This window comes from Schistocerca americana, chromosome 8 (genome assembly GCF_021461395.2).
Source record: "Schistocerca americana isolate TAMUIC-IGC-003095 chromosome 8, iqSchAmer2.1, whole genome shotgun sequence".
Taxonomy (NCBI): domain Eukaryota; kingdom Metazoa; phylum Arthropoda; class Insecta; order Orthoptera; family Acrididae; genus Schistocerca; species Schistocerca americana.
The window spans coordinates 212694111-212766199 of NC_060126.1; the positions used below are offsets into that span (position 1 = coordinate 212694111).

Here is a 72089-nt window from a genome sequence, read left to right on the forward strand (position 1 = left end):
GCACTAGCGCTCCATCTACAACAATCCGACGCCTTGCGTTCACAGTTATCGATCATCCTCAACACAGTCCTGACCTGGCGCCATCCGATGTTTCAAAACTTAAACACCTGCGATGACTTCACTTTGATAACGATGAAACCGTCAAGCAGAGGTGAGGTTATGGCTCTGTCAACAAAGTCAAACATTCCTCAGTCACGATATCAACGAACTGGTCTCTCGTAGGGAGAAATGTGTCGTCGGCAGTGTGGCCGTCTCGTAAAATAAATATGCAAGCACGAAGAATGAAGATGCAGAATGTTAACAAAGTTTGTTTTATATAAAAAGACTCAATAGTTTTCACATTAAAAATTCGGGGGTATTATTTTTCAGCACTCCTCGTACACGTAAATTTGAGTAAAGCACAAACGAGTTTCAGTCGAAAGTGAAATGGTATCCTAATATGAAACAGTTAGAGAAAACACTTAATACTGACCAATAAAAAAAGAGGCAAGCCTTAAAATACTAGTATTCTTTTCCTTACAATCTTCCCAACATTTCTACGTTTATTGTGCAAAAGAAGTCCAATAATGGCATACAGAAGCTCTTTCTCAAGCTAACATTCTTCGGCAGTCTAAGAATAGAATTCGATGCACTGCGCCTTTTTCTCTGTGTTAGTCTTTAGACGAATTTGCATTCAGTGTCTTCTTCTTCACATTTAACTTCTGAAACATTGTCCTTCTGTCTACGAACCGTTTTGTTTCTCGACTGTACCCAAGTGCCTTGTCCGTCCACTTCTGACGACAACAGTACTATCCTGAACAGATTATAATCATCAGCTCATGTTAACGAGATATGCAACACATAACGTAAGATGTTACCGACAATCAAAACACCTAGATCAATAATTCTGATCAATTGTAGTCACCGTGTGCCGTAAGGACAACAGGGAAACTCTTTTCCTTGGCGTCGTCATTGATCAGTTCTAAATACTGTAGTATCTGAAATGGATTGATCATATGTAGTTGTAGAATACATTCCTGAGTGTTTGTTATTGCCAACATTAACGTGTCATATTACCAACCTAGTTTATTGAAGATACCAGTAAGCCGTATTAGCTGTTCCTTTACAGTGATCAGAATTACGATTGTCTGTAGCAGTACATCAGTGCTATTTTCGTATTGTGCAATTCATCAGTTCAACTGTTTCATGCCCTGCGTTATAGTCCCTTTACCTTCAGCAATCGATCCTACGGTATGATTAAATCTAGTTAAAGTTGCTTCAACTATTGTCAACTGCTCGTTCAGAAGTTTGAGTAGCTGTTTCTGTTCACCTTCCAATACACATATTTTCGCCTTGAAATGCGTGATATGATTTTCGTTTAGCGTTCTGAACAAAATCTTATTGATTTCGCCTACAATATTTAAGATTTCTCTCTTATTTATACGGGACGCGTGTCGTAAGTTAGCTAACTAACTCAAACGAACGGAACAGTAGACGGCCCACATCGAACTGTAACAGAGATGTAGGACGCTATGTAAACAAAGTGCAAACAGACAGGTACAGTTGGGTTCCGCATGCGATTTTTGTGTACAATAAGACACTGCACAGCAAACCAGGATTTTTGTCACATGAAGTATTTCTTGGAAGTATGTGTAACATTGTGGGGATACTGCAGAAAGATCCATCTGAACTGAGGTATAATTTTAATGATTATGTGGGCAAACTGGAAGAGAGCATACAAGAGAATACATGAGAGAGAACAGAATGCACAACGTAAGATAAAGAATGACAAGACACAGAATCCAAAACAAATCCGTTTTGACAATAAAGTTCTGTTGTAGAACGAGAGTGTACGATAACAGAGATCGGCTAAATTAGATACGCAATGGCAAGGTCCGTACAAGATAGTATGAACTATGATTCTTGCCAAGAGACTGAAGGAATTTTTCTAATTCCGGGTGTAGTATACAGAATTGGCGTTACTCTTCTGTTGTCGTTGAGCATACGGAAGAGAAACCATATATGCAGATGACAAAATTCCAATGTCACCTGGACTGTTTATGAAGACATGGAACATATTCAAATTTATCTTGTCACTTGGAGAATAACGACGTTATTCAATTTACTAGAGGTAAAGGAGAAGTTTAAATACACGGAAATTCTCTCGAGTCAGGCAGTCGAATTAGGTAAAGGAAGACTGGCAGTGCTGAAGATGAGTGCAGCGGAATGCAAAAGTACAGAACATGTGGTACATTGGTACGTAGGTGAGACTGAAAAAGCGCAAGGCCTGATGAGACAGCAGGCACGACGCCGAACCCATGTCAAAAAGAGAGGACTCTTAGATATTGTGGGCGGAATCAATAAGATTTTTCTCGGAATGATAGACGAAAATGTTGTGCTTGTGGTCTTCAGACCGAAGATGGTTTGATGCAGCTCCCCTACTCTGTCCTGCGAAAGTCGCTTCATCTCCGAATAACTACTGCAGCCTAAATCCTTCTGAATATGTTTACTGTACTCATCTCTTGATCTGCCTCTACGACTGTTACACACCATACTTTCCTCCAGTACTAAACCGGCGATCTGTTGACGTCTCAGATGTGTCCTATCACTCGATCTACATTTAAATCTATACAGATAGCCCGCGAACCACCGGACGGTGCATGGCGTAAGGTACCCTGTACCACTACTTGCCATTTCCTTTCCTGTTCCACTTCAAATAGAGCAAGGGAAAAATACGTTGGCGGCAATAGGATCGTTCTATGGTCAGCTTCAAATGCCTGTTCTCTAAATTTTATCTATAGTGTTTACCAACAAAAAAGTCCGCCTGCTCCGCTGGTAACGTGCTCGCCTCCCATGCGAGCAGGCCTGGGTTCGATTCCCGGCTGGGTTGGAGACTTTCTCCGCTCGGCGACTACATCTACATCTACATCTACATGACTACTCTGCAATTCACATTTAAGTGCTTGGCAGAGGGTTCATCGAACCACAATCATACTATCTCTCTACCATTCCACTCCCGAACAGCACGCGGGAAAAACGAACACCTAAACCTTTCTGTTCGAGCTCTGATTTCTCTTATTTTATTTTGATGATCATTCCTACCTATGTAGGTTGGGCTCAACAAAATATTTTCGCATTCGGAAGAGAAAATTGGTGACTGAAATTTCGTAAATAGATCTCGCCGCGACGAAAAACGTCTTTGCTGTAATGACTTCCATCCCGATTCGCGTATCATGTCTGCCACACTCTCTCCCCTATTACGTGATAATACAAAACGAGCTGCTCTTTTTTGCACCCTTTCGATGTCCTCCGTCAATCCCACCTGGTAAGGATCCCACACCGCGCAGCAATATTCTAACAGAGGACGAACGAGTGTAGTGTAAGCTGTCTCTTTAGTGGACTTGTTGCATCTTCTAAGTGTCCTGCCAATGAAACGCAACCTTTGGCTCGCCTTCCCCACAATATTATCTATGTGGTCTTTCCAACTGAAGTTGTTCGTAATTTTAACACCCAGGCACTTGGTTGAATTGACAGCCTTGAGAATTGTACTATTTATCGAGTAATCGAATTCCAACGGATTTCTTTTGGAACTCATGTGGATCACCTCACACTTTTCGTTATTTAGCGTCAACTGCCGCCTGCCACACCATACAGCAATCTTTTCTAAATCGCTTTGCAACTGATACTGGTCTTCGGATGACCTTACTAGACGGTAAATTACAGCATCATCTGCGAACAACCTAAGAGAACTGCTCAGATTGTCATCCAAGTCATTTATATAGATCACGAACAACAGAGGTCCCAGGACGCTTCCCTGGGGAATACCTGATATCACTTCGGTTTTACTCGATGATTTGCCGTCTATTACTACGAACTGCGACCTTCCTGACAGGAAATCACGAATCCAGTCGCACAACTGAGACGACAGCCCATAGGCCCGCAGTTTGATTGGAAGTCGCTTGTGAGGAACGGTGTCGAAAGCTTTCCGGAAATCTAGAAATACGGAATCAACTTGAAATCTCCTGTCGATAGCGGCCATTACTTCGTGCGAATAAAGAGCTGCGTTGCACAAGAACGATGTTTTCTGAAACCATGCTGATTACGTATCAATAGATCGTTCCCTTCGAGGTGATTCATAATGTTTGAATACAGTATATGATCCAAAACCCTACTGCAAACCGACGTCAATGATATAGGTCTGTAGTTCGATGGATTACTCCTACTACCCTTCTTAAACACTGTTGCGACTTGCGCAATTTTCCAATCTGTAGGAACAGATTTATCGGTGAGCGAGCGGCTGTATATGATTGCTAAGTAATTTTAACAGCGTAATCTGAAAGGAACCTAATCGGTATACAATCTGGACCTGAAGACTTGCCCGTATCAAGCGATTTGAGTTGCTTCGCAACCCCTAAGGTATCTACTTCTAAGAAACTCATGCTAGCAGCTGTTCGTGTTTCAAATTCTGGAATATTCCATTCGTCTTCCCTGGTGAAGGGTGTTGTGTTGTCCTCATCATCGTTTCATCATCATTACCGGCGCGCAAGTCGCCCAATGTGGCGTCGAATGAAATAAGACTTGCACGTGGCTGCAGAACTTCCCCGAATAGGGGCCTCCCGACCAATGAAGCCATTTGCTCATTTCCATCGAAAAGAAAGTCGCCTTCCTTCCAGAGACTCCCATTTGAGTTCCTGAAGCATCTCCGTAACAATTACGTGTTTTTCGAACCCACCGGTAACAAAAGTAGCAGCCCGCCTCTGGATTGCTACGACGTCCTCCTTTAATCTGACATGGAGGATCCCAAACACTCGAGCAGTAATCTAGACTAGGTCGCACCAGCGTCCTATAAGCGGTCTCCTCTGCTTTTTCTGAAATTCTCCCAATAAACCGAAGTCAACCATCCGTCTCCCCTACCACAGTTCTCACATGCTCGTTCCGCTTCACATCGCTTTGCAACGTTGCGCCTAGACATTTAAATGACTTGACTGTGTCAGGCATAACACTAGTAACGCATTACAAGTTTGATCTTCCTACTCATCCGAGTTATCTTACATTTTCCCACATTTAGGGCAAGCTGCTGTTCATCACACCAATTGGAAGTTTTGCTAAGTCGTCTTGTATTTCCTACAGTCACTCAACTTCAACATCCTACAGTACACCACGGCATCATCAGCAAACAATCGCAGATTGCTGCCCACTCTGTATGCCAAATCATTTACATATATACAGATCAACAGCCGTCCTATCACACTTTCCTGGGGCACTCCCGACGATACCCTTGTGTCTGATGAAAACTCGCTGTCGATTACAACATAACGGGTTCTATTATTTAAGAAATCTTCGAGCTACTCACGCGTCAATGAACTAATTCATTTACATCCTGTGAAGGGGCACCGTGTCAAATACTTTCCAGAAATCTAGAAATATGGGATCTGCCTATTGCCCTTCGACCACAGTTCGCAGTATATCATGTGAGAAAAGGGCAAGCTGAGTTTTGCACGAACGATGCTTTCTAAAACCATGCTGATTCGTGGACATTAGCTTCTCAGTGTCAAGAAAATTTAACATATTCAAAGTAAAATTCTGCCGCAAACAGAAGTTAGGGATATTGATCTGTAATTCTCTTTTACCCTTCTTGTACACTGGAGTCCCCTATGCCTCTTTTCAGTCGCTTGGGACTTTATGCTGGGCGATAGATTCACGATAAATGCAAGCTAGGATACGGGCCTTCTTCTGGTCAGGTTGCGCTATAAATTTTTTTCTCTCTTATTCTATTCAGTACCTCCTCACTAGTTGTGTGTTCTACACATCTAATGTTCAGCATTCTTATGCAGCACCACTTTTCAAAAGCTTCTATTCTCTTATTTTCTAAACAGTTTATCGTCCATGTTTCACTTCCATGCCGGCCGGGGTGGCAGTGCGGTTCTAGGCGCTGCAGTCTGGAACCGCAGGACCGCTACGGTCGCAGGTTCGAATCCTGCCTCGGGCATAGATGTGTGTGATGTCCTTAGGTTAGTTATGTTTATGTAGTTCTAAGTTCTAGGGGACTGATGACCTTAGAAGTTAAGTCCCATAGTGCTCAGAGCCATTTGAACCATTTTTTCACTTCCATACGTACCCACACTCCAACAAATACTTTCAGAAAACTTCCTGACACTTAAATCTGTATGCGATGTTAACAAATTTCTCTTCTCCAGAAACGTTTTTCTTGCCGTTGCCATTCTACATTTTACATCCTCTCTGCTTCGGCCGTCATTAGATATTTTCCTACCCAAATAGCAAAATTCATCTACTCTTTTAAGTATCTCGTTTCCTAATCGAGTTCCCTCAGCATCCCCTGACTAATTCAGCTACATTCCATTATCCTGGTTCTGTTTTTATTGATGTTGACTTACATCCTCCTTTCAAGACAATGTCCATTCTGTTCAATTGATCTTCGAAGTCCTTTGCTGCCTGTAAAAGAATTATAATGTCATCGGCAAACCTCAAAGTTTTTATTTCTTCTCTCTGGTCTTCAATTCTTACTCCAAATTTTCCTTTGGTTTTACTTGCTGCTCATTCCATGTACAAACTGAATAACATCGCTGATAGCCTACAACCGTGCTTCATTCCCTTCTCAACGACTGCTTCCCTTTCATGTCCCTCGACTCTTGCAAACTGCCGTCTAGTTTCTGTGCAAATTGTAAATAGCCTTTCGCTACCTGTATTTTACCCCTGCTACCTTCAGGATTCCAATGGGAGTTTTGTGTCGTCGTTGGCAATGTAGAGTCTTGTGCCAGGGGAAGCTGGAGAGAGGATGTTGTTTGGTGGCTGGTCTCCTTTACTACAACACAACTGCACACATGCATTAACAGGATTAGCCGGCCGGTGTGGCCGTGCGGTTCTAAGCGCTTCAGTTTGGAACCGCGTGACCGCTACGGTCGCAGGTTCGAATCCTGCCTCGGGCATGGGTGTGTGTGATGTCCTTAGGTTAGTTAGGTTTAAGTAGTTCTAAGTTCTAGGGGACTGATGACCTCAGAAGTTAAGTCCCATAGTGCTCAGAGCCATTTGAACCATCTGAACCATTAACAGGATTCTTTATTAACAAGAAAAAGAAGTTACTTATCTTTAAACTAGTCCATGTTTTACGGTACAAACTCGTCCTAATAGTCCACATTAGCCTCACTGCTGTTGAAGTACTATACACACTACTCTGGTCACTAGGTACTGGCTGACACTGAGCTAGAGACTGTGACACTGACTGAGCCTGCAACTGCGAATTACTGGCTGAAACTGTGACTGACTGGGCCCTCTGGTCCACGGCAGCGATCTAAACACTGGTGGTCAAGAGGGCGTTGGCGGCGCGTTCCTTGTGAGTCTGTCTATGGCCTCTCTTCTGATAGGCGCACTTGATTCAGCGCCTATTATCCATCTTCTTGCAACCTCTTTGTCGACAGTTGTGCTGGCGACAGCTTATGCCAACACAGGGAGTATTCTAGTCAACATTGTCAAAAACTTTCTCTAAATCTAGAAGCACTACAAATGTAGGTTTGCCTTTCCTTAACCTATCTTCTAACAGAAGTAGTATGGTCACTATTGCCTTGCATGTTCCTATATTTCTCCAGAGTCCAAACTGATCTTCCCTAAGGTCCACTTCTACCAGTTTTTCCATTTTTCTGTAACGAATTCATGTTAGTAACTTTCAAGAATGAATTATCTACTTGATAATTCAGTAATATTCACATCCGTCAGTACCTGCTTTCTTTGGAACTGGAATTATTATATTCTTCTATGAGGATATTTCGCCTGCCTGATATACTTTTGACACAACAAAAAATGGTTCAAATGGCTCTGAGCACTATGCGACTTAACTTCTGAGGTCATCAGTCGCCTAGAACTTAGAACTAATTAAACCTAACTAACCTAAGGACATCACACACATCCATGCCCAAGGCAGGATTCGAACCTGCGACCGTAGCGGTCAAGCGGTTCCAGACTGAAGCGCCTAGAAGCGCTCAGGCACACCGGCCGGCGGTCTTCAGTCCAGAGACTGGTTTGACGCAGATCTCTATGCTGCTCTATCCTGCGCAGGCTTCTTCATCTCTGAATAACTACTGCAACCTACATCCTTCTGAATCTGCTTAGTGTATACATCTCTTGGTCTCCCTCTACGATTTCTACCCCCCATGCTTCCCTCCAATACTAAATTGGTGATTCCTTGCTGCTGCAGAAAGTGTCCTACCAACCTATCACTTCTTCTAGTCGTTCTGCCACAAATTCCTCTTCTCCCCAATTCTATTCAGCACGTCCTCATTAGTTATGTGATCTACCCATCTAATCTTCAGCACTCTTCTGTAGCACCACATTTCGAAAGCTTCTATTCCGTTCTTGTCTCAACTGTTAATCGTCCATGTTTCACTTCCATACAAAGCGATTAGAAACGATTTCCTGACACTTAAATCTATACTCGAGATTAACAAGTTTCTATTTTTCATAAACGCTTTCCTTGCCATTGCCAGTCTGCATTTTATATCCTCTCCACTTCGGCCATCATCAGTTATTTAGCTCCCTAAATAGCAAAACTCATCTACTACTTTAAGTGTCTAATTTCCTACTGCAATTCCCTCAGCATCATATGATTTAATCCGACTACATACCATTATCCTCGTTTTGCTTTTGTTGATGTTCATCTTATATCCTACTTTCAAGACACTTTCCATTCCGTTCAACTGCTCTTTCAGGTTCTTTGCTGTCTCTGACAGAGTTACAATGTCATCAGGAAACCTCAAAGTTTTTATTTCTTCTCCATGGATTTTAATTATTACTGCAAACTTTTCTTTTGTTTCCTTTACTGCTTCTCAGTATACAGATTGAATAACATCGGGGATAGACTAAAGTCCTGTCTCACTCTTTTCTCAACCAGTGTTTCCCTTTCGTGCCCCTCGACTCTTATAATTGCAGTCTGGTTCAGTAAAAATTGTAAATAGCCTTTCGCTCCTTGTATTATACCCCTGCCACTTTCAGAACTTGAAAGAGAGTATTCCAGTCAACATTGTCAAAAGCTTTCTCCAAGTCTAAAAATGCTAGAAGCGTAGGTTTGCCTTTCCATGATCCATCTTGTAAGATAAGTCGTAGGGTCAGTATTTCCTCATGTGTTCCAACATTTCTACGGAATCTAAACTGATCTTCCCCGCGGTCGGCTTTTGCCAGTTTTTCCATTCGTCTGTAAAGAATTCGTATTAGTATTTTGCAGCCGGAACTTATTAAACTGATAGTTCGCTAATTTTCATACCTGTCAACATTTGCTTTCGTTGTGATTGGAATTATTATATCCTTCTTGAAGTCTGGTGGTATTCCGCCTGCCCCATACATCTTGCTGACCAGATGGTAGTTTTGGCATGGCTGGCTCTCCCAAGGCTATAAGTAGTTGTAATGTAATGTTGTCTACTCCCAGTGCAGTGTTTCGACTTAAGTCTTTCAGTGCTATGTCAAACTCTTCACGCAGTATCATACCTCCCATTTCTTCTACATCCACGTCCTCTTCCATTTCCATAATATTTCCCTCAAGTACATCGCCCTTCTATGGGCCCTCTGTGTACTCCTTCCACCTTTCTACCTTCCTTCTGTGCTTAGAACTGGTTTTTCATCCGAGCTCTTGATATCCACAGAAGTGGTTCTCTTTTCTCAAAAGGTAGGCAGTATCTATCTTACCCCTAGAGATATACAGGATGTTACAAAAAGGTACGGCCAAACTTTCAGGAAACATTCCTCACACACAAAGAAAGACAATATGTTATGTGGACATGTGTCCGGAAACGCTTACTTTCCATATTAGAGCTCATTTTATTACTTCTCTTCAAATCACATTAGTCATGGAATGGAAATACACAGCAACAGAACGTACCAGCGTGACTTCAAACACTTTGTTACAGGAAATGTTCAAAATGTCCTCCGTTAGCGAGGATACATGCATCCACCCTCCATCGCATGGAATCCCTGATGCGCTGATGCAGCCCTGGAGAATTGCCTATTGTATCACAGCCGTCCACAATACGAGCACGAAGAGTCTCTACATTTGGTACCACGGTTGCGTAGACAAGAGCTTTCAAATGCCTCCATAAATGAAAGTCAAGAGGGTTGAGGTCAGGAGAGCGTGGAGGCCATGGAATTGGTCCGTCTCTACCAATCCATTGGTCACAGAATCTGTTGTTGAGAAGCGTACGAACACTTCGACTGAAATGTGCAGGAGCTCCATCGTGCATGAACCACATGTTGTGTCGTACTTGTAAAGGAACATGTTCTAGCAGCACAGGTAGAGTATCCCGTATAAAATCATAATAACGTGCTCCATTGAGCGTAGGTGGAAGAACGTGGGGCCCCCCAAACGTTCACAGAAAATCTGTGTTGATGACGTGATTACACAATTGCGTGCGGATTCACGTCAGCCCACACGTGTTGATTGTGAAAATTTACAATTTGATCACGTTGGAATGAAGCCTCATCCGTAAAGAGAACATTTGCACTGAAATGAGGATTGACACATTCTTGGATGAACCATTCGCAGAAGTGTACCCGTGGAGGCCAATCAGCTGCTGATAGTGCCTCCACACGCTGTACATGGTACGGAAACAACTGGTTCTCCCGTAGCACTCTCCATACAGTGGCGTGGTCAACGTTACCTTGTACAGCAGCAACTTCTCTGACGCTGACATTAGGGTTATCGACAACTGCACAAAGAATTGCCTCGTCCATTGCAGGTATCCTCGTCGTTCTAGTCTTCCCCAGTCACGAGTCATAGGCTGAAATGTTCCGTGCTCCCTACGACGCCGATCAATTGCTTCGAACGTCTTCCTGTCGGGACACCTTAGTTCTGGAAATCTGTCTCGATACAAACGTACCGCGCCACGGCTATTGCACCGTGCTAATCCATACATCAAATGGGCATCTGCCAACTCCGCATTTGTAAACATTGCACTGACTGCAAAACCACGTTCGTGATGAACACTAACCTGTAGATCCTACGTACTGATGTGCTTGATGCAAGTACTGTAGAGCAATGAGTCGCATGTCAACACAAACACCGAAATCAATATTACCTTCCTTCAATTGGGCCAACTGGCGGTGAATCGAGGAAGTACAGTACATACTGACGAAACTAAAATGAGCTCTAACATGGAAATTATGCGTTTCCGGACACATGTCCAAATAACATCTTTTCTTTATTTGTGTGTGAGGAATGTTACCTGAAAGTTTGGCCGTACCTTTTTGTAACACCCTGTATGCCTCTACATCCTAAGCATCCCTGCTTAGCCATTTTGCACTTCCTGGCGATTTCATTTTTGACCTTTCTGTCTGCTTCATTTACTGCATTTTTATATTTTCTCCTTTCATGAATTAAAACTCTACCATCTGGTGAGCAAGATGTATGAAACAGGCGAAATACCCTCAGACTTCAAGAAGAATATAATAATTCCAATCCCAAAGAAAGCAGGTGTTGACAGATGTGAAAATTACCGAACTATCAGTTTAATAAGTCACGGCTGCAGAATGCTAACGCGAATTCTTGACAGACGAATGGAAAAACTAGTAGAAGCCGACCTCGCGGAAGATCAGCTTGGATTCCGTAGAAATATTGGAACACGTGAGGCAATACTGACCCTACGACTTATCTTAGAAGCTAGATTAGGGAAAGGCAAACCTATATTTCTAGCATTTGTAGACTTAGAGAAAGCTTTTGACAATGTTGACTAGAATACTCTCTTTAAATTCTGAAGGTGGTAGGGGTAAAATACAGGGAGCGAAAGGCTATTTACAATTTGTACAGAAACCAGATGGTAGTTATAAGAATCGAGGGACATGAAAGGGAAGCAGTGGTTAGGAAGGGAGTGAGACAGGGTTGTAGCCTCTCCCCGATGTTATTCAATCTGTATATTGAGCAAGCAGTGAAGGAAACAAAAGAAAAATTCGGAGTAGGTATTAAAATCCATGGAGAAGAAATAAAAACTTTGACGTTCGCCGATGACATTGTAATTCTGTCAGAGACAGCAAAGGACTTGGAGGAGCAGTTGAACGGAATGGATAGTGCCTTGAAAGGAGGATATAAGATGAACAAAAGCAAAACGAGGATAATGGAACGTAGTCAAATTAAAGCGGCTGATGCGGAGGGAATTAGGTTAGAAAATGAGACACTCAAAGTAGTAAAGGAGTTTTGCTATTTGGGGAGCAAAATAACTGATGATGGTCGAAGTAGAGAGGATATAAAATGTAGACTGGCAATGGCAAGGAAAGCGTTTCTGAAGAAGAGAAATTTGTTAACATCGAGTATAGACTTAATTCTCAGGAAGTCGTTTCTGAAAGTATTTGTATGGAGTGTAGCCATGTATGGAAGTGAAACATGGACGATAAATAGTTTAGACAGGAAGAGAATAGAAGCTTTCGAACTATGGTGCTACAGAAGAATGCTGAAGATTAGATGGGTAGATCACATAACTAATGAGGAGGTATCGAATAGGATTGGGGGGAAGAGAAGTTTGTGGCACAACTTCAGTAGAAGAAGGGATCGGTTGGTAGGATATGTTCTGAGGCTTCAAGGGATCACCAATTTAGTATTGGAGGGCAGCGTGGAGGGTAAAAATCGTAGAGGGAGACCAAGAGATGAATACACTACACAGATTCAGAAGTATGTACGTTGCAGTAGGTACTGGGAGATGAAGAAGCTTGCACAGGATAGAGTAGCTTGGAGAGCTCAGGACTGAAGACCACAACAACAACAACATGAATTAAATTCAATATCTCTTCTGTTACCCAAGGATTTCTACCAGCCCTCATCTTTTTACCTACTTCATCCGCTGCTGCCTTCACTATTGCATCTCTCAAAGCTACCCATTCCTCTTCTCACCACTACGCTGAACTATTCATTGGAGGACGTGCCCACCACCACACGTTTACTCCCACTCGCCTCAGTGAGCGTGTTGGCGATGGTGATGGCGGGGAACTCGAAATCCGAGAAAAAGGTCTCTCTTACATCCTGCTGCTCCTATGTACAGGGTGCGGCCCATAAAATCAGGGCAAATTACAATTTGAATTTCCCACCATATCGTACTTCTGCCAGAGGTCACGATTGGCGTCCTTGGAAGCCATACGCATCTAATAAACAGTCATAACCTCATAATCGCGGATATGTTGCGGACAACTGCGGAATACAACCGAAGAGCATCGATTATCGAAAGTCATCGCTCTGGGCGTTCGCCGACTGAAACAGATTCGTCGGGTACCCGATATCAGTTGTTTACGATATTGTGGCCAAGTATAATGCTTCGGAGAAGTCTGGGGAAGGTTCCGCTAATCAAAAAAAAAAAAACTTAATATCCGAAGTCATCAGTTCCCTAGACTTAGAACTACTTAAACCAAACTAAGGACATCACTCACATCCATGTCCGAGCCTGGATTCGAACCTGCGACCGTAGCAGCAGCGCGGTTCCGGTCTGAAGCGCCTAGAACCTTTCGGCCACAAAGGCCGGCTTCTGCTAATCCGGCAAGGAAAACTCATCCGAGGAAATGCGTGTCACGAACTGCGGCAGTCATCGAAAATGCTAAGGCGCTGATTTCGGAGGACCCGGGGCAATCATGGTTGAAATTAACGTCAATATTGAATGTCAGAGAGAACAATGCGTCGGATGGCAGGGGAGATACGAGCCATTTCGTCCAAAACTGGCTTTCGGATAACGTTGACATGTTCTGGTCTAAGGAATTCCGGCCCCCGAATAGCCCGGGTTTGAAGCCCCTCGACTACTAAATTTGGAGCGTAGTCGAAAGAGTTACCAGTAAGACGAAGCACCCTAATTTCGCATCTCTACGCATCGCTATCGAAGCAGCATTCGCGAATATGGGCAGCGCAGCTTTACAGAGTGAGTGCGATCGCTTCTGGACAAGATTGGAGGCGGTCACTGCAGCTGAAAGGGGTTACTCTTGATAGATATCACTAGTTATATGTAAAAGGATTTTCATTTTCATTTGAATTTTGTTTTAATAAATTTGTTTTTAAAAAAGAAGTTTCACTTGTCCGGATGTAAGCGCCGCACCCTGTATTCGCCAACGTGCTGCTGCACATACGAGAATAATGAGCCACTGCATCATCAGTGGTTCGTTGCGCACTGTAAGGTAAATAATAACCAATGTAACACATATAATGAGCAGTGAGGAACATGGAATGATGAATAATACATACATTCGAATGTGAAAGTCTTGTTCTTCTTTTCACTCTCTCTGGAGGAGGTGACTGATCCCTGTTGGCCGTTGGTGATGGTGATCGACCGACTTACGAGGACTGATCAACAACTGCTGAGACGTGTTTTTTCACATATATTTATAGCTCCATTTCAGTGTTTCATGATCTTTTTCAAAGTACCACCCCCCCCCCTCCCACTACTTGAATGTACTTTTTGTAGCGTCTGTGCCAGCCCTCGAACACATGGTGTAGGTCACTCTTTCTCAGGTCCTTGAAACCGCCTCACTTTTCCTGAGCATTGCTTCAGAGTTCTTAAATCAAATGCCCCGCAAATCTGCCTTTACTTATGGGAACAAAAAAGTCGTAAGTTGCAAGATCGGGGCTAGAAGGCGGATACGGTACACAGGTGGTGTTGAATTGGCCAGAAACAAAATGACTTTATTTGCAACGTGAGGCCGTGCATTGTCACGAGGAAGTAGGCATACATTCCGAGAAACTTCTGGCCGTTTCCTTACAATGTGCTTGTTTAATGTAGCCAATACTGATGTACAGTATGCTGCTGTAACAGCAGTGTGAACTGCATACTGGCAAATCATTCTATGACAGTTAAAAAAATGTGATCACCATTATTTTCTCCGCAGATGAAAGAACTTTTGCCTTTTTTTGGTGTTCGAGAACCTGGCGATTTCCACACTGTGATCGCTCATTTTCCTTCCGGATCATAATAATGTAGCCACGACTCGTCACTGGTGATAATCGAATCCAGAAACACGTTACCCTTATCACAAAGAGACGCAGCAACTCACTGAATGTCTCCATTCGCGCACCATTTTGTTCGGGAGTCAATAGACGTCGCTTCCGACAGGCAAAAACACGGGTCATATGGAGAGGATCATGCATAATCATAATAACATTGCCATATGAATTCTCAGCATTTCACAGAGATTACGTAATGTTATCCTCCGAGCCTCACGGACAATCCAAACAGTTGTGTTGATGTTAATTTCAGTCACAGCAGAAGTCGAAACACCAGGCCCAACATGCTTAACACAGGCAAGTCTTTGAAGTCCTTGAACCACCCAAACACTGTTGCACTAGATAATGCATCTTCACTATACACTTGCTGCAACTTTTTGGAAGTTTCATTCGTTGTATCATTTAAACTACACAGAATTTTATTGCACCGTACTCTTCCTTTTGCATCACCTCCATTGTTTGGTATGCGAAATGCAAAGAGCGCCTACAAAAATAAAACATTACTGCCAACCTACTGATACGAGATTGCTGCTGCCTATGGACATTATACACAAAAACCCGCTCTTTTCAAATTATCGTGGCACAAATAGGAAACTATCATGGAAGCTACAGGAAAACATCATTCTCAGTCTTTGTTGACCAGCCCTCGTACACTGCATGGAGGAAGAGTCCATTTTATGATAGGGATACCCATACCGCTAAGAGTGTTGGTGGTGGGGAGAGGGGGGAGGGAACCTGCAACAATAGCACATCTCCCCTCTTCGGGCTAGAGGAATAGGGGAGAGGAGGCCGCCATTTTGTAGGTAAGAAATTATGGTAATTAAGATTAGTCTCGAAGCATTTGGTCAAAAATTAGACTTGCATAAACATAAGAGCGTACATATGTAGTTTATTTAAGTAAACATAACAAGTGATCAATTTTTGCATAAAGGTGGTAGGCCAAGTGACTGGTTTGTTTGCATAAGGAGTGGGACCGGCTCTGCTATGCTACTTCAGTCTAATTCATTGCTCCTAGAAACATGAAATTTGGAGGGAACTTTCATTATGTACCTTATACACCATTCAAAATTCAACTCCACGGGGGGTATATATGGTATGAACTGCATAATTAAAAGTTCAGTCTACTGTTGGCGCCGCGGAAATTTATCGACAATAAGGGTAGCATTAGGTTCACTCAAACGAAAATAATTGACGTAGCAACGGATGCAGACAGCGAGTCGTAACGAAACAAGAAAAGCCAATCTCCCCCGTACTAATCAACATTGTTCACAAAGACTTGTTCTGAAACGTCTAACATAGAAACTGATAGTTACATACACAAGTGAAGTGAAGTTGATGATGATACTGTGTGTGTTTTTGTCCGATTGGCATCCTGTAACTTCTAAGGAATCTCCTTCCTTGTGATCAGAAGACTTCAAGCATCAGATACAGAGACAGGGAGAGAAGCAGATGGCGGTGTAGACCTCTTAACGTCCACGTTTCTGAAGTAAACCGCTTTCAGCTGCATGTGAACGTTTACAGGAATATGGCTGGTTCTGTGACTTCACATCACATCGTCAGTTGTACATCCACAAGATAATAAACGTACAATCAACATTATGACAAAATATGCTCATTCCAATAATACATGCTCTATGACAAGCAATATAACATACGCATCAGTAAAAACACTTAAGCCCTGGTACGGGAAGGGGTGAGACTCAAACTTGTCAAAACAGAATAATGTTACCCGCAACAAGCAGAGCGTCATAGTTCACATTAATCAGTTGAAAAACTGGCATGTTAAAAGTGCGTTTACCTGCAATGAAAGGGCAAAATAAGAAAGAAAGAAAAGGTAAAAGCCCCAGCTAGCAACACTGAAAGGCAATGGTTAAGAAAACTCACTTCATATTATGAAGCGGCGGACAGTAACCCTCCAAGCGCCTCACCTCTAATCATTGTGCTCCTTTTTGTCACTGAGAGCACTACTGCCACCATACACGTAGCGGGGAAAATTACAAACATTTTCGCTCGTATCCAATATCTTGTGGATGATAGAGGCCCCTGTTACACATTATCACCACTTTAACTATAAAATACTTCCGGTTGTGTTCCTGTAAAAGTTCACATACAACTGAAAGTGGTTTAACTAAGGTACAAGAATTACATCAGCTGTGTTTTCCCTCAACAGAAAACTATTTGTCACTTAACGTCTGACGTTACCGATGATAACGCAACTACAGCTGAGTTACTAAACATGGTGCTCCGTAATTCATTCATCAAAGAAGACGATGTAAATATTCCAGAATTCAAATCAAGGACAACTGCAAACACGAGAAACTTAGAAGTCGATATCCTCGGTATAATGAACCAATTTAAAGCAAATAATAAAGACAAGTCTTGCAGTCGACTTGTATACCAATTACGTCCTTTTCACAATACGCTGATATAATAGCTCCATACGTAGCAAACATATACAACCACTCGCTCAACGAAATATCTATACCTAAAGACTGGAAAGTTGCACAGATTACATTAATTATAGACCTGTTTCACTGGTGTCGATTTACAGTAGTATTGTTGGACGTATACTGTTTATCTCGAAGAAAAAATTCTGTTGACAAGTAGCCAGTTTGGATTTAGAAAATATCGTTCTATTGAAACACAACAAACTCTTTATTCTCACCAAGTAATGAGTGCTATCGGCAGGGGATCGCAAATTGATTCCATTTTTCCAGATTCCCAGAAAGCATTTGACACCGTTCTTCACGTCCGCTCCCGGTAGCTGAGTGGTGCCGCCACGGTAGCTCAGAGTGTTCTGTCAGAGGGTTAGCTACCCTCATTAATACAAAAAAAACTGAGTGAACTGATCAACGAAAAACCTGAACGGGTATCATCGGACGTCCGCCCTGAACAAATTCAACGAACAATATAGAGCAAAAATGAGATTTGAAAAAAAAAAAAAAAGTGGTCAGCGCGACAGAATGTCAATCATAAGGACCCGGATTCGATTCCCGGCTGGGTCAGAGATTTTCTCCGCTCAGAGACTGGGTGTCGTGTTGTCCTAATCATCATCAGTTCATCCCCATCAACACGCAAGTCGCCGAAGTTCCGTCAACGAAAGACTCGCACCGGGTGAACGGTCTGCCCGACAGGAGGCCCTAGTCACACAACAATTGCATTTTACCGTTCTTCACAAGCAGCTTTTAATCAAACTGCGTGTCTATGGAGTATCAGTCGTCTTACTTCGTGATGTCCTGTTAGAAAGGTTACAGTTCGTAGTAACTGACGGAAAGTCGTCGACTAAAACAGAAGTGATATCTAGCGTTCCCTAAGTAAATGTCGGAGACCTTCTTCCGTTCTTAATCTATATAAACTGTTTAGGAGACAGTCTGGGCAGCCCTCTCAGATTGTTTACAGATGAGGTTGTCATTTATTGCATAGTGAAATCATGAAAAGATCAAAACCAATTACGCAATGATTTTGACAAGATACTTCTAGACTGCGAAAAAAGAGAATTGACCATAAATAATGAAACCTGTGAGATCGTCTACATGAGTAGTATAAGGAATCCCTTAAATTTAGGTCACACGGTAAATCGCACAAATCTAAAGGCTATCAGTTCATCTAAATACCTGATGATTACAATTACGAATAATTTAAACTGGAACGACCATACAAAAAATATTGTGGAAAAGGTGAAGCAAAAACTGCGTTTTGTTGGCGGGACACTTACAAGGGGAGGCCGCCAATTGTGAAATTCAGATTCGATTCATACTGCGCATAATAAAAGCTCATGACCAGAGGTGTAATGTGGCAAAGCACCAAGATGCACTTCTCAGCCATTGTCGAGAAAATCGACAGTTAAAAGAAACCGTTGCGGTGAAATACTCTCTACGATTAACAGCTTTCTACAGCGTCGTGGCGCAGAGGTAAGATCTCGGGTTAGTAATCCGAAGGTCGCCGGATCGAAACTCGCGCAATGCAATTTTTTTTTATTATTAGTTTTTTGTAATTTATATATATATATATATATATATATATATACTATTAATGAATTGCTTATGCATGTTGGTGAAGGCGGATCGCTCTCCAATTGTACCGCCTCCATTTTTCCGTTTGTTTAACAGGGTGTACCAAAGCTCTCCCGTCCGCACTGATTTTCGACGATGTTATAAGTTGCGCTAGGGACCGCATCTACCTTCTTTCGAAGTTAGCAGGCAACTACGTTGTTATGCGGCGGCTCGTTTCGGCCCATTCAACATCTGTCCTTCAAGTGTAACGAGCGAGTAACGTAGTTTATATTTCATACCTGCCACAGCGAATTTGTGTTCGTGGGGGCTCTATTCTAATTCGAACGTTTGACTTACGCTGTACGTATTCGTTTCGGAATATCGTTTCAACGTCTTCCGTTAACTGTACGTGGTTAACATTATGAAGACAATTAATAACATTTGTGGAATACAACTTTGTTTGCGGAAAACATAATGATGTTTGAAGTCGCCAGTTTTTCCACGACAAACGACTTTCAACAACTTATTATATGCATAATTGTTGCAACTGATTGCGGGGAACTATATATATATATATATATATATATATATATATATATATATATATATATATATATATATATACATTTGAATTACAAAAAACAAATACTAAAAAAACGTTGCATGGTGCGAGATTCGATCCGGCGACCTTCGGATTACGAACCCGAGCGCTTACCGCTGCACCACGACGCTGTAGAAAATTATTAATCGTAGTGGGTATTTCACCACAACGGTTTCTTTTAACTGTCGATTTTCTCGACAACGGTTGAGAAGTGCATCTTGGTGCTTTGCCACCTTACACCTCTGGCCATGAGCTTTTATTATGCGCAATATGAATCGAATCCGAATTTCACAATTGGCGGCCTCCCCTTGTTAGAAATGCGACAGGTGTACTAAACAGCTTCACCATACATATACAGTTGCATACATATACAAAAACAGTCTGTCTTCTTCAGGAGTATTGTTGCACGGTATGGAATCCTTATGAGATAAGATCATCGAAAAAGTTGAAAGAAAGAGCAGCTCGTTTTGTATTTTCACGAAATAGGGTAGAGAGTGTCATGGATATTAACACGAGTTGGAGTGTTTATCACGACAACAAAGAAGACGTTTTACGTTGACGAGATTTTTTTCCGAAATTTCAAACACCAACTTTTTCCTCCGAATACGAAAATGTTTTGTTGACGCTTACCTACGTAGGGAGAAACGATCATCGCAATAAAGTGAGAGAGAACGAAGCTCGCACGGAAATAGTATGAGTTTGTTTTTCCCACGCGGTGTTCGGGATTGTAACGGAAGAGAAATAGTCTGAAGATGGTTCGATAAACCCTTCACTAGGCACTTCAGTGTAAATTGGAGAGTAGTCTTGTAGATAAATTCTTGCTTCTACACTTGCGCTTCGCATACACAGCACCAAACGGCTAAAATATTCAACCGGCCACCCAATTCCAGTTGGAGGTTGCCTATTTAACGGCTCTCAGAAGTAAAAAAAATTGATTTTCAGTATTTCATATAATTATTGATAGAATTTATAAATTTAAAATGCTATTCACGTATACCACTGGAGGAATGTGCAAAATTACGTCATTTCGCGACACATAATTCAGCATACACGACGTCAAAAACAATGCGATGTCTGAAAAACTAGCTGTTCTTAAAACGGAGCATAAATCTTCAATTATTTAAAGAACTGTGGTGTCGGAGGGAATGGTGAGGAGTGGGGAGGGGAGCTACTGGCAATTTCTAAACAAATATGGGCTCCTTTTTCCGATTTTCTCTTCATGATTCATGATATACTATTTACTCCAGCAGCCAGCACCCATGAAAAGAGCGACGGTTCGTATACGTCCTTCCTTAACTTCCTTGGAATGCACGGGCCTGCATTTATCATGAGTAATCTCGTTTCTGCTGATATTCCTTTACCATTTATCAGCTCAATGTGTACTTCAAAGTCCTGCTAGAAACATTTTAAGGTTAGAATGACTTGAATACTCGTAAATAATCAAATCTCATTTTTTTCAATTTATGGTGAAACGGCCAGCCGAATACCAGAGGAAGTACATATCCGCTATAGTATACTTTCTAAGTTTCTCAAGGGTAGTAACGCAACAGTTGCTACTAAAAACAACTGTGATGTATAGCCAAGCGGATTAGACGTTCTTAAATGCCTGAATGGCTTTTCTAAGTTTAAATCCGGTAATTCTGATCTTTCCGACTCTTATCAATCAGGAAGTCCAACAACTGTTAGTGACATATTGAGGGTGGAAATGGAAGCAAATCCGTGTCGGACAATGGAAGAACTTTAAAACACTTTCGACCATGCAAGAATATTCGCAGCAGATCGATAAAGACAAACAAAGCTAACCGATCCACCACATGCAACTCATTGCAATACAGAAGCGTTTTTTTAACGCTTGATCACTTCACTCCACATGAAAAATGAATCCTCTATGGTAATCCAAAACGCAACAGGTACCGTCTCTCTCCGAATGAATCGTCACGAAGCACAGCTAAGCTATGTTTACATCCCAAAACGGCGCTTTTGTATGTTTGGGGGAGTATTCTCGGGTTCGTTCATTTTGGGCAGCTGAAACCTGGACAAACTGTTAATGCAGACCTTTACTATGAATTACTGGATTTAGTAAACATAGCTTTAACTGAAAATTGACCAGCGATTGTCAACGGAAAAAGCGTTATTCTGCAACACTACAACGTAGTATCGCACTGCGGAAGACGAACGCCTAAAAAGAAAATCATTACACTGGAGTTGGACGTATGACCTCACCAACCATATTCGCCCGATACTGCGCCTTCGGTTTTCCATTTTTTCCGAAGGGTACAACATTTTCTAAGTAGCAAAAAATGTGAAAATGAGGATTATGTACTAAACGCCATCTCCAGATACTTTGTTCAAAAACCACTTGATTTTTATCGATCTCGCATTGAAAATTTCCATACTAATGGCGGAAAGTTGTTGGTAACGAGGCTGCTTACGTCATGGATTAAAAATGAAGAGAATTTATTTGTTTGAATTTAATGTAAAAATACATTACTATCCGGTCCCTTAAACGTAAAATATTTTCTCGTCTGATTATGGTTTCGATATCGTTCTGTACCGTGATAATGATGAACACACTGGACCTATCTGACAGCAAACCAAGAACATTCAAGTTAATAACGCCACTGTAATAGTATTTTTCGGCAACAAAACAAGAATTTAACATAAACAAAGAAATATTCGGCTAAGTAGTTCACAGAATGCCATATGCCACCACACGAAACCTATTTGTACGATCTGTAGACGTAACACAATGGCCATTGTATGTCACAGTCGGTGCTTTTGTGCAGTAGCCCTTTCCGGCACCTTACAAAATGTGTTTTTGGTTGACGCAGACAGCTGTAAGAGCAAGGCTCACGCGACATTTCGGCTCTCTTCCGCTTCGAGGAGCACGCAGCAAATCCTTTATAAGGGCCAGGGGGACATCAGTGCTCCATCAGTCGTCATGACAGCCTGCACCAAGTGTCTCCTGCTCCTCTGCATAGTTCTAGCGGTAAGTTCGACTACGCTTCGTTCTTTCATTCACATAGACAAGTGCAGCTGGCTCAGAACAACATCAACCAAAGTATGGCCATATGAGGTATCAAATGAAACGTGTGACTGGAAAGAAGATTTCTTGATTGGGAAGACAGAGTATGTCATCTTGGATGGAGAGTCGACGACAGATGTAAAAGTAACCTCAGACATACAAGAGGAAAGTTTATTGCGACGCTTGGTGTTCATATTACATCTTAATGACCAGGCAGACATATTAACATTAACCTCATATTTTTGGAGCTAATACAGTTGTAAGTAATGAAATATCAGTGGGATCGAAAAGTAATGTCGTACTTCTACATTAAATTCCAACACATATATTGTTAACAAGTTTTTTGTTTTTGATCAGTGGTCTACTCAACCTAAACAGCTGTAAGACTGGCAATGTCCTCAAAACGTTTAGAAAACTGTCCTTGTAATTGTTTCAGGGTCACAACGAATTCTTCAAACATCGCGTTTTCCTTAACTACAGTGAGTTTATTGAACTGAATTGTGTTCGGGAATTGGGCTGTGTTCGTCAGAATATCTCCCTTCTACAGCGCGATTTTCGTTTTAAATGCTTCCTCGTCAGATCAGAAAGTAGTTGTTTCTTATCTTGCAGTATCTTACTATGGGCAGAGTGCAGTCCACTTAAAACGCGAGGTCTGCAATCCATTCCAGATCTAATTTTCTTTCCTGATCTTATTTTCCCTTCATAAATTCAATAATAGCGAGTTTTAAATCCAAAAATTGTTCCAGGCATGCCCCTTGAGTAAATCAAGTATTTTGCAGTAACATACAAAGTATCCATACTCTTCGTTCAGCTCCCTTGAAAACTTGCAACTGAGAGTAGAATAACGCGTGCGACTTAAGAAACTTTACTATTCGTAACATTAATTTCTCCACGTGTTCCATAACTCCAAATTTAGCACAAAGTGCTTCTACATGTACATAACAATGAATCCTGTCTGTCTACCGTTCTAATTTTGTACTCTTTCACTGTCAATTAAATCTTTAATTCTTTCTGCGTGGTATTGTGATGTCGTTTCATAGCAAATGCGCAATACCCGCCGCTTATGCGACTACATGATGTACACCGAGAATTCTCATGCCTCTCTTCTGTCATTCCCATTCATTTTTAAACGCTTGTAACGATAGATCGCTACACTGCCTCGTCTTGTAAGAGCAGCCATTAGGCCTGTAAAGTCCTTCATACCATGGACAACTAGGGAAGGGTAAACAGTGCTGACACGACGACTGCAGGAAACTGGTATATTTTGTGATCTGTCAAAGGCATTTGACTGTGTAAATCACAATATCCTTTTAAGTACATTAGAATATTACGGTGTAACAGGAAATGCTGCAGAATAGTTCAGACCTTATATCTCTGGCAGAAGCAAAGGTTGTTATTGAGAAAGAGACATGGATTAAGCTATCAGACATCATCCAACTGGGAACTAATTACATGTGGGGTCCCTCAAGGTTCCATCTTAGGGCACTTGCTTTTTCTTGTGTATGTCAATGACCTTTCATCAGTAACATTACCAGATGCCAAGTTTGTTTTGTTTGCCAATAATACAAACATTGGAATAAATACCAAATCAAGTGTAGTGTTAGAATTATCGGCTAATAAAATATTTGTGGACATTAATCACTGGTGCCTAGTCAATTTTTTGTCACTAAACTTTAAAAAAAAACACAATTCAGGCAGTTCAGAACTTATAAGGGGTATCCCATGAGTATATGCCTAACATATGATGTCAAGCAGATAGAAGAAGTGGACAGCGTTAAATTCTTTGGATTACAGCTTGATAATAAACACAACTGGGAGGAGCACACCACAGATCTGCTGACACGTCTAAACAAATCTCTACTTGCAATGCGAATTCTGTCAGACATAGGGGATATTAAAATTAAAAAGCTGGCATACTAAGCTCACTTTCTCTCCATATTGTCATATGGGATTATTTTTCTGGGTAATTCATCAAGTCAAGCGAAAGTTTTCTGGGCACAAAAACGTGTGGTGTGAACTCACGAACATCCGGCAGAGGCCTGTTTACGGAACTGGGGATACTAACTACTGCTACCTAATATATTTATTCCTTAATGACATTTGTCATTAAGAATATATCACTTTTTCAAACCAACTGCTCACTTCATGGAATCAATACTAGAAATAAGAACAATCTTCCCAAGGATTGCAAATCACTTATATATATATATATATATATATATAGAGAGAGAGAGCGAGAGAGAGAGAGAGAGAGAGAGAGAGTACAATCTGACCTCTGCACCATTTCAGTACAGTAATGTGTTCATTGTAAATAAGTATTGTAGTAATTCTATTATATGTTTATTACCTTATAAATAAAAAACATGTTTTTAATTTTAAATTCAGTGCATTAAATCGATCTTAGTAAAGGAGTTTTGTAAAACGACCCTTTCATACAGTGTTCATTAAAAAAATTACGACCCTTCCACTTTGGACCTATGGAAGGTACATTAGCTTATTTATTTCAGTTGTAAGTATTTGTCATGTATTATTGTTTTTTCTGACATGTTCTACATCCTGGAGGGCCTCCTTACTGCGGATCAATTGGAATGAAAGTAAATCTAATCTAATCCAATCTTCTACCGAACTGAAGAGAGTTGTGTCGATCGAAAAATGCCTCACCGCAGTTAGGACTGGGCAGGCGATACTTGCCTTCGAACTGCTCGAGATTCCCCGATATGCCGCGGCGTTCGACACAATATCGAGTTTGTTCGAATAATCGTGCAAAATAGACTTAAGTGCAAAGTATACGTACAAATATACAAGCAAAGTATCCGAGTTCAAAGTATATATAAGAAACAAGCCACAAGAATAAGCTAAGGCATTGTTTTAAATTTCACAATTTTGTGAAATACTGGCGAGAACAGCAATAAATCCTACCATTCCACAAACTCCTAGTGTGTTTGAACAAATTTACGAATTCTCATGCCATACTGGTATGTATGGATATATTAGCATAAACATTTATGCTGATTTTTAGGTAAAGGTAACAGGCAAAGACGAAAATTTTGTTCTCCAAAAAAGTTGCTTGACTGACCACACACAGTATAATATTTTATTCGTTTATGAGAGGCGGTACTGATTTACCAGGTAAGCCGCAAATGAGCAGATCGATATCTGTTCACATGTTAGAGTAAGATATGAAAACGTTACCACATATAATGAGTTTGAAAACCAGACGGCAACATTAAGGATGAAACAACAAAGACAATTAATCAAGAGCTAAATACGAAACTAACAAAATACATCGTAACAAAATGATTGTAATTCATATTGCGAGAATGAATTACAGCGACAAGGCCCGTCTTGGAAATAGTGCAGTACGAGCAAAAGCTGGAGAACTGGACAGAATCATGATTGAAATCTTTTATTTATTTATTAGTTGCTGTTGTTACGCATGACCTGTACTCTAGAAGATATTTCAGTCCGTGTTTCAAAGTTATTTTTATTATTAAAATCCATAGTTCATTAAAAACGCTAAGACAGGTCGTTGTGATAGTACCAACGAAAGTGACTAGATCGCTGATCGATCAAAATATCGAACAGAACCCGAGATTTCACGGACTGTAACGAAAACTGCTCGAACAGTTCGAGCCGTGTTCAAACACAGGCCTAACCGCAATACTAAACAAAATGACGCGCTGTTCCGAGTACTTGCGAGAAGGACCGAACCAAGCCGAGACGCTGCACTCGTGAACTTGGACACATCGTGGCCGTCCCTGCTTTATAACAAAATGAGACCCAGAAATATATAGATATGTGCGCTCAGGTAGGTCCCGTGTTCCTTGACTTCCGTAAACTGTTCGATACATTTCCGCACTGTCTCCAAATGAACAAAACACGAGCTTACGCTATGTCAAGCTAAATGCGTGATAGGATCGAAGAGTTTCTAGCAAACAAAACACAGCATGTCACTCTCAACGGATAGAAGTCTGCAGACGTAAAAGTAACTTCTGGCGCGCAGCAAGGTAATGTTGTAGAACCATTACTTTTCACAATATACAGGTTGTTTCAGAAGTAATGGTCAATAATTCATACATGGAAAGTACAGACCAAAAGTAGGTAAAAAGCGCCAATAACCATGGAACTGCAGATCAACCGTTGCCGAGTTATCGCATTAATTCGCAATAGTAACCAACTGGAAACGCACCTGGATACCGTGGTATTTACCTTGTTATCTCAAGGTCTAGGAAAGACTTTTTTTTTTTTTTTTTTTTTTTTTTTTACGCATGCGCAACTACTTCCCTTTCCCCTTCCGTGCACTGTGCCGTACTGGCCTCACAATCAGTTACGAATGTGAAAGTAACATGGACGGAGGTGACACCAATAAAGAGTACGCCGAGATGCACTTCATGTGCGGCAAAGCGAATGGCAGTGCCCTTGAGACTGCACGAGTGTATGAAGAAGCTTATGGTCTCAGCAGGTGGCCCAATAGGCGTACATTTAGCCGGTTACATCAGCGCCTTAGAGGAAAAGAGAGAGCTCCGCACACCACGTACGAGAAGGTCGACCTGCCCAGATCCATAGGACAGGGCGTTACGCATTGCACATACACCAACACATCAACATCCGGGTACTTTAACAAGGACGCCCCAAGGGTGTGTGGCGGATTTTACATCGGCAAGTACTCAGTCCATATCATTTTCAGTGATTGCAAGCCCTCAACTATGCAAGACCTCCCCCCTAGAGAGAATTTCTGCGAATGGGTACAACAACAGTGTACCCTGAATCCCCCGTTTGTAACAGTATTCTGTTCAAGAATGAGGCTGGATTTACCCGTGACGCTATTTTCAACTACTATAACTGTCACATTTGGGCTGACGTCAATCCTAGTGCAACACGACATCAGCAGCGTTATTCATTTAAGGTCTGGACAGGACTGCTCGGAGACGGCGTAACTGCACCACACTTCCTGCGACAGAAACCGAATAGCAGTACATGCGATTTCTGCGGACTTCCAGATGTACGTGATGATGTCCCTCTGAACCAACGCCTCAACGTGTGGTTCATGTATGATGGTGCTCCAGCACATTTTCGTTTACGAGTGCGCCGGCTTCTAGCTTGGATTTATGACCAACGTTGGGTAGATAGTGGAGGGTCTGTGCCATGGTCTCCAAGGTCTCCGGATTTAAATCCCATAGATTTCTATGTGTGGAGTCATGTCAAGAGACTGGTTTACGCTACCGCGGTCAACTCTCTTGAGGAATTACGCTTGCAGATTGAAGCAGCCATCCAGCATTTACAGAGTTCCCCTGGACTGCTGAGAGGATTCACAACTCATTTCAGAGACGAGTTGCATTCAGACGCATGGACAACATTTCGAACACGTACTTTAACGTTTTCAGATGCCACTTGTTCCTAGACACTGATGAAGGGCAACAGAAAATGTGCTGTATCTCAATAACGATTGATTTGTGGACCCATGTTTATTGGAGCTTTTTAGCTACTTTTGGCCTGTTCTTTCCATGTGCGAATTATTGACCATCATTTCTGAAGCAACCTGTATGTGAATGACCTAGCAGATAACGCCGAAAGTTCCCTGAGGCTTTTCGCAGGTTATACTGTTGTATACAGAGAAGTTGCAACGCTAGAAAATTGTAGTGAAATACAGGAAGACCTACAGAGGATCAATACTTGGTGCAGGGATTCGCAAATTGACCCTCAGCGTAAACAAATGTAACGTATTGCGTATATGCAGACGGAGAGACCCAGTATTGTGCGATACACAACTGCAGAACAATCACTGGAAGCTGTTACCTCCGTAAAATATCTAAGAGTATGCGTACGGAGCAATTTGAAGAGGAACGACCACATAAAACTAGTCGCAGGGAAAGCATATGGTAGACCGAGATTCATTCGAAGAATGTCAGGCAATGTAATCCACCCTCAAACGAGGCACTTACAAAACCCTCGGTCAACCAATAACTGGATATTGCTCGTAAGTCTGGGAACCGCACACAGAAATAGGAAATAGAACAGCACGTTTCGTTACAGGTTCATTTACAAAGCGCGAAAGCGTCTGGGAGATGCTTAGTCAACTCCAGTAGCACACGCTCCAAGAGAGGCATTCTGCACCAGGTTATAGTCTACTGTTAAAATTCCGATAGTGTACGTTACTAGAAGAGCCAACCGATATCTGGCTTCCTCCTACGTATATCTCGCTAAAAGGCCGTTAATTTAAAATCAGAGAGATTGGAAACCATATGAAGGCTTATCAGCCATCGTTCTTCCCGCGAACCATACTCAATTGGAACAGCAGAACGGGGAAGTGGCATGTATACAGATTACCTTCCGCCCCCCCCCCCCCCTCCCCCCTGCACACAACGTTTTCAGTTATTCGTTCATCTTTCCCTACAGTTTTTAGCCTCTATATATCCTGATATCCTATGTCTAATCATTCTGTCGCTTCTTCTTGGTAATGATTTCCGGTTGTTCCACTCTTCAACGAGTCTGCAGAGAACCTCCCCATTTCTTATCTTATCAGTCCTACTAATTTTCAACATATTTCTGAAGCACCACATCTCAAACGCTTCAGTTCTGTTCTTTTCTGGTTTTCCCACAGTCCATAATCCACTTCCATACAATTCCGTGCTCCAGACATATACCCTCAGGAACTTCCTCCTGTAATTAAGACCGTTTTTTCTCTAGCCGACTTCTTTTGGCCAGAAATGCCTCCTCTGTCTGTGCTCTTTTGCTTTTTATATCTTCCTTGTAACGTCTGTCATAAATTATTTCGCTTCAAAGGTAGAAGAATTTCTTCACTTCACCTGCTTCGCGCTCCCCAGTTTTGATATTAAGTTTATCCAAAATCTCATTTTTACTACCCCAATATTAAATTTATCTCAAATCTCATTTTTACTACCCCTCTTCATTTTCGTCTCTCTTTGGTTTATCTCAATCTGTGAGGGTTGCCCAGAAAGTAATGCACCGCATTTTTTCTTCGACAATTCTTTATTGAACATAATGAGAATTGCACATACGAAAGAATGGTGCTTTATCTACACATCCTATTTTTCCATGTAATCCTCCAGCACGAAACGAGGGCGTGTATGCCCTCTCGCTACCAATCCTTGTCCTGGTGGTGGAGCCAGTGCTTCACTGTGTGAATCACCTCCTCATCGTCCTCAAAATGTTTTCCCAGAATGGCATCCTTTAATGGTCCAAACAAGAGGAAGTCCGAGGGGGGTAGGCCAGGGCTGTAGGGTGGATGGAGTAACACTGTCCAACCCTATTTTTCGATGTGTTCAGCAGACCTCAGACTTGTGTGGGGCCGAGCGTTATCATGTTGCAGGAAAACATCTCCTGGATTGCTGTGGCGTCGAAGTCGCTGGAAGCGCATCTTGAGTTTCGTTAATGTGTTGACATATGCTTCTGAATTAATGGTACGGCCTTTTGGCATCACATCAATGAGAATCACCCCTTCAAAGTCCCAGATGCTTAGTATTTTTTTCTGCTGTCGAGAGTGGGAATGGCGCCATTCCATCGACTGTCGTTTTGTTTCTACAGTCGCATGTTCGAATCCTGCCTCGGGCATGGATGTCTGTGATGTCCTTAGGTTAGTTAGGTTTAAGTCTAGGGGACTGATGACCTCAGATGTTGTCCCATAGTACTCAGAGCCATCTGAACCATCTGTCGTTTTGTTTCGGGCTCAAAATAGTGAACCTAGGTTTCATCACCTGTCACGAATCAGGACAAGAAAGCCTCTCCCTCAGCATCAAAACCATGCAACAAATCAAGACAAATGTTTTTTCTGTGCGATTTGTGATCCACCGCGAGATACCGCTGGACCCATCTTGCACACACTTTTGAATATCCAAGAGTGCGGATAATTGCATCAACACTTTGTTTGCTGATCGACATATACAGTGCCAACTGCCGAGCAGTAATGTGTCTGTCCTCGCGCATGACAGAATCAGCTAGCTGCAACATGTCGGGTATGACAGCCATGGATGGTCTCCCTGACCGCTGAAAATCATGGAACTCCTCCTTTTTAATGACCTCACACTCCGTGCCCAGCGACTAACTGTACTTCTGACGACAACAGGTGCTCCATAGACTATGCAAAACCGTTTGTGAATATTCCCCATATTTTCTTTCTCTGCAGCGATGAATTCAATGACGGCACATTGCTTGTGACATACATCACATGCAGACATCATTTTGAAACTGTCCTGCAGCTGCGCTATCTGTCGGAAGTGACGGAAACTTGGCACGCTCACTCAAGGGACTCCAAATAATACATACGTAACGTTTCGCATTTGTAGCATTGTTGTCGGCTGAGAAAAAAATGCGGTGCACTACTTGGGCAACCCTCGTATACATTGTGCTCAGAAGATTGTTCATTCCACACAACAAGCCCTGTAACTTTTCCTCACTTTCACGGAGGATGCCAATATCATTAGTGAACCCTATCATTGATATCGTTTCATCTTGGAGCTTAATCCCTTTTCTCAACCCTTGTTTTATTTCGAGTATTTATTTTGAGTACTGCTCGAGCGTTTTCGATCCCTATCAGGTCGGATTGAGGTAGGACATACAAGCAATTCAGAGGCGGGCTGCTAAATTTGTTACTGGTAGGTTTGATCATCACGCGAGTGTTACGGAAATGCTTCAGGAACTCGGGTGGGAGTCTCTGGAGGAAAGGAGGCGTTCTTTTCGTGAATCGCTACTGAGGAAATTTAGAGAACCAGCATTTGAGGCTGACTGCAGTACATTTTTACTGTCGCCAACTTACATTTCGCGGAAAGACCATAAAGATAAGTTAAGAGAGATAGGGCTCGTACAGAGGCATATAGGCAGTCATTTTTCCCTCGTCCTGTTTGGGAGTGGAGCAGGGCGAGAAGATGCTAGTTGTGGTACGAGGTACCCTCCGCCACGCACCGTATGGTGGATTGCGGAGTATGTATGTAGATGTAGATGTAGATCATTGTCTCTCGGACTGTATAGATTGAACGGTAGGGGCGAAAGAGTACACATCTGTCTAAACCCTTTCAAACTGATGCTTCGTTCTTGGTCTTCCATCATTATTTTATCCTTTCGTTTCTTGTACATAGTGAGTATTACTTGTCATTTCCTTTGACTTACACCTATTGTCCTGAAAACCTCAAACATCTTGTAGCATTTCACTGTCGAACGCTTTTTCTAGGTAGACATATGATCGTGTTTTGACTTTTCTCAAGACGTGGTGATTGAAAAATGAGCGCTGGTTTCAATAGCTACTTGTCGTCCTTGTGTGCAGGCTGTGGCCGCCATGCCGCAGCAGTCTGCTGACGTGCCACCACCAGCGGTCCCTGGCGGGGATGTCGCCAGCAACCAGGAGCCGGTGCAGCCAGTAGCGGGCGACGAGGCATCTGGGGACCAGGCGCTACAAGACCGCTGGGGAATATCCGTGCACTTCCATAGCGGCTGAGCGAATTGCTGGCAGCACCAAGAAACACAGTGCTCTACCTTATTTTAAAGTTTTCAGTTTATTCCACACTTCAGACTTTTAACACTATTCCTGTTTCTATATCAAGAGCGACCTTTCCTTTTTTTTCAAATCTATAAAAGAACATTACAAAAAATAAATAAATTTTAGTACTCAAAAAGCACTACTGACTTCGTTTGTTTACTGAACGTTTTGCCTGTTTAGCTGTCATCGCATATCCCTAAGCATTCACTGATTGGAATGTAAACGTTACAACATCCAGCACCAGTCTGACATTTTTCAGTATTTATGGGGATGGTCATCACATAAAGGGTATTAAATGATTAAACGTTCATCCTATTTGAAAACGGTATCCTTCATGATCAGTGTAAGGTGTGACACTTATTGGCACGAATACATTCATGCTGTGCCTGAAGCTGATGCTGTGTCAATACACGACGATCGCTGGCTGGAGACTGGTAATGAATCTGCACGTGTTCCCATTGTATCCCAGACATGTTCTACGGGTAATAAATCAGGGGACTGGGCAGGCCAGTCGATGATCCCTACATTCCTCAAAATGTTTGTGCTGTGAGCTGCTATATGGGGTCTTGGTATCGAGTCCAGTGAATGTTCTAGACACTGAAAGTCATAGATATGGAGAGAGGTCCATTCGGTCAGCCAACGTGGTGCAGGCTGACCAAATGATTTCAGAAATTATCTGTCGAACTTGGTTCGGATATATGAACAAATTAAGGCAAAACTTTAACAGCAATACACTTTACTGCTCGTCTGAGCAAAATGGATAATGATATACTATTCCTGTCTGTACTAATTGTAGAGTTCCCTTGGAGGGTGGAACACAGCTGTGTACAAAATGTGAGCAGAGCCAGGGCAAACACTCTAAATCCAGACCACAGGCCTGATCTATACGAAATCCCTCCATGGCGACTGTTAAGGCATTCAATCACAGCCCGAACGGTTGACCGAACCGCTCGCCAACAATAGCTGTGATTTCCCCAACCGTTTGTGGACACTGCCAAGCGCGTGGCAGACGCTGCTTACCAGTACTGACGGAGTGTGGGCCGGCAGGTAGCAGTCGAGGTAAGGAGGGAGGGACTTGCCAGTGGGAATGACTCACCCGAAACAGAGCCGGCAACGAGCCCTTCGCTCAACCATAGACGAGTAGGTCGGGCCTGATCGGCTCGGCGAGCGTGTCGGTAGACCGGTCAACTTGTGTACGGGTGCCTTCACTCTCTGACTGACCTAGCGAGCGCCCCTGCCTCCATATTTACACTACTGGCCATTAAAACTGCTACACCACGAAGATGACGTGCTACAGCGCGAAATTTAACCGACAGGAAGAAGATGCTGTGATATGCAAAGGATTAACTTTTCAGAGCATTCACACAAGGTTGGCGCCGGTGGCGACACTTACAACGTGCTGACATGAGGAAAGTTTACAACCGATTTCTCATACACAAACAGCAGTTGATCGGCGTTGCATGGTGAAACGTTGTTGTGATGCCTCGTGTAAGGAGGAGAAATGGGTACCATCACCTTTCCAACTTTGATAAAAGTCGGATTGTAGCCTATCACGATTACGGTTTATCGTATCGCAACATTGCTGCTCGCGTTGGTCGAGATCCAATGACTGTTAGCTGAATATGGAATCGGTGGGTTCAGGAGGATAATACGGAACGCCGTGCTGGACCCCTACGGCCTCGTATCACTAGCAGTCGAGATGACAGGCACCTTATCCGCATGGCTGTAACGGATCGTACAGCCACGGTTCGATCCCTGAGTCAAGAGATGGGGACGCTTGCAAGACAACAACCATCTGCACGAACAGTTCGACGACGTTTGTAGCAGCATGGACTATCAGCTCAGAGACCACGGCTGTGGTTACTCTTGATGCTGCATCACAGACAGGAGCGCTCGCAATGGTGTACTCAACGACGAACCTGGGTGCACGAATGGCAAAACATCATTTTTCGGATGAATCCAGGTTCTGTTTACAGCATCATGATGGTCGCACCCGTGTTTGGCGACATCGCGGTGAACGCACATTGGAAGCGTGTATTCGTCATCGCCATACTGGCGTATCACCCGGCGTGATGGTGTGGGGTGCCATTGGTTACACGTCCCGGTCACCTCTTGTTCGCATTGACGGCACTTTGAACAGTGGACGTTACATTTCAGATGTGTTACGACTCGTGGCTCTACCCCTCATTCGATTCCTGCGAAACCCTACATTTCAGCAGAGTAATGAACGGCCGCATGTTGCAGGTCCTGTACGGGCCTTTCTGGATACAGAAAATGTTCGACTGCTCCCCTGGCCAGCACATTCTCCAGATCTCTCACCAATTGAAAACGTCTGGTCACCGAGCAACTGCCTCGTCACAATACGCCAGTCACCACTCTTGATGAACTGTGGTATCGTGTTGAAACTGCATGGGCAGCTGTACCTGAACACGCCATCCAAGCTCTATTTGACTCAATGCCCAGGCGTATCAAGGCCGTTATTACGGATAGAGGTGGTTGTTCTGGATACTGATTTCTCAGTATCTGTGCACGCAAATTGCGTTAAAATGTAATCACAGGTCAGTTCTAGTATAATATATGTGTCCAATGAATACCCGTTTATCATCTGTATTTTTTCTTGGTGTAGCAATTTTAATGGCCAGGAGTGTATTTAGTGCGTCAGGCCACGTCGCCTGACGCTTCTGGCCATCGTCTAGTGACACCTCAGGTGACCGTATACGTCTAGCCAGTGCCTTGCCGCGCGTAGTGCCTTCTTCAGGTGAGTCCACGTAAGTTTCACGTTCCCATCAAGCCATGCCTAAGATAACAGGATTCCTGCAGCGTCACCTTTGTATTCTCAAGCAAAATGATTCGTTCTAGGTTCTGCTCTTTGCCTTTTAGGCGTAGCTATACGACTCTGGATTACTCTCCTGAAGTATGCCAATTGACATACTCGTCAAGAAGGGTATGACATTCTTGCCAGATACCGATCTCTTCAGCAATTACCAAACCAGTCCTCTTACGGTATCTAATAGCTTCTTTACTTTACTTTTACTTAATTATTTATTGAACCTCATCTGATTAGGGTCAACAGGCCCTCTCTTACACTGTACCAGGGCTTCACCCATACAGTATATTTTTTACATCCTAGTTCCCTAAGAAATAATAATATTAATATGACAGCTAGTATTAAAATTATTTGTGTGTCTGAAGCGGCATAGTGAGTAAATTATACCGACTATGGGCAAATACAGCTAATAGTGCCAGTATCTGCACAAAACGGATTTTTTCTGATACAATGAATTCTGGGGAAAGGGGATTTAAGCATCAGTGAAGAACACTGAGAAATGAGGAATGGCAGGTTGAAAAGAGGGACATACAAGGGTAACGAGTATCTACGGGGACAATGGTAATCCTTGTTGTCGCTTTAGGAGGCATGTCAGTAGCTGTCTTTTGAAACTGGAGATGTTGTTCAGTTCTCCAATATAACGCGGAAGGTTATTATAGAGTTTGGTTTATATTAATGAGAAGAACTTCGAGAAAGTGGCTGAACGATAGTGGGACAGAAAGGAGTTTGCTCTGACAGGAGCAAGTGTTTCTGCCATATTGTTCAGACCAGAGCGTTCAGGTCCAGGAAAGTTATGAGGGCCAGTGTTAACTGATAAGCCAGTAGGGGAGACAGAAGGTATGGTAATCTCTGCGCGCACGTGGACAGGGTAGCTATGAAGTGTGATCAAAGAGTCGAATATCACAATATTAGGAACATAGGCATTCATAAGTGGGTCCAAGTGTCGTGAGCTACCCTGAGAAAGGCCTCGCAGGATAACGTCGCTGTAATCAAAAACTGGAAGTGTAAGTGTTTTTACAGGTTCTTTCTCAGGTCAACAGGTAAGAGCTTTTTAAATATTCTTGTAAAGCATGGAGAGACGCTGATGTCTTCGTGGACACTGCTGTTCTGTGCTCAGTCCAATTTAGAATTTCAGCTGTTATTATGCCTAGATTCTTTGCTGAAGGAGTAGTGGACAATTGTCCCATTTAGGGTTAAAGAAGGTACGGATTCCCGCTATTGTGAGCTAATGAGCTAATGACCAACCAGCGTCGCTTGGATGCACCAATTTCGATAGAACACACAGGTCGGTATTGGGATTCTCAATAGCTGTCTTCAGGTATATAGATTTTTCATTTAGATACAATTAGAAGTCATCAAAATACTTGCGATACTTGCAGTAGGTCAAAACTGATGACACATTATTTACGCATAATGAAAAGAGTATAGGACATTATACTGAACCCTGGGGAATCTCACGATTCCAAGAAATGGAGAGGTATGGGTAGCGAATATCGTTGCTTCCTGTGACCTCGGGATTGGGATTCTCAATAGCTGTCTTCACGTATATAGATTTTTCATTTAGATACAATTAGAAGTCATCAAAATACTTGTGGTACTTGCAGTAGGTCAAAACTGATGACACATTATTTACGCATAATGAAAAGAGTATAGGACATTATACTGAACCCTGGGGAATCTCACGATTCCAAGAGATGGAGAGGTATGGGTAGCGAATATCGTTGCTTCCTGTGACCTCTGGATTGGGATTCTCAATAGCTGTCTTCAGGTATATAGATTTTGCATTTAGATACAATTAGAAGTCATCAAAATACTTGTGGTACTTGCAGTAGGTCAAAACTGATGACACATTATTTACGGATAATGAAAAGAGTATAGGACATTATACTGAACCCTGGGGAATCTCACGATTCCAAGAAATGGAGAGGCATGGGTGGCGAATATCGTTGCTTCCTGTGACCTCTGATCAGGTCATCTACGAATTTGTTGGCGTCGATCTGACCCGCACAAACGGAACGCTGAACACCAGAGAAAGCCACTGACTATGGCTCTACATCACTCAAACATCACTCAAGCCCATGTTGTCTGTCGAACTGTATCAGCGGCAAACGACGGGTAGAAACTCCAGATCTCAAGCCAGCTTCCAGAAATCGATTCCCGTTTGTTAGTGGTGACCCTCTACCTGCGACCTCTACCTGGATTTCATCTGCTGGCATTCTTCTTCATGTCAGAACCAGTCGAAAAATCTTACTATCTTCTCTTGTTGTAGTCCCATTTAGGGTTAAAGATAGTAGGGATTCCCGATATTTTGGGCTAATGATTCTAGAAAACTATTTATCACATGAGTACCCAACTTCATAGCAATGACTTTCGGACTGTGCGCTGCTATACTTGCTTTGTTAGCAGTATTAGGTAACGACTTGTTATTAAGCTCTGGTGCAGGTACGTCGATGTAGCGTTAAAACACAAGCATCAGTGCCCATTACAATTGTCGACAGCCAACATGAATCTTTTGCCAAAACAATAGCGACAGCGCTGCTGCTCTTCTCGGCTATCGATGCATTAAAGCTGCACGGATAGTTCCTTCTTCCGTACCGGAAATTCGTAGGTTCGATTTAACTGGCCATTTAGGAATTGCTTCTGGTAGATGGCGACGGTCAATTTTTTGTAACCTGGAACGTGAACGGTATGCTATTAACAAATGTTAGTCTCTCATGTGGAAATTAAAATGTCTTTCAGTGGTTTATTCGTTATTTCTCTTCCACATATCCTTACAAATGTTGCAACGAAATTTCTTTATCCTATGATCGCTCATTTTTCATTGGAGTCCTCCCAGGTAGCGAAATTTTTGTTATAATCACAATGTATGTAAATACTGCAGTAGAATGTGTCGGAAGCTCTTTAAGGCTGTTCGCAGATGATGCGGTTGTGTGCAAGAAGGTAGCAACACCAGAATACAGTAAAGATTTACAGAATGACCTCTAGAGGGTTGACGAATTATGCAGGCTCTGGCAATTGACCCTTAACATAAATAAATGTAACATATTACGCATGCATAGGAAAATGAATTCACTACTGTGCAAGTATGCTACTGATGAAAATTGCTGGTAACAGTAACCGCCGTAAAATATCTAAGAGTATCTGTCTGCCGGCCGGATTGGCCGTGCGGTTCTAGGCGCTACAGTCTGGAGCCGAGCGACCGCTACGGTGGCAGGTTCGAATCCTGCCTCGGGCATGGATGTGTGTGATGTCCTTAGGTTAGTTAGGTTTAATTAGTTCTACGTTCTTGGCGACTGATGACCTCGGAAGTTAAGTCACGTAGTGCTCAGAGCCATTTGAACCAAGTATCTGTCTTGAGCGACCCTAAGTGGAATGACTACATAACACAACTAGTAGGAAAAGAAGATGCCACACTGATATTCATGATATAAGAAGAATTTTAAGGGCATGTAATTTTTCCACTAAAGAAGTGGGTTACAAGGCACTTGTTTGACCGATTCCTGAGCAACGTTCATCAATCTGGGACCCTCACCAAGCAGGATTGATAGGATAGATGGAGAGGATCCAAACAGGAGCTGCGTGTTCCATCACGAGATAGTTTACTCCGCACAAGAACGTTGCAAAAATGCTCGACAAACTCTACTGGCGGACGCTACAAGAAAGGCGTTGTGCATAACAAAAAGAGTTATTGTTTAAATTTGGAGAGAACACTTTCCGGGAAGAGTCAGACAACATTTGCTTCCTCCCACATTCGTGAAATGACGACGACGAGAGAATTTGAGAGATTAGAACTAACACAGAAAATCATTGACAATCATTCTCCCCACACGCCATTCGAGAATGAAGCAGGAAAGGGGAGATAAATCAGTGGTACCAGAAGTGCCCTCAGCCACACACCATCAGGTGACTTGCGGAGCATTGATGTGGGTGGAGATACAAACCTCCACATGACCTCTGCCCAAGAGGGCTCAAAACTAGCCTCCTCCATCCCGTGATGGCTGCCAGTTGACTCTTCGACTTCGCCAGCTCCCAGCCGTTACACGAAATTATTTTAACATTTATGCCACTGGACGAATCAGCCTCCAGAGCCATTTCCTCTTAACGCTCATAGGGCTGCTGTAAAGTCATCCTCACGCGGGACATAATTCTCATTGCGCAGCACACCAGATGTGGTGTCTGGCGTTGCTGCTGTACGCTCCGAAACGACCTGCTACATCTCACGGAACATAACGTGCTGCTCAACGTGATTTGCGACTTCAGCGCCCTCCAGCAGGAGTTCCCAGCTGCATCAGCCATGTAACTAACAGTTTCCTTAACGACAATGGACGCGTGTAAGACAGCTGTGTTGACTGTCGAAGAAGAATGGGGAAAATCGTGGAGAAAATTCTGGACTCGTCGATGGCTTGACCAGCAAATTGTTGATAGAGGAACATTACATAATTTTGTTATTCGTTACCGGTAACTCGAATGACCATTCATTCCACACTTATTTTTAAACTGAATGTAGTTAATGTATAGAACCTAATGTTAGTTTGCGTATGCATAATACCCATTTTCTCAATGAGGTATTGGCTATCAACACTCTGAAGAACGGACTTCATCACATAGATTTCAAGACCATTTCGTAACTTCATGTGTGTGGAAGAGAAGATTTTTTCGAAGCTACTCGCCAGCTTTGAAAAAGATACGCACTGGCAAGATCAGACATGAGGCAGTAATACCGAGAAATAGAAATACGAGTGTATTTTTGTGTACGATTTCATACACAATGGTAAAGAGAGGTGGGCTACAGAGTGCTGCGGGAACTGTCATTGTAGGAAAGCTGGACAGGAGCGCCGGCCGCTGTGGTCGAGCGGTTCTAGGCGCTTCAGTCCGGAACCACGCGGCTGCTACAGTCGCAGACTCGAAACCTGCCTCGGGCATGGACGTGTGTGTGATGTCCTTCGGTTAGTTAGGTTTAAGTAGTTCTAGGTCTAGGGGACTGACGACCTCAGATGTTAAGTCCCATAGTACTTAGAGCCATTTGAACCATTTGGACAGGAGTAGAAATGATAAGCGAACAATTTAACATAACAAAAATAAGATTTACATAACTTGTACTTCTCCAAGCGTACCAAGACTGATTCCAAATGATGCAGCAAGAAATAGAGTCCAGTTATCTCAATGTCAACAAGGAAGAGTCTCTATGTACTGAATCACGAACAATGACGTCAGTGCGGTGACTAAGTGGCGTCTGTGTAGCCTCCCTTAGTGAAGTGGCTCCGAGCACAAGTGGATTGAGCAACTGCCGCCAGCCGTCCGATGCCATGGCGGCAGAGGGCGTTCGTGGTACACAGCCACTGGAGGCGTGGCTTAGTGGGTGCACACCATCTTGTCTGTCCAATCCTGCGCGACCATTATAGAAACTTGCTGTTCTGTTACCAAAGTAACAACACCTGTGGGGTGGTACCGATACCTGATACCCCGTAATTATATACATCACACAAAGTTTCATGGTAGCAAAGCATTCCTAGTGTAGTACTTGTGTTTACTTACTGACATAGACTGGCAGTCACATTAAGATTTCTGATCACTGTGGAAACATTCCTATCATTGGGATTCACAACAAGAATTGAGCATATACATTATTTATGCCTAAACTAACAGCAACTGTGTAAGACAATGCTTCTATTACATTATCGTTAGTAAGAAAGACCCAGAATCCTTTAGACAACGCAAGGTGAAAGAAACTGGAAGGAGGTAGACGTGAACCTCAAAACGCCATCAACTACGCTACAGCTTCAACATCGCAGCTGGATCTCTGTATGTGGTATACATGGTCTAAGGACTGTATCTACGAATGGCATAATTTGATATGAAATATAGCGCGCTACTGATACGTCATAATTGTGCTGTAGCATTGAAAGAGTTTACTTCACAGCACACATGTTACAACGCTTAAAACATCAAATACAGGAAGCATTTGACTGCCGATATGGAGTTCCATGTCATTTTATTCAAAAAAGTGGTTCAAATGGTTCTGAGCACTATGCGACTTAACACCTGATGTCATCAGTATCCAAGAACTTAGAACTACTTAAATCTAACTAACCTAAGGACATGACACACATCCATGCCCGAGGCAGGATTCTAACCTGCGGCCGTAGCGGTCGCGTGGTTCCAGAGTGAAGCGTCTAGAGCCGCTCTGTCACACTGGCCGGCTGTCATTTTATTATAAGAATTCGTAGCTAAAAGGCACGTTTCCATGAAATCGTCAGTTATCTGATGCTTTGAAGCAACTTATGTCGTACCATGTCTACAGTAAAGAAAACAAACAAAATACAAGGCATGATTCCATACAATATGGCTGCTCCTAATCCGCCTGTAAAATTGATTTCACGTCTCACTGGCCGCGTTCCTCTGCACTAGGCAAAAATCTGATTTGCCAGATTCTTCATTTCACGCTCCGTAGTGTAGTAGAATGTGGAATTCTACGCAGTGACGTCACCAGCTCCTTGCCCAGCTGCGTTTTCACCTCCCGAGAAACCCCGTAAGGTGCTGCTGCTGCCGACAGATATTTCAGATATTAGGGTTTTAGGAAACACCAACCATTCTGTGGAAACCACCCCGAAAACAGCCACGGCCGGACCATCTCATCTTAGCCGGATTAAGAAAATTTACTTCCAAGATGGAGAACAGCCTCAGTCCCACGGAAACCTGAGAACCGACGGTGCCGTTCACAATTGCGACCAGCATGGACGCAAATGATATGTTACAAGGATAAGACCAACTACCACCGTTGCAGTAGCTACCAAAATGAATACCTAACACCGAGTGAAATACGAATGTATATGCATTATACAACGGTGTTTTAGAATGAACACGCTGCAACACGATCAGGTACCCTATTGCAGATTATACGTAGACAACGCACTTTTTTCATTAATTACTTTGGGAGGTTTGAGCATCGAAAGACTCTAAAAAAGGCTACGATATTTGAAAATACACTACTTGCAAATACAGTAAGTTACATAAAAGATCATTGTACCAAATGATACTTACTAGGGGGTACTGTCAAATTAAACCTACACAAATACTCTACATACAACATTTTTCCAAATGATTACTGTACCAAACGATAGTTACTAAGGGGTACTGACTAGAAGAAGGGATCGGTTGGTAGAGCATATTCTGAGGCATCAGGGGATCACCAGTTTAGAATTGGAGGGCAGCTTGGAGGGTAAAAATCGTAGAGGGAGACCAAGAGATGAATACACTAAACAGAATCAGAAGGATGTAGGTTGCAGTAGGTACTGGGAGATGAATAAGCTTTGACAGGATAGAGTAGCATGGAGAGCTGCATCAAACCAGTCTCTGGACTGAAGATCACAACAACAACAACTGTCAAATGAAACGTACATAAATACTCAAAATATAACCTTTCCTTCGTTATCACAAAAGGACAAATAAGTACTGTACCTCAGTTATTGAAAATGCCCGTGATGAATATATCTGCACACAAAAGATCAGTAGTATGTGACAGCAGTGATTTATGTACATCATCGAGAGTTCAATGTTTGTCATAGTATCAGTATTTACTTTTTTATCATCTGACAATTTTTCTACTTCTTATTTTTCCAAATCATTCCAAAATTCCGCAAGAGATTGCAGTGCTGCTGTTATCAAAGCGATGAATATTTATACTGTCCTTTAGAAGTTAGATACCTACAAAATTGATCGATTTTGTATAATAGCTAAATTCATGGTAGTTGCCAACCATACAGCGTGTCCTAGGAGGAATGATCAATATTCGGGGATGTGACAGTAACGACCATTTGAAGGAAAAAGCTTCATTTGGACATATACTCTATTCCGAATGGTTTCCGAGACAAAACACATTTAATGTGCCTTTTTATTAATTTTCTGTGTTATTCAATACATCATCCGCTCGGGCTAACCGTACGGTCTCTGGCGCCTTGCCACGGTTCGCGAGGTTCCCTCCGTCGGAGGTTCGAGTCCTCCCTCGGGCATGGATGTGTGTGTTTGTCCTTAGAATAGTTTAGGTTAAGTAGTGTGTAAGCTTAGGGACTGGTGACCTTAGCACTTAAGTCCCATAATATTCCATACACACACAACACATAGTTAACATTACATCATGTGTTTTACAAATTATCGCATGAAAAATACGATTTTTAACATGTTCACCTCTAAGCGTTATCGTACACGTGAGATTACAGGTGTGGTGCAGTTCACAATGAATATTTGGATATCCCCCGTCAATTTCAATGCATTTGTGATCTCTTGGGAGCTTATGTCTTGTTGCTTGTCTCAGTGTGTTCCCTAGTGATAGCAGCAGCGTCCGCGAAATAGCAGTTCATCGCGCGTAATCATATTTCGTTTGTACACCTCAGACTTTTTCAAGCCCCATAAACAAAAATCTAATAGTGTACGATCTGGTTACCTTGGTGGCAAGTAAAATGTACTACCACGAGCAATACAGCGTTTAGAGTAAGTGCGGTTGATATGTTCCCTCACACGTCTGGTAAAACGTGGGAAGGCTCCATCATGCTTGAAGCACACTGCAGTCTATGTGGTCAAAGGAACATCCTCAAGATATTGTAGACAACGTTCTGGACGTCCTAACAGCACAGGCGTCCACCAGGATCGTCGTATTGTAAGTGTAGCATTGGCAGATCGTACAGCTACTACAGCACAGGCAAGAGAGCCTGTGAGTGCAAATTTGTAACACGAACTGTTGCGAACCGATTATTAGCTATGGGACTGTGGGCACGCACGCCTGCAGCCTGTCTTCCTCTCAGAACACAGCATCTACACTACTATTGGCCATTAAAATTGCTACACCAAGAAGAAATGCAGATGATAAACGGGTATTCATTGGACAAACATATTACACTAGAACTGACATGTAATTACATTTTCACGCAATTTAGATGCATAGATCCTGAGAAATCAGTACCCAGAACAACCACTTCTATCCGTAACAACGGCCTTGATACGCCTGGGCATTGAGTCAAACAGAGCTTGGATAGCGTGTACAGGTACAGCTGCCCATGCAGTTTCAACACGATACCACAGTTTATCAAGAGTAGTGACTGGCGTATTGTGACGAGCCAGTTGCTCGGCCACCATTGACCAGACGTTTTCAATTGGTGAGAGATCTGAAGAATGTGCTGGGCAGGGCAGCAGTCAAACATTTTCTGTATCCAGAAAGGCCCGTACGGGACCTGCAACATGCGATCGTGCATTACCCTGCTGAAATGTAGGGTTTCGCAGGAATCGAATGAAGGGTATGGCCACGAGTCGTAACACATCTGAAATGTAACGTCCACTGTTCAAAGTGCCGTCAATGCGATCAAGAGGTGACCGAGACGTGTAACCAATGGCACCCCATACCATCACGCCGGGTGATACACCAGTATGGCGATGACGAATACACGCTTCCAATGTGCGGTCACCGCGATGTCGCAAAACACGGATGCGACCATCATGATGCTGTAAACAGAACCTGGATTCATCCAAAAAATGACGTTTTGCCATTCGTGCACCCAGGTTCGTCGCTGAGTACACCATCGCAGGTGCTCCTGTCTGTGATGCAGCGTCCAGGATAACCGCAGCCATAGTCTCCGAACTGATAGTCCATGCTGCTACAAACGTCGTCGAACTGTTCGTGCAGATGGTTGTTCTCTAGCAAACGTCCCCATCTGTTGCCTCAGGGATAGAGACGTGGCTGTGCGATCCGTTACAGCCATGTGGATAAGACGCCTGTCATCTCGACTGCTAGTGATACGAGGCCGTTGGGGTCCAGCACGACGTTCCGTATCACCCTCCTGAACCCACCAATTCCATATTCTGCTAACAACCATTGGATCTCGACCAACGCGAGCAGCAATGTCGCGATACGATAAACTGTAATCGCGATAGGCTACAATCCGACCTTTATCAAAGTTGGAAAGGTGATGGTACCCATTTCTCCGCCATACATGAGGCATCACAACAACGTTTCATCAGGCAACGCCGGTCAACTGTTGTTTGTGTACGAGAAATCGGTTGTAAACTTTCCTCATGTCAGCACGTTGTAGGTGTCGGCACCGGCGCCAACCTTGTGTGAATGCTCTGAAAAGCTAATCATTTTTATATCACAGCATCTCCTTCCTGTCGGTTAAATTTCGCGTCTGTAGCACGTCATCTTCGTGGTGTAGTAATTTTAGTGGCCAGTAGTGTATGTGCACTCTTCGAATGGTGCCCTCGGAAGATCACCCCTGAAAGACGGAATGGAATGATGAAAGCTGATTTGGTCTGCACGCATGTGATGCTCGTCTGATGTAGATCTGGTGAGAGCTGTCTCGTAGAGTCCATCCGTCCAACGCACACTGCCTCCACTCCAGGCCTTATGGTCTCTCATTCACTTTTTTGTCTCTGGGGGGGGGGGGGGGGCGCTAACCAGCGCTCGGTACGTGCAGAATGTTGTTAGGCCCGTTCTTTTGCCGTTCTTGCAACAGGAGGATGATTTGCTGTTCCAACATGATAACGCCCGCCCACAAACTGTCCGTGATGCTCAACGTGCTCTGCAAGACGTGCAGCAGCTTCCATGGCCAGCACGATTTCCGGACTTGTCTCCAACCGAGCATGTGTGCGATATGATGCGAGGTGATTCATGCAACTGGTCATCCAACAACTCTTACAGAACTACGTGAACAGGTCGAGCAGGTGTTTTATAACGTATGCCAGGATAGTAGTCGCAATTTGTACGATCGACTGGATGCCAGAGTCAGCGTCTGCATTGCCGGCTGTGGAGACTCACCACGTACTAATATGAGTTTTTAGGCATAGGTCGATACCTGGTACCTCAGAACCGCTTGTGCTATTGATCTGTAAATGTCCATATATACTGTTGCAACAATAAATCTTGAATGAATCGCAAACCTCTAAAAGGATGTAATGATTTTTTTCTTGTATTTTATATGAAGGACATGTTTCTTTGAGAGCTCTGTTGTGCAAACCTTTGTCCAGATATCTCACTCTGCCAGAATATCTATTTTTGAGTAACAGATACATATCAATGTGAGGCAGTTCAATGTTCGCTAGGAGCTCTCTGGAGACATCGGTCATGAGTGTGAGCAAATACCATCAGAGATATCGACGCAACACACCAGAACCATTATGTCAGCGGCAGCGTTCATACAAACAATGCCTGGCACCGATCAATGAGGCTGTCTTGTGTACAACCACAAGTCTTCCGACGTCTGCTCATCGGCCATGTACCTGTTTGTAATGAAGTACAGTAACTAAAGTCGGTCTACCAACATTCTGCTTGTGTCACGGTAACTAAAAGCCACGAAAGCAACCGAGAGTTTACTTGTAATAAAATGAGCATATTAATGTTTTCTTTTTAATCTTAGTATGTGATGAAAAGACGTTAATCGTTTTGGGTCAAATAGTTCAAAGAATGTTTTTAAGAAACTGCTGTATACAGGGTGTCCCAGGAGAAATGGTCATTATTATGGGATATGCCAGCTCATTTGAACCAAAAGCCTGATATGGACGTGTGCTATGTTCCGAATGGTTTCCAAGACAGAATGTATTTAATGTACATGATGACAGGGCCAGTCATTTTAGAAGAACGAATGGCGGGACATAATTACTTCCAGTTCTTGGAAAATTCGTTTGTTCAATATCTTGAGGATGTTCCTTTGACCACACAGAGTGCCGTGTACTTCTACCATGATGGAGCCTTCCCACACTTTACCAGACATGTGAAGGAACATCTCAACCGCATTTACTCTAAACGCTGTATTGGCCATGGTAGTACATTTTACTGGTCACCAAGGTAAGCAGTTAACTGTTTGCAACAGGCACATCAGTCACTCAACGAAACTCTATACTTACAATATGGGAAAATAACAGAAGAAACCAAAAAATCAACAGTAAATATGCCTTCCATGTAATGAACAAGTGACAAGGAAGCAACACAGAAGACAGTATCACCACAGTATACAAAAATAACGGGAGAAGAAACCAAAAAGTTAACAGTAAATATGATTTCAGTGAAACAAACAAATGGCAGGGAACCAGCACAGAAGACAATATCGCCATTAAAAGAGACTGAGGAGAAAGCCGTACCAGAGTGGACAGAAGTTAAAAGCAACAGATCACGACGAAGCACCTGGCAGAAGTTAGCATCCAAACAACATATGAACGATTTTTTATGGCCCAATCCACTGCAGAAGAAAACAACCAAGAAGAAGTCCAGGACCCACAGGAGGTGAAAATCAGGTCAGAAACGAAAAGACTAGAGCCCACTCTTTAAAGAAGTAACAAAGCAAGGAACATGTCTCTCATAAAACTGAATAATTCTTTAACTCTCCTATATCATAACGTACAGGGCTTAACCAGTAAGCTATATGATCTAGAGGTCCTTTTGTATGGTTCATTGAAGGAGATTTCTATCTTGTGAATAAGTGAACACTGGCTACAAGAACTACAAAAATGTGCAGTTGGGATTTCAGACTTCCAGTTGGTCAGCAGCTTTTGCAGGGAAACATACTGAGGGGGTGGAACATGTATATATGTAATAACAGGTATTAAATCAAAGGAAATTAGGTTTAAAAATGTGTGCTATATTGAAAAATATTTTGAATATTGTTTATGTGAACTAACAGACAGTAAAATTATAATTGCATATATATATAGGTCCCTACTTGGCAATTTTGAATTATTCTATGAAAATTGGAAAATCTTCTTAACTATCTAAATCGTCAGTCAAAATACATAATTGTGCTTGGATATTTCAATATTAATTTCAAGGCCGACTGTAAAAAAATGCAAAAACTTGTTAATCTACTAAAAACAAGCAATATGGACATGTGTGTAGAAGATAGAACCAGATACAGCACCAAAAATGAAAGTACTATAGATCAAATATTCATTGACAAATCAAAATGTGGCTTTAAATCTGAGGTATTGGATACAGGTTTCTCTGATAATCAAGCAGTTAAATTGACTTTAGAGAAGTTTCATGAAAAAAGTGACAACAGGAGATATATTGAGAGAAGATTAATTAATGATGATAGTATTAGAGTCTTTAATCTAATGTTAAAAAATCCAAACTGGGACATGGAAACCAATAGTTCCGTAGATATAAAATTCAACAAGTTCTTGTCAAATTATAAGTACTGCTATGATATTTCATTCACTCTGAAGAGAATGGAAATAAACAAAAAATCAAATTAACAAGTGAAATCAAAGAGTCATCGGTCTTAGAACGCTATATAAAGTAATCTATGGAAAACACCAAGAAGAAGAAGGAACGGTATGACATGATATCTGATAAGACATCAGGGAATAACTTCCATGGTAATAGAGGAAAGGAATTCGTGGAGGGCAGCAAAAAACCAGTGAGGAGATTTATAACTAAAAGACAAGAAAGATTTATTAAGAGATAAAAAAAGTTTGAATGAAAAGGCCATTGAGGCATCATGTCGGTCAGCTAACACATTGAACAAGTAGGCGAAGCGCACAGTATCGCTGAGAATTTAGTAAAACTATGTGCGGCAGACATAAAGCATGTTTGTTCAGTGAAAAATCTGAAAAGCATCTTTCTACAGTGCCGCTTTAATACAACACTGTTTCGTTTGTAATTAACAATGTCCTAGGCTATATCAAGCAAGAAACAGTTGGTCGCCTTCAATGTAACTAATTCGTTTTGCAAATGGATGAGTCGACTTATGTTGCTGGACTGACCATCTCAAATATGTAATTGTGCGACATCCATATAAAGATTTACTGGAAGAACACTTCCTTATATTCGCATCGCTGCCAATTAACACTACTGAAAAAGAAATATATAACTTGACTAAGAATTTTTTTAAATCAACCATGTCGATTTGAACGACTGTGTCGTCTTTTGTACAGATGCAGCCAAGGCAATGACTGATAAAACAACAGGAGCGGTATCAGTAGTTCCAACCATTGTATCTTGCATAGAGAAGCATTCACGATAAAGAGGATGCTGCCCAAACCTAAAACTGGTTTTTGATGAAGCAGTAAAAACTAATCAATCACGTTAAATTACATGCTATTCGCTGCTGATAGCTTCCAATATTGTGTGAAGATTATGGGAGCAGACATAAAAGACTACTACTCTGTCCCAAGCTTAGATGATTGTTCAGAGTAATACCTTAACGAGGTTATTCGAACTAAGACGTGAATCACAAACTTTTATGGTTGACATTTCTTTTAAATTAAGTGACTAGTTTGGCCAATGTGACTTGGTTGTTCAGACTAGCTTGTTTGGCAGATATAGTTGGAAAAATTAATGAATTAAATCTATGTTTACTAGGAAAACAGACAACAGTTTTCAATACTAACAATAAAAGAATCACCTAAAAAATTAGAACTTTGGATTGTTTGTGTTGGTTAGAAAAAAATTAAAAAGGTTTTTAACTCTGAATGTGTTCTTTGGTGAGACAACAGAATTATCAAATGAAATGTTTTAAGAAATGGTCCAATACCTTAGCGATATACACATCTTCTGAGACGTATTTTCCTGAAGAGCAGAATACAAAACTGAAATGAATTAATGGGTTCAGCATCTTTTTGTATCAAATTTGTATACGTCAGAAAATATGTCAAACCAATCCTACAAATCTTTATAGAAATGACATCAGATTCATGGATGGAATCATTAATCAAAAGAATGTTACTTGAGGTTTTTGGTGCAGGGTTCGTGATGAATATCCGCAACCTGTCACCCAGGCTCTGACTATTCTTCTCCCGTTCCCAACAGCATACTTGTGTGAAACAGGATTCTCAGGATATGCAGCTACAAGGATAAAATACCGCTATACACTGGATACTGGACCTGACATGCTTCTTCAACTCTCGTCTACCAACAATGACATTAAACAGTTGGTCAAAAACAGTAAGGCAGCTTCATACCCCATTAAACGGAAACAATTTTATCAGTTTACAGTAGAATTAATACAGTGCTATTTTTGTGTTGTATTATTGTGTGTTGTTTTGTATATTGTTGTAGAAGTCAGTAGTGTACAACGCATCTATTCTTGTAAAATTTTCATTAAATGATCGTAATTAATGAATATAAAACCAAGTTCTGCTTATCTTCGAGCTCCATAAAGTATTTGTTATATCAAAAGGGTTCTACCGCCAAAGAAGTTTGAGAGTCTCTGATTTAAATAATGAGGAATGGGGTGGCCGGAATTTATTAATATACGATTTACATATGGTTTTTGTTTTCAACAGCAATGTTTTAAACTTTAAAACCAATCAGTAGTCTAACTGCAATAACGTTTCGCTTCATAAAACTGAATCTTTTAAGATCCCTCTTGTCACGTTTACGTCCTTTAGTATCCTAAGTTACGTGTTGCTATCAGCAAAATCTTGTGTAATGTTCCTCTCAGTTATTATTCTCTCTTCAATAACCAGCATTTCACCACGCAACCTCCTTCATAAGCATCGTTTTTAAATTATCAGTATTGTTTTGTGTCATAAAAGTAACTACTGGACTACGGATGTGCACGAAAATGTTGGGAAACCTTTCCACAAACAGTCGTACTGCAGTTCGGCCGTTTTCATTAACTTTTCCGTGTGCAAGCAGCATACGGACACCTGTGTACATGCCGTTGGCTCTGAGCACTATGCGACTTAACTTCTGAGGTCATCAGTCGCCTAGAACTTAGAACTAATTAAACCTAACTAACCTAAGGACAGCACACACATCCATGCCCGAGGCAGGATTCGAACCTGCGACCGTATCGGCCGCGCGGTTCCAGACTGTAGCGCCTAGAACCGCTCGGCTACTCCGGCCGGCAATGGGTTTCCTGACTAAAAATCTTCAACGCCACTGTTCTCAAACGTTTATGACCCACAGGATCCAAACCAAACATTGCCGGACTGGGGCGCCTCTTGAAATGTCCCGTATAACATGCTAAGCACTGACCGTTTTTCTTAAGTCAAACTTGTATGCAATATCGTTTGAAATGTTGGCGTCGAGTTTGTTTTTAGGAAGAAAAATCAAGATTTTTGATGTTTTGTTCACCATTTTTGTTAAGCGATCACTAAGCTCTGACATGTACATCGAAATGAAAATTCCTGAGAGATTCAAACTGTGTGCCACATGGGATTCTAGTGTTTTCACCAAATGAACTTGGGGTCAAACATATAAATATGGCATTATGAGAGCCCCCTACCACCAAAATAGTTGCTGTTAATTGGTTGCTTGCTCGCACACAGCAACTGCACAGCTAGGTCACAGGACCAAATACAGTTAGGCGACAGTTATGGCAAAAGTAGATGGCAACACAGATCATCGACAATTTACCATGAGTTATTGAAATACGTATTTTAATAATCAACTGAAACATGAAGATTGTGCATGATAAAGTAGATCAGTTTTCAGTTACACTGAACTGTCTTTAACTTTGGTATAGTCCTAACTCCAATGCACGTGTGTAATGTCCTATTTGGCTCTTCTTGGCGCCGACTGTTGATGGAGTCTGCTGGAGCAACGTCCACTGGTGGACTATTTGTGAGACGTAAAGCAGATATGTAACACAGTCCTAGTCGAGCGCATCCTCTCTGGATTCTGACTTTTAATACTGGAACCGCCAGGTTTTTTGAACCCCCTAAAACCGCCATTGGGGCAAAAAGTCCCATCTCTAATCGATGCTTTTCCAGTACAGTATTTTGGGCGATGAATTTTCTGTAACAAATAGTCACTCTTGCTGTCCGATATTCTCTTTTAATTCGAACGACTAAGAACAGTCATGCTTCATACTTACATTTCATTTAAAATATTATGTGACAACATAAAAATTGAATATTTTCTTACTTTTTGTCCAGAAAAACTCCGATATGCGAATACTTAAGAATTGTTCGTAATACCATGAAGAAATCATGTATTTTTATAGAAATGCAGCCAAGTCATAAAGTTTTTAATACAGAATGATATTTTCTATAACTAAGCAAAAAAAAAAGATAAACCCAGGTGTTGGTATAAAATCATGGACCTGATGCTATCACAGAGTAAGTACGCATGCGCCAAAGATGAACGACCAATAGCTGTGAAATCTGAGAACTTCTCAGTCGAATGCACCATCTTTAGTGTCTGTAGATAAATCTATGTGGTCGTGACCTTCGTTTGTCTAAGAGTTGAAATGATAAGTGTAATAAGAGAGCACACGAAATTTCGAAAAACCGCTACTGAAACGTATCTGTTATTAAAAGAAGTGTATGGCGAAGACTGTTCATCACCAGTCAAGTTTTTGAGTAGTTCAAGTGTTTCCAAGATGGTCGACAAGACGTTGAAAATTACTCATGGCTGGAACGCCCATCAACATCTAAAATGGATCAAAATATCGGAAAATTAAGTCATCTGATTCGATCTGACTGTCGGTTGAATATTCGATCGACTGTTGAAACTGTAGCACTGACAAAGAACGCGTAAATAAAAATTTACATAACCAATTTAACACGAGAAAAGTGTTTGCGAAACTGGTTATGAAAATTCTCACGATCAAACAAAAACGAGCCCGTGAAAATGTCTGACTGACACTTTGAATCCCATTGAAAATGATCCTGATTTCTTGGAAAAACTGATGACATGTGTCAAATTTTCGTTTTTCAATTATGATCCAGAAAATATGGGCCAATCCATGTACTGGCAGAGCCCAATTTTACTGAGAGTGAAAAAAGCTCGAATGAGCAAATCATGATTCAAAGCCATTATCACTGTTTTTTCGATATTCACAGAATTGTGTATCTTCGAATACTCCCTCGGGCATGTGTGTGTGTGTGTGTGTGTGTGTGTGTGTGTGTGTGTGTGTGTGTGTTATCCTTAGCGTAAGTTAGTTTAACGTAGATTAAGTAGTGTGTAAGCTTAGGGACCGATGACCCAGCAATTTGGTCCCATAACACCTTACCACAAATTTAAAAAAAGAATCCTGAAGGTCAGATTGTTAATTAACCTCACTAACTTGAGGTTCCTATTCAACTCCATGAGTAAATGGGAATTGTGGAAGGGCACATCATGCGCTCTGCATCAAGCAACACACCAGCTCATGTCATTGCCTATTAGAAGGTTTCTAGCAACTACAGCTCCCCAGTGTTAGACAACCCATCTTACTAGCCTGACCTAGCAACATGTTAGTTTTATCTATTCCCGAAGATCTAATCTGCATTAAAACGAACAAAATTTCAATCCATTGAAGCAGTAAAAGGAAAAGCAGCATGCATTATAAAGCAGCTCATCGAAGAAGACTTCCAGCACTGTTCCCATCAATGAAAAATTCGCATGGATCCTTTTAAGGATAGAGCAGGGGTGTATATTGAGGGTCGCAATAAATAAATATGTATGTTTTCGAAATAAAATATTTTACAGCAACAATCTTGTTCTTTTAAAGCCACTCGTTGTATACATTTAATAAATTACCGCAGTCCAATATACGCCTACACACTAACAGATATTTTCTAAAGATAAGCATTAAAATCTGTGTAAGTAAATACGTTCCTTTTAGATACCTATAGATCATCATTGTCTATAGGCTAAGTTTTGCAATCTCTACAGAAATAGGAAACTGGAACAATACATTTGTTGCAAACTGGTTTGTCACACGACACATATTTATATGCACTTTTCCCTTATCAGTGAAACAGGTACTTATTAAACTATAAAGTATACATTTTATAGTATGGACTTTTATTTCAATGTGAACTATTCTAAGAAATATTAAAAGCCATAGACTTTCAAGCACCTCGTGGAACTATTGGTCGAGGGAGAGGGGTTAAAATTTTGCTTGGGATAAAAATGTTCTATGATGCTTCTAGTGTTATTATGTTGCGCCTGAGTCATAGGCAGCCCGGCTCTCTTCTACATAGGACGTATCCCTTATCTTGTGGAGGACACAGCAGATTGGAATCCAGATGTTCGTGTTTTTTGGCTAACATGCAGCCAAAAAATACCATCTGAGCACAGTTTTAACACTTTAATGCTGGGAGCAACTGCACAATGTTGCCTCACGAGGTACGCAATCATATGTGTTATTAGGCTCTGATGTACATGAGATAAAGTTATAAAGCTACTGTAGGCTACAGTAGACTTTCATAAGTAAGCACGGACTATTATAGCTTTGAAATCAGACCTTTAGCTGCTTACAGGCGTTGATAACTATGAACGGGGACAGTTGAAAAATTCGCCGAGGACACAGAGCATCTACATCTACGTATATATTCCGCTAGCCACTAAGCGATGTGGGGCGGAGGCCACAATTCGCGTCAAAGTCATATTTCTCTCCCTCTTCCATTCGCTGATCGCACAAGGGAAAAACGACCGTCTGAACGCCTCAGTACGAGCTCTAATTTCCCTTATCTTTGAATGATCATTGCGCGATTTGAAAGTTGGTGGTAATAATATATGCTCTACATCCTCGGAGAAGATCGAATTTCGGAATTTAGTGAGCAGCCCCTTCCGTTTAGCGCGTCGTCTATCTGCAAGTGTATACCACTTCAATCTTTCTATGAGATTTGTAACGCTCTCGCGATGGCTAAATGAACCAGTCACGAATCTTGCCGCTCTTCTTAGGACCTTTCCAATCTCTTGAATGAGACCCAACTGGTAAGGGACCCACACAGAGGAACAATACTCAAAGACTGGACGAACTAACGTATTGTAAGCTATTTCCTTTGTTGAAGGACTGCATCGCTTCAGGATTCTACCAATAAACCGCAATCTAAGAGTTCGCCTTGCCCGTTACTTGTGTAATCTGATCATTCCATTTGAGATTATTTCGAATAGTCACACCCAGATACTTGAGAGATGTTACCGCTTCCAAAGACTGGGCATTTATTTTGTACTCGTACATTAATGGGGATTTTCGCCTTGTTATACGCAGTAGGTTACACTTACTAATATAGAGAGATAATTGCCAGTCATTTTACCACGAGTTTATTTTCTGCAAATCCTCATTGATTTGTTCACAACTTTCGTGTGATACCACTTTCCTGTAGACTACAGCATCATCGGCAAACAGTCTAATGCCGCTGTCAATACCATCAACCAGATCGTCTATGTAAATCATAAAAAGCAGCGGGCGTATTACGGTGCCCTGGGGCACACCTGAAGCTACCCTTGTTTCTGTTGAAGTCACCCCGTTCAGGACGACATACTGCTCTCTGTCTGTTAGAAAACTTTCTGTTCAACCGCATATGTCATAGACCGTAAGCGAGCACTTTTTGGAGCAAGCGACAGTGCGGAACTAAGTCGAACGCCTTTCGAAAGTCGAGAAATATGGCATCAACCGGGGAGCCGGTATCTAGAGCCTGTTGTATATCATGCACAAAGAGGGCCAGCTGTGTCTCGCATGACTGCTGTTTCCTAAAACCGTGCTGGGTTCTGCAGATAAGCTTCTCAGAGTCTAGAAAGGTCATTATGTCTGAACACAAAATGTGTTCCATGATTCTACAACAAATCAATGTTAGTGAAATTGGCCGGTAATCATGTGCATCCGATTTTCTACCCTTTTTATTGATTGCTATGACCTGGGCCTTCTTCCAGGAACTTTCCGCCGTTCCAATGATTTCTGATATATGATGGATAAGAATGGTGCTATATTTTAGCATAGTCAGCATATAATCTTACGGGGATACCGTCTGGGCCAGATGCCTTCCTGGCGTCTAAGGATCTTAAATGTTTTACAATCCCAGATACACTAAAAGCTATGTCAGCCATCCTTGCGTTTGTTCGATAGTTGAAAGGAGGAATGGTGCTGCAATCCTCTACCGTAAAGGAGTTTTTGAAAGCTAGGTTTAGAATTTCCGCCTTCTGTTTATCATCATCCGTTACATTACCTGTACTGTCAGTAAGAGAAGGTATTGAATTATTTGTAGCGTTCATAGATTTTACGTATGACCAAAATTGTTTGTGGTTATTTTTAGAATCTGCAGATAAAAAATTGCTTTCAAATTCGTTAAAAGAATCGCTCGCTGACCTATTGACAGCATAGTGCGACTGCAGGGACCTACCCTGGGCACGCTCCCCGTGAGATCCACATTCCCAACTTACTGTGCACACAGTACATTTGTAGTGCCCCTGCCCACTACACTCATTACTCGCGGCAGTCAACTCCCGATTCCCGTAAAAGTTTGAGCAATGTTAGTGCATCCGCACTGAGAAGACCATTGGCCAGGAAGCCTTACCTATATGTGAAGATGGTATCTGTTCTTTCGGACATGTCCAAAAGAACAGATACCAATGGTGATCTTGCAGCTCTCAAAGAATGAAGTTACAATGAAATCAGACCTTTAGCTGCTTACAGGCGTTGATAAATTCCCAACTTACTGTCCACACACTACATTGGTAGTGCCCCTGCCCACTATATCCGTCTCACGGGGAGCGTGCCAGAGATAAGTCCCTGCAGTTGCACTATCCTCTGTGTCCTTGGTGGCTCAGTCGGATTGAACGTCTGCCATGTAAGCAGGAGATCCTGGGTTCGAGGCCCGGTCGAGGTACACATTTTCAATTGTCGCCATGGATATTTATCAACGCCTATAAGCAGCTAAAGGTCTGATTTCATTATAATTTCATCTTCATATATGATAGCTTTAATAGTAGCTTTGCTCAGTTAAGGTTGTACCCACATTATCTGTATGTTAGGTGTGTTGCATATCTATTGGGCCTTACCTCATTATGTGTGTGATCAGCGTCTCATGAGAGTCCCCTAAAAGCTGGAAGCAGTAAACCACATAGCTACTGAGTGCGGACGTATGAAGGGCCGTGTAACCTAAAAAACATATTTCTTCCACATAGTTATCCTTTTGCCTGTTACTTAAAAATAAACAGTATTTATAGCAAAATTGAACTTGTCAATGTTTAGTTCAGGTCTTATTCTAAAACTGTTGATTTGTAACTTAAAACAGAGGGATGTTGTAATCAAAATAAAAAAATACAGATTTATCATTTGGCGCTAGAAAACACAATATCCTCAACAAAAGATAAAATTAAAAAACCGCAAAAAATATCACAAACGTTGCTTCAATACTTGGTCGAACATACATAAACCATGTTTCTGTAATCAGAAACCACTTTTGCATTTATCAGTAATAACAGGAAAATCTTACCTTTGATCATGAAGAAGAATGTTCTATCGAGTACGAAATTATGACAGTAAATATATATTGTTGTGTTTGTCATGTAAATTATACTTGCATCAAAAGTACTTGCTTTGGTCACATAAAAGTGCAGGAGTTGTGAGAGCAATTCATTTTCATTACTTATGAAATACGATTTATATTCTGTAAGGATATAACATTCATTTGTGTGCCTTTGCCTCACAATGCTACCAATACTACTTGTAATCCTACCATTTACTACGTCATTTATGTAGTGTACCAAAACTACCGAACTGTAGTTTTGGTCGAGTGCAGTCCTAACACAGAAAAATGTGTCAGTGAGCGGATGTACGACATGATACTGGCAGCGACGAACTGATGTACATTTTCCTTTGACTTCTTTTGAATCCAAACGTCGGAGTGTCAGAAGTACGTATCTCAGTTGACTGTTATGTTTTAACCTTTAAATTATTATGTATTATTATTTGTCACATGAAATACAATTAATTTCACCTAACAGTGGTAAGTTCATGTTACCACACATCTGTTCCAGGAAGGAAAATCCACTTACGTTCGATCATACAATGTAGGTAGTTCGCCGATGTACCTCGGAAGATGTTTCCCGCAGTCGGAGACGAAACGTCAGGGGAGAGTTTTATACATTGACTACGGCCTATCAGCCCGGAAGTTGTAAGTGAAGCCACTTACGTTCAACAATAAAAAAGAGCTTTTGCACATTGTGTCATGGGTCCTTGATTCACTACATTTTCTGTGCTATTATTGGCAATCAGGTTGAGCTTAAACATTTTTCATTGTTCTATTTAGGATCCATTGCAGCTATAATTCTATTATTTCATTTCATTATCAATCAATAGTCCTTCAGTTTTCCTCTAGCGGCTTCACAGCCGACTGTTTCTGTAGCAGAATCTCTGAGTAATTTGTAACAAAATGACTCAGAGCATTTTCTTTCTGTCAACTAGTAGTTAAGCTCCACCTCGAGTCTCTTAGAATTACCTGACATAGCCTTTACTTTCCTACCAATTGTATTCCCCTGAGGATTCCAGAATTTCCGAGTTTCCAGACAAATCGTCACCCTGTGCTTTCGCCAGACAAGAATATTAAAGAAGACTCTGAAAAAAGTGGTAACAATATGAAATGTTTTGACTACTGCACCATATTCAGAATAGAATCATCGTCTCTGATTTACGCGCATATAATTCCATTTTTCATAAGTAAAGATACTACTAGCAGTCTAGTCGTCAAGGTGTCTCAATTCATTATGGCATAACATGTTGGTCATTTGTTACGGCCCATTTCGTGCTATTTTTAACAGTGCGATTGTGACAATGAATCCACTGCAGACCTAAATAAAGTAACTATTACATAATCCGTACATTCTCTGTAGAGGAAACCATTAATGGAAGAGTTGATGAAAGTATGTCCACAGTTTTCGTGGGGAATTCCGTCTGTTATATAGCAACAGCATAAACGTATATAAATGTTTATTTGAGTTTCTTTTATTATTTAATTTATGAATATTTAAACAAGCAAATTCTTTCATGCAATACATCTTATAAAGATAAAATGTAAATTGTATTGTAGTACTTTGTGTGACTGGTGGCTGCAGGGTATTTAAAATTTATCTAGTGCCAAATAAAATACAATAAAAAATTGTCTGGTCATTACATATAACATTCTTAACTTTGGAATCACAGAACCTGGATAAACATCCCTAGTGCATCGGAAACTGACGCAAGCTTCCACAGGCAACGCAAATAAGTAAATATTTACAATAGAAAATGTGTAAATAAACCAAAGCGTTAGAGACCTACAGCTACTCTTACTTTGAGAGTTGAAATCGTAGCAGAGGCTCCGGGGAAGATCAGCAAAGCAGCTAAGCGCTACAAAGTAAGTGGGAGACTCACCGAGGACTGTTCATTAAATTGGGATCGCACCTAATCGCCCTTCATAAGTCAACATCGCGGAAAGGCATTAGCGGACATCAATAACGTTCAACTGCGAGCAGTAGTGCATTCTGACGTCTGCCGAACTGCAAAACACAAAGTAATAATGCAAACAGACAGTGCACTTTCACCGCGCTTGCAAGAACTTGTAAAAGTCAATAAGGTCGGTAAATAATTTCGTGTAGCTCAATAGCCAGTTGCACAAGTTTTTCAATTGGATGCCATTTCAGTAGCTTGCGTGCCCTTAATCGATCCCAGTAATATTGCAGGACAGAGGGCATCTAAAGTTTGACGCGGAATGCGAACCACGTGTCTGCCGTGGCGACTCCTCACATCGTTGGGACGTGAAGGCTAATTTAAAGGCAAACTGGTAATTTCTGTGGTCCGATCAGGACTCAATCCCATGATTTCTCACAAAGGAATAGTCCAATTCCACATGAAACCCAGCCTGAAATTTTTGGTACAGGAAGAATACGACGAAAGAAATGCACGGTCCAAATTTTAGCCGCTAAGATTCATTGCAAGTATTTTTTTTTTAAATTGTTGAAGTTACACGTTTTCGTCACACCAAGAACCACTTAATGACAGTTGTTTGTAGTGCGCGATCGCCCGTAACAAGAGAGCATAATACCACATAGTGCAAATATCCAGGACACAGAATTTGAAGCACTTAAGCCACACAAAAAATGTCATATATCATTAATGTTTTGAATAAGAGGCAGTTCACACCGACAGCTAAACTGTTGCATACATAATTCTTACAAAGGTGACTATCAAAGGAAAATAAATGAAGGTAGCACTTGATGTTTACATTATAGACGACTTTCGTCAATTGTGACTTTAATTTATCAAAATGAAATATTTCTTACACATCATTTTATAGCAAATTCTATAGCATATTTCTTATAATACTTTCTGAATAATGCACATGTCAGTAACAATGAGTTCTTTATTTACACCCTATAGTCGTTACCATGCAGCGAAGGGTCGTTTGAACGATGAAAACAAAATTTTCTTTGACCAGGCACATCTGACGATAGAAAAAATTAATGCTTTCACGCACAACACAGTAATTACTAGTTTTATTTGAACAGAATTGCAGTGGAGTAAGAAATGTCCCTGGCTGTTGCTGTACATATTGTGCGGCATGCCTGCCACAGCCTACATAAAGCAATTCGTAAAACGTGCCCATGCAAAATGATAATTCACAAATGACTGAAATTTAAGGATACTATTCTCCTAACAAATCTCAAATGGCACGCAGTTATCGGAAATTATGTGTCTGACAATTGCCTTATAAATATTTTCCACAGTCGAAAAAATTCTTTAGCGAGAGTCACATTGGATACTCCAGGTGGAATATGAATTATATCAACGGTCTTTTCGATGTCCTCCAGAAAGCCAAAGGTGTCGTTATGCCCACGCCAACAAAAGCAAAGAATTAATTTCCACAGCCGACAGAAATCATTTCGAATGAAATATTGAAAATTATTCTTTCCTGTTTTTCCAGGTTTTTATAGGTCGATTGTGAGTTTTTTCCCACTAAACCGTCCTCCTTTTCGTTTTGGTCCTAACATTATTTAAGCGCCCTGAAGACAGATATAAAGTTGCGGAAACAGCAACCTATTCATAATTATCACTGTCATTGTTGATTAATGTGACACAGCATTAATCGACTGCAAAAAATACTGTCTTTTTTCTCTTCAAAATGATAAAGTGCGGTTTGCCCACAGTTCCCTCACAATCTCTGAAAGATAGTTGTTAAACACAATAGGTGTGGAGATAACAACAAGCTTCGTCTTCACGTCAGCCACGAATTAATGACATCTCCTCTATATTTGTATTTGAAGTAAAATTTTGTTTTGCGACTTCCTATACTAGATGATTTTTTTTGAATCTGCTTAAACATGTGACTCCAGTATATAAGAAAAGTAAAAGAGCAGACCTGCAAAATTACAGACCAATACACCTAACTTATGTCTGCTGCAGAATCCTTGAACATATTCTCGGTTCTAATGCAATACACTTTCTTGAGACTCAGAAATTTATTTCCACGAAACAGAATAATTTTAAAAAGAATTGCTCGTGTGAAACTCAGCTTGCACTTTTCCCACATGATATACAGAGAACTGTCGACAAAGGGCAACAGACAGATTCCATAATTCTAGATTTCCGTTAAGTATTTCACACGGTGCCTCATTGCCGGCTGTTAACGAAGGTACGAGCATATGGAATAAGTTCACAGGTATGTGAGTGGCTCGGAGACTTAAATAATAGAACGCAGAATGTTGTCCTCGACGCGAGTGTTCATCAGAGGCAAGGGTTATCGTCAGAAGTGCCTGAGGTGAGTGTGATAGGACCACTGTTGTTCACCATATACATAAACGGTTTGGCGGACAGGCTGAGCAGCAATCTGCGGTTGTTTGCTGATGATACCATGGTGTACGGTAAGGTGACGAAGTTGAGCAACTGTAGGAAGATACAAGACGGTTTAGACAAAATTTCCAGCTGGGGTGATGAATGGCAGCTAACCCAAAATGTGAAAAAATGTAAGTTAATGCGGGCGAGTAGGAAGATCAAACCTGTAATGTTCGGATACAGTACTGCTAGTGTCCTGTAACCAAAGCAAGTACTTTTGATGCAAGTACAGTTTACATGACAAACATAACAAAATATATGTATACTCAATAGAACATTCTTATACATGATCAAAGGCAATATTTTCCTATTATTACTGATAAATGCAGAAGTGGTTTATGATGACAGAAAGATGTTTTATGTATGTTCGACAAAGTATTGAAGCAAAGTTTGTGATATTTTTTGCGGTTTTTTAATTTTATCTTTTGATAAGGAAATTGGGTTTTATAGCGCCAAATGATAAATCTGTATTTTTTTTATTTTTATCGCAACATCCCTCTGATTTACCTTACAAATCAACATTTTTAGAATAAGACCTGAATTAAACATTGACAAGTTCAATTTTGCTATAAATACTGTTTATTTTTAAGTAACAGGCACAAGGATAACTATGTAGAAGAAATATGTTTTGTAGGTTACGCGGCCCTTTAAGCCCTCAGTCAGTAGCTACATGGTTTACTGCTTCCAGCTTTTAGGGGACTTTGGTAAGACGCTGATCACGCACATGATGAGTTAACGTCCAATAGATATGCAACATACCTAACATACAGGTAACATGGTTATAACCATAACTGACCAAAGCTCCTATTAAAGCTATCATATATGAAGATGCAAGATCAGCATTGGTTGAAATTCGTTTTACAAATCATGATCGCAGCGAGTCGTGTTATCTGTTTACCGATGCGTCGTCGACCAAGGATATATGCCTGCTATGTTACGCATGCTCAGTCCACTACATCCCCAGCAGGAATGTATATTTCTCCAGCTGCCTGGCGGACAACGAATTTGGAGACATTATTTTTAAAAAAATCATAATTTGCAGTACATCATAGCAGCTAAAAATTTTACAGGTCTATTTTCCCATACAGTTTTTCTGTATAAAAAATTTCAGTGCATGTTCCGACACGTCAGATTAGATAATTCCCTTATCAGTGCCCAGGCACTGAGAATGTAATGAGGAGCTTCAGTGAAAGTCTTCAGCAATGCATGTCAAACGATGGAAATGATATGTGTGGTGTGCTTTTTAAGAAATAGTCTTGTGTTTGGCTTTCCGTCACCAGAATGTGTGTACAACAGTTATCTATAAGTAACGGTTGTTTGTGTGTACACCGAACTTCATCAAAAGCAAATAGTCTCGAAGAATGAAATTACAATGGAATCAGACCTTCAGCTGCTTACAGGCGTCGACAGATATCAATGGGGAGAGTTGAAAATATGTGCCCCAACCAGGACTCGAACCCAGAATCTCCTGCTCACATGGCAAATGCTCTGTCCTACTGAGCCACGGAGGACACAGAGAATAGTGCGACTGCGGGGTGGGCAGGAGCTGGGTCACTACAAATGTAGTGTGTGAACAGTAAGTTGGGAATTTATCAACTCCTGTAAGCAGCTAAAGGTCTGATTTCATTGTAATTTCATTCTTCAAGAGCTGCAAGATCACCATTGATATCTGTTCTTTCGGACCACTACGGTCGCAGGTTCGAATCCTGCCTCGGGCATGGATGTGTGTGATGTTCTTAGATTAGTTAGGTTTAAGTAGTTCTAAGTTCTAGGGAACTGATGACCTCAGAAGTTAAGTCCCATAGTGCTCAGAGCCATTTGAACCATTTGAGCTGTAATTTTGGAATGTGGGTCTCACAGGGAGTCTGCCATAGATAAGTCCCTGCAGTCGGACTATCCTTTGTGTCCTCGGGGCTCATTCAGATGGAGTGTCTGCTATGTAATCAGGAGACTCCAGGTTCAAGTCACAGTCGGGGCACACATTTTCAACTGTCCCTGTCCATATTTTTCAACGCCTGTAAGCAGCTAAAGGTCTATATTTCGTTATAATTTCATTCTTCTGGAGCTGCAAGGTCACCAGCGATATCTGTACAGGTAACAGCTTCGTATGGATAAGGCTTACCGACCAATTGTCGTTTTCATTGCGGATGCACTCAAATTGCCCGAAAAATCGGTAGATTGACTGCCACGAGTAATGAGTATGGTGGGCAGGGACACTACAGATGTAGTGTGTGGACAGAAAGTTGGAAAGTGTGGGTCTCACAGGGAGCGTGCCAGAGATAGTCCCTGTAGTCGCACTACAGTCTGTGTCCTCAGTGGCTCAGTCGGATACCGGCACGGTAGCTCAACGTGTTCGGTCAGACTGTCAGAGGGTTAGCTCCCCTCTGTAATAAAAAAAACTGAGTTCATCGACCAACAACGAACTTAAACGGATGTCTTACGACGTCCGCCCCGAGCAGATGCAACGCACTAAAGGAACGCCGGCACGGTAGCTCAGCGTGTTCGGTCAGAGGGGTAGGTATCTTCTGTAACAAAAAAACTGAGTGAATGGATCAACGAAGAACCTAACTGGGTGTCATCGGACGTCCGCCTCCAACAAATTCAGCGAACAATATCGAACAAAATGAGATAAAATAAAGGTGAGACAGAGCGTCTGCCATGTAAGCAGGAGGTCCCGGGTTCAAGTCCCGGTTGGGGCACACATTTTTCAACTATCCCCGTTGATATTTATCAACGTCTGTAAGCAGCTAAAGGTCATAATTTCTCTGAAATCAGTAATGTTCATCTCAGTTCTAATTCGGAGGGACCAGTCTCGTAGATCTCTATTAGTAACAATGCATTGCCTCCCATGAGCAGTTGTACGTGGTTCACATTTCTAGAAAACTCCTCTAAAGAACTGTTGTTCATGCTACTTGTTAAAGTTCAGAGGTTTATATTGGTTATTAGTAGGGTAACGTGACTTTATGTCCACCCTGGACACTACATCTTCCAGACAGTTTTGCAAGTCTCATTTTGGCGTGTATTTATTACTTCGCGTAAGTCTTTCTTCCACTTACACTGTTCACTGTCAGATTTTACAAATCAAAATTGGCACTATGGGACTTAACATCTGAGGTCATCAGTCCCCTAGACTTAGAACTACTTAAACCTAACTAACCGAAGGACAGCACACACATCCATGCCCGAGGCAGGATTCGAACCTGCGACCGTAGCAGCAGTGCAGTTCCAGACTAAAGCGCCTAGAACCTCTCGACCACAACGGCCGGCAGTTGAGCACTTAACAAGGCATAAAAACAAAGATACACTGCAACTGGTTGTCAGAATACTGAGAAACTACAGTTTGTCTTCAAGAGACGTTTCATGCAAAACTCTTGTTGCTTTTCTGTTAAATCTGAAGACTGGTTTGATACAGCTCTTCACACCGCCTAAGAGGGCTGTCTGCAAAGTGCTTTGGCTCACCCAGAGATTACAGCACTACTTGTGCATTTCTTTCCTCTTATGTCGCTACACGTGTTAGTAGACGCCACTTAAAATTGCAGGACATTCCAGGCAGCAGTTGACAGTACGCAGTCATTTGAAGTAGTTGTGGTGCGCGTGGTGTTGAAAATGAAAAAAAAATCGAGTATCGTGCAGTGATTAAATTCTTCGTTAAAGAAGTATTCATACCAACCGATATTCATTTCCGGCATGTAAATGTGTAAGGCAGTTCCTCACCTTCTACGTCTACGTATCTACATATATACTCCGCTAGCCCCAAAGTCATATTTTTTCCCCTCTGTTCCATTCGTGAATCACGCGAGGGAAAAACGACTGTCTGGACGCCTCAGTACGAGCTCTAATTTCCCTTATCTTCGAATGGTGATCATTGCTCGATTTGAAAGTTGGTGGTAATAATATATGCTCTACATCCTCGGGGAAGATCGGATTTCGGAATTTAGTGAGCAGCCCCTTCCGTTTAGCGCGTCGTGTAACTGCAAGTGTGTCCCACTTCAAACCTTCTATGAGATTTGTAACGCTCTCACGATGGCTACATGTACCAGTCATGAATCTTCTTTGGACCTTCTCAATCTCTTGAATCAGACCCAACTGGTAAGGGTCCCACACAGACGAACAATACTCTAAGACTGACGAACTAATGTATTGTAAGCTATTTCCTTTGTTGAAGGACTGCATCGCTTCAGGATTCTACCAATAAACCGCAATCTAAGAGGTCGCCTTACCCGTTACTTTTGTAATCTGATCATTCCATCTGAGATCATTTCGAATAGTCACACCCAGATACTTGAGAGATGTTACCGCTTCCAAAAACTGGGCATTTATTTTGTACTCGTACATTAATGGGGATTTTCGCCTTGTTATACGCAGTAGGTTACACTTACTAATATAGAGAGATAATTGCCAGTCATTTTACCACGAGTTTATTTTCTGCAAATCCTCATTGATTTGTTCACAACTTTCGTGTGATACCACTTTCCTGTAGACTACAGCATCATCGGCAAACAGTGTAATGCCGCTGTTAATACCATCAACCACATCGTTTATGCAAATCATAAAAAGCAGCGGACCTATTACGCTGCCCTGGGACACACCTGAAGTTACCCTTGTTTCTGTTGAAGTCATCCCGTTCAGGACGACATACTGCTCTCTGTCTGTTAGAAAACTTTCTATCCAACCCCATATGTCATCGGATAGACCGTAAGCGCGCACTTTTTGGAGTAAGGTCAGTGCGGAACTGAGTCGAACGCCTTTCGAAAGTCGATAAATATGGCATCAACCTGGGAGTCAGTATCTAGAGCCTGTTGTATATCATGCACAAAGAGGGCCAGCCGTGTCTCGCATGACCGCTGTTTCCTAAAACCGTGATGGTTTCTGCAGACGAGCTTCTCAGAGTCTGGTCATTATTCCTGAACACAAAATATGTTCCATGATTCCACAACACATCGACGTCGGTGAAATTGGCCGGTAATTACGTGCATACGATTCTCTACCCTTCTCATAGATTGCTATGACCTGGGCCTTCTTCCAGTCCCGTGGAACTTTCCGCTGTTCCAATGATCTCTGATAGATGATGGATAAGAATGGTGCTATATTTGTTGCATAGTCAACATACACTCCTGGAAATGGAAAAAAGAACACATTGACACCGGTGTGTCAGACCCACCATACTTGCTCCTGACACTGCGAGAGGGCTGTACAAGCAATGATCACACGCACGGCACAGCGGACACACCAGGAACCGCGGTGTTGGCCGTCGAATGACGCTAGCTGCGCAGCATTTGTGCACCGCCGCCGTCAGTGTCAGCCAGTTTGCCGTGGCATACGGAGCTCCATCGCAGTCTTTAACACTGGTAGCATGCCGCGACAGCGTGGACGTGAACCGTATGTGCAGTTGGCGGACTTTGAGCGAGGGCGTATAGTGGGCATGCGGGAGGCCGGGTGGACGTACCGCCGAATTGCTCAACACGTGGGGCGTGAGGTCTCCACAGTACATCGATGTTGTCGCCAGTGGTCGGCGGAAGGTGCACGTGCCCGTCGACCTGGGACCGGACCGCAGCGACGCACGGATGCACGCCAAGACCGTAGGATCCTACGCAGTGCCGTAGGGGACCGCACCGCCACTTCCCAGCAAATTAGGGACACTGTTGCTCCTGGGGTATCGGCGAGGACCATTCGCAACCGTCTCCATGAAGCTGGGCTACGATCCCGCACGCCGTTAGGCCGTCTTCCGCTCACGCCCCAACATCGTGCAGTCCGCCTCCAGTGGTGTCGCGACAGGCGTGAATGGAGGGACGAATGGAGACGTGTCGTCTTCAGCGACGAGAGTCGCTTCTGCCTTGGTGCCAATGATGGTCGTATGCGTGTTTGGCGCCGTGCAGGTGAGCGCCACAATCAGGACTGCATACGACCGAGGCACACAGGGCCAACACCCGGCATCATGGTGTGGGGAGCAATCTCCTACACTGGCCGTACACCACTGGTGATCGTCGAGGGGACACTGAATAGTGCACGGTACATCCAAACCGTCATCGAACCCATCGTTCTACCATTCCTAGACCGGCAAGGGAACTTGCTGTTCCAACAGGACAATGCACGTCCGCATGTATCCCGTGCCACCCAACGTGCTCTAGAAGGTGTAAGTCAACTACCCTGGCCAGCAAGATCTCCGGATCTGTCCCCCATTGAGTATGTTTGGGACTGGATGAAGCGTCGTCTCACGCGGTCTGCACGTCCAGCACGAACGCTGGTCCAACTGAGGCGCCAGGTGGAAATGGCATGGCAAGCCGTTCCACAGGACTACATCCAGCATCTCTACGATCGTCTCCATGGGAGAATAGCAGCCTGCAATGCTGCGAAAGGTGGATATACACTGTACTAGTGCCGACATTGTGCATGCTCTGTTGCCTGTGTCTATGTGCCTGTGGTTCTGTCAGTGTGATCATGTGATGTATCTGACCCCAGGAATGTGTCAATAAAGTTTCCCCTTCCTGGGACAATGAATTCACGGTGTTCTTATTTCAATTTCCAGGAGTGTATAATCTTACGGGGATACCGTCTGGGCCAGATGCCTTCCTGGCGTCTAAGGATCTTAAGTGTTTTACAATCCCAGATACACTAAAAACTATGTCAGCCACCCTTACGTTTGTTCGATAATTGAAAGAGGGAATGGTGGTGAAGTCCTCTGCCGTAAACGAGTTTTTGAAAGCTAGGTTTAGAATACCGGCCTTCTGTTTATCATCATCAGTTACATTATCCGTACTGTCAACAAGAGAAGCTATTGAATTACTTGTAGCGTTCATAGATTTTACGTACGACCACAATTTTTTTGGTTTTTTTTTAGAATCTGAAGATAAAATATTGCTTTCAAATTCGTTAAAAGAATCTCTCATTGTCCTTATTGTCTTTCTGACAGCTGCTTTCATTTTGCATAATACTGTTTGTCAGCGGGGCAGTGACTACGTTTAAAACGACTGTGCAAAATATTCTGCTTTCTTAGCAACTTCCTAATATGTTTGTTGTACCAATGTGGTACCTTTCCCTCCCCTATATTTTTGCTAGGCACATACTTCTCCAGCACAATGTGGACACCTATAAATTCCGACCAAAATGCTCAATATCTTTGTGTCCTGCAGTGAATGCTTGGAGCTGACTATGAAGATACCTATTAATGACACTTTTATTTGCTTTCCCAAACAAGAAAACTCTACGCTGTTTGTTTGGTTTTTTTTGCAACTTCCACTGACATATGTTACGACTTGTTAGCAGCAGACACAGTGGCTGCGCCAAAGACTGAGACGGCGTGGAGTTTTACAATTATTTATTGAAGTTTCTTTACAAAATTTCTCACTCGTCGTCGCTGCCCAGCCCTGCGGGTCCCTACGCCTGGCTGCTGCTGTGTAGATTCTCCGACAATGCGCGCAACGTGCGCCGCCGATCGCACTCGGGAGCCTCAGGCCACCAGTGCTCCGCTGAAGCCAGGATGCCCTGTGGTTGAGATGAACTCGTCACCGCTGCACCGGCGGCTAGGAAGCCGTCAGTCGCGATGTCTGCGAGGTCCCGTCATGGACGGACCACGCGGCGTGGGGCCGGGTTGCCGTGAAGTCCGGGCATCAGTCCCCGGCGGCGCCTGTGACCGAGACAGCGCTGCGGCCGGTCCTGCTGGAAGTTCTCGCTGTAGTTAGTCAGCCATGGTGCCGACAGAACTCGGGCCGACCTCCAGAGCTGAAGTTGACATCTGGCGGCGAACGGATGACTCCTGCAAGCTGGAACAGATTTCTGGAATCGTCACCTACGAAGATTGAATATTCGGACACGGACCACGTCCGTCCTCAGATCCCAACTGCTTCCTAATGGCTTCCATCTGTTGCTGCCTGCACGCCACTATTTATATCCGGCAGGAGGACGTTTTTTACCCTCGGTGGCAGCTTTTTGTTATTACTCCTGCAGTATATTGCAGCGTAACTTAGCGTGCTGGCCTCACTTCCCCTTACTCACAAGGGAACCTCCCCATCGCACCCCCCTCAGATTTAGTTATAAATTGGCACAGTGGATAGGCCTTGATAAACTGAACACAGATCAATTGAGAAAACAGGAAGAAGTTGTGTGGAACTGTGAAAAAATAAGCAAAATATACAAACTGAGTAGTTCATGGACAACATAGGCAACATCATGACAGTGTGAAATCAGGAGCGGCGTGGTCCAGTGGTAGCGTGAGCAGCTGCAGCACGAGAGGTCCCTGGTTCAAGTCTTACCTCGAGTGAAAATTTTACTTTCTTTATTTTTGCATAGTTATTATCTGTCCGTTCGTTCACTGACGTCTCTGTTCACTGTAATAAGTTTAGTGTCTTTGTTTTGCGACCGCATCGCAAAACCGTGCGATTAGTAGACGAAAGGACGTGCCTCTCCAATGGGAACCGAAAACATTTGATCGCAAGGTCATAGGTCAACCGATTCCTCCACAGGAAAACATGTCTGATATATTCTATACGACACTGGTGACGGCATGTGCGTCACATGACAGGAATATGTTGTCGACCCACCTAACTTGTACACTTGGCGAATGGGTACAAAGATTCTTCTAACTTGCCCGATTTAGGTTTTCTTGTGGATGTGATAATCACTCCCAAAAAAGTGATGTAAACATAAGAGTTTGTCACATAAACTGAAAATAAAAAATTAAACTTTTTCACTCGATGGAAGATTTAAACCAAGGACGTTTCGTTCCGCAGCTGCTCACGTTGCCACGAGACCACAGCGCTCCTTCGTTCCTAATGTCCTTGATATTGCATATCTCCCATGAACTACTCAGTTTGTATATTTTGCTTATTTTTTTCACAGTTCCACACAACTTCTTCCTGTTTTCTCAATTGATCTGTGTTCAGTTTTTCAAGGCCTATCCACTGTGCCAACTTACAACTAAATCTGAGGGGGGTGCGATGGGGAGGTTCCCTTGTCAGCACTCTGCAGGCTTTGCTTGGCGCTCGGTCTGTGTGAGTCCTTGCGTCAGTCTGTTGGTAGACTGCTGCTGTCAGCAAGGGTATCTGTGCCTGCCTACTCCACAACGCCTCGGTCGCCGGCGTGCCTCTGTTTTGCCATTCTCCACTGCGCGAAGCAACGCTTACTATATGTGGCCGCAACACATAGAAGCCACAACGAGATTATGGTCGATAATACCTTCTTCTAGATTAACTTCCTCAAAAAGATCAGGTCTGTTTGTCGCCAAGATACACTGAAGAAATGGTCAGCCAAGTTTAAACGTGGTCGTGAAAGCATCCAAGACGGTCAAAGTGAAGGACATCCAAAACGTGCAAGCACACCGCAAATCATCGACAAAGTGCATGATATGATTTTGGAAGACTGTTGTATAAAAGTGTGTGAAATTACTAGTCCTCTAGGCATACAAAAGGAACTTGTTAGTCACGTCTTGCACCAACTGAGCATGCAAAAGCTTTGTGCGAGATGGGTGCTGCGTTTGCTCACTGTGAATCACAAACACATTCACATGACACTTTTAGAAAAGTGCTTGGTACGTTTTAAGAAAAACAGAAGTGACTTTTTGCATCGATGTGTGACAGTGGTTGAAACATGGATTCACCACTACACACTCAAAAACAGCAGTCTATGCAGTAGATAAAAGGCCAGATCTTAAGCTCCGGAGAAGGCAAGGACGTCGCCGAGGCAGGACAAGCTATGATATCTGTGTCTTGGGCTGTGAAAGGAATTTTGTTATCTTGAAAAGAAAAAAACCATAACTGGGGAACTGTACTCGCAACTTCTAACAAAACTGGACATGCAAACGTGAAAGACCTGGCTTCATGAAGAGAAAAATTATCTTCCATCAGGACAATGCACCTACAAAAGTGACTCGGCAATGGGGAAATTGTGGGATTTGCACTATTAAGTACTGGAACATCCACCCTATTTCCCAAATTTGACTTTCATCTATTCTCAAAATTGAAGAAATTCCTTGCTGGTAATCGCTTTTCTTCCAGTGAAGAAGCCATTGCAGCTGTAGATGGGTACTTTACAGCACTTCAGAAGGAACACTGCAGGGGGGGGGATAACAGCAGTGGAACATCACTGGGTGAAACATATTGGTATCAGAGGAGATAGTGTTGAAAAATAAAACTTCTTTGAAAACACAGACTGGCGTTTTCACTATCAGCCTGAGAACTTTTCAGACGGCCCTCACTTCCTTCCTAAGTCTTCTGATCTATGAATAACTACTACTAGTTATAGAGGTTGGACAAAAATATGGAAATGCTGCGAGAAATGCATGCCTGAACATAAATGCAGATGCCATAAAAGCCTTCACATCATGCTGTTGTATCTTACCAAGAACAGCAATGTCCTCAATGCCTTACAAGTGTCAGTCATGGTCAGAACAGCCCATCTGGCTAGCAGTGTGGTCTAACGTACTGTTTCCCGAGCAGGAAGGCATGCTGGTCCCCGGCACAAATCTGCCCGGCGGATTAGTGCTGAGGTCCGGTGTGCCAGCCAGCCTGTAGATGGTTTTTAAGGTGGTTTTCGATCTGCCTCAGGGAATGCGGGCTGGTTCCCCTTATTCCACCTCAGTTACACTATGTTGGCGGTTGTTGCACAAACACTGTCTCCACGTATGCATACACCATAATTACTCTACCATGCAAACATTGAGGCTACACTCATCTGGAGTGAGACGTTCCCGGGGCGTTCACTGGGGGCCGAACCAC

At 42.3% G+C, this 72089-nt stretch overlaps 1 long non-coding RNA gene across 1 annotated transcript; it reads left to right on the forward strand.

Annotated features, from left to right (window-relative positions):
- Positions 1 to 22382: 22382 nt before the first annotated feature.
- LOC124545970 lies at positions 22383 to 32188 on the forward strand. The gene is made up of 2 exons (XR_006967643.1): positions 22383 to 22523; positions 31837 to 32188. It is a non-coding gene; the product is annotated as an uncharacterized LOC124545970 (long non-coding RNA).
- The last annotated feature ends 39901 nt before the right edge of the window (positions 32189 to 72089 follow it).